This window comes from Arachis hypogaea, chromosome 9 (assembly GCF_003086295.3).
Source record: "Arachis hypogaea cultivar Tifrunner chromosome 9, arahy.Tifrunner.gnm2.J5K5, whole genome shotgun sequence".
Classification (NCBI taxonomy): domain Eukaryota; kingdom Viridiplantae; phylum Streptophyta; class Magnoliopsida; order Fabales; family Fabaceae; genus Arachis; species Arachis hypogaea.
Window position 1 is genome coordinate 115,719,308 of NC_092044.1, and position 66,077 is coordinate 115,785,384.

The 66,077-nt window shown below is 34.6% G+C and overlaps 7 protein-coding genes and 1 non-coding gene across 30 annotated transcripts; 3 read left to right on the top strand and 5 right to left on the bottom strand.

Annotated features, from left to right (window-relative positions):
- Window positions 1-1,270: 1,270 nt before the first annotated feature.
- On the bottom strand, window positions 1,271-4,344 carry LOC112712330 (cationic peroxidase 1-like). The gene is made up of 4 exons (XM_025765177.2): window positions 4,035-4,344; window positions 2,744-2,935; window positions 2,482-2,647; window positions 1,271-1,789 (listed from the first exon to the last, which is right to left on the bottom strand). Exons 1-4 carry the CDS (start codon window positions 4,254-4,256, stop codon window positions 1,389-1,391), a joined length of 981 nt encoding a protein of 326 aa, XP_025620962.1. The 5' UTR covers window positions 4,257-4,344; the 3' UTR covers window positions 1,271-1,388.
- A 927-nt stretch (window positions 4,345-5,271) lies between these two features.
- On the bottom strand, window positions 5,272-9,971 carry LOC112712331 (protein RDM16). 2 transcript variants are annotated; one of them, XM_025765179.3, is made up of 7 exons: window positions 9,045-9,225; window positions 8,323-8,403; window positions 8,122-8,240; window positions 7,539-7,964; window positions 7,246-7,437; window positions 6,972-7,132; window positions 5,272-6,432 (listed from the first exon to the last, which is right to left on the bottom strand). In XM_025765179.3, exons 3-7 carry the CDS (start codon window positions 8,161-8,163, stop codon window positions 5,550-5,552), a joined length of 1,704 nt encoding a protein of 567 aa, XP_025620964.1. In that variant the 5' UTR covers window positions 8,164-8,240; window positions 8,323-8,403; window positions 9,045-9,225; the 3' UTR covers window positions 5,272-5,549. The 2 variants fall into 2 exon arrangements, with proteins under 2 accessions (XP_025620964.1, XP_025620963.1); XM_025765178.3 differs by having other exon boundaries at window positions 8,122-8,403; window positions 9,045-9,971.
- Window positions 9,972-23,076: 13,105 nt separating this feature from the next.
- On the top strand, window positions 23,077-26,383 carry LOC112712332 (ABC transporter G family member 6). Its single transcript, XM_025765181.3, has one exon. It carries the CDS (start codon window positions 23,887-23,889, stop codon window positions 26,176-26,178), a length of 2,292 nt encoding a protein of 763 aa, XP_025620966.1. The 5' UTR covers window positions 23,077-23,886; the 3' UTR covers window positions 26,179-26,383.
- An 82-nt stretch (window positions 26,384-26,465) lies between these two features.
- Window positions 26,466-28,457, top strand: LOC112712335 (uncharacterized). Its single transcript, XM_025765188.3, has one exon. It carries the CDS (start codon window positions 27,666-27,668, stop codon window positions 28,266-28,268), a length of 603 nt encoding a protein of 200 aa, XP_025620973.1. The 5' UTR covers window positions 26,466-27,665; the 3' UTR covers window positions 28,269-28,457.
- On the bottom strand, window positions 28,430-35,768 carry LOC112712333 (SAC3 family protein A). Of its 2 annotated transcripts, none has more exons than XM_025765185.3 (14): window positions 35,268-35,768; window positions 35,094-35,165; window positions 33,773-34,621; window positions 33,067-33,531; window positions 32,328-32,429; window positions 32,076-32,173; window positions 31,312-31,486; window positions 30,587-31,003; window positions 30,338-30,478; window positions 30,076-30,135; window positions 29,727-29,857; window positions 29,508-29,641; window positions 29,161-29,396; window positions 28,430-28,925 (listed from the first exon to the last, which is right to left on the bottom strand). In XM_025765185.3, the coding sequence occupies exons 2-14, from the start codon at window positions 35,151-35,153 to the stop codon at window positions 28,824-28,826; spliced, it is 2,970 nt and encodes a 989-aa protein (XP_025620970.1). In that variant the 5' UTR covers window positions 35,154-35,165; window positions 35,268-35,768; the 3' UTR covers window positions 28,430-28,823. The 2 variants fall into 2 exon arrangements, with proteins under 2 accessions (XP_025620970.1, XP_025620967.1); XM_025765182.2 differs by having other exon boundaries at window positions 30,587-31,072.
- Window positions 35,769-36,660: 892 nt separating this feature from the next.
- On the top strand, window positions 36,661-36,734 carry TRNAT-AGU (transfer RNA threonine (anticodon AGU)). Its single transcript has one exon. It is a non-coding gene; the product is annotated as a tRNA-Thr (tRNA).
- Window positions 36,735-37,013: 279 nt separating this feature from the next.
- Window positions 37,014-41,308, bottom strand: LOC112712336 (nifU-like protein 4, mitochondrial). 20 transcript variants are annotated; one of them, XM_072203949.1, is made up of 10 exons: window positions 40,975-41,294; window positions 40,727-40,784; window positions 40,563-40,623; window positions 39,819-39,889; window positions 39,399-39,707; window positions 39,149-39,310; window positions 38,894-39,069; window positions 38,132-38,235; window positions 37,889-38,000; window positions 37,014-37,483 (listed from the first exon to the last, which is right to left on the bottom strand). In XM_072203949.1, exons 5-10 carry the CDS (start codon window positions 39,595-39,597, stop codon window positions 37,415-37,417), a joined length of 822 nt encoding a protein of 273 aa, XP_072060050.1. In that variant the 5' UTR covers window positions 39,598-39,707; window positions 39,819-39,889; window positions 40,563-40,623; window positions 40,727-40,784; window positions 40,975-41,294; the 3' UTR covers window positions 37,014-37,414. The 20 variants fall into 20 exon arrangements, with proteins under 20 accessions (XP_072060050.1, XP_072060053.1, XP_072060051.1 ...); XM_072203952.1 differs by having other exon boundaries at window positions 39,399-39,735; XM_072203950.1 differs by having other exon boundaries at window positions 39,819-39,892.
- A 5,794-nt stretch (window positions 41,309-47,102) lies between these two features.
- Window positions 47,103-52,962, bottom strand: LOC112712338 (uncharacterized). 2 transcript variants are annotated; one of them, XM_025765197.2, is made up of 4 exons: window positions 52,699-52,962; window positions 51,757-52,013; window positions 48,869-51,657; window positions 47,103-48,766 (listed from the first exon to the last, which is right to left on the bottom strand). In XM_025765197.2, the coding sequence occupies exons 2-4, from the start codon at window positions 51,778-51,780 to the stop codon at window positions 47,407-47,409; spliced, it is 4,173 nt and encodes a 1,390-aa protein (XP_025620982.1). In that variant the 5' UTR covers window positions 51,781-52,013; window positions 52,699-52,962; the 3' UTR covers window positions 47,103-47,406. The 2 variants fall into 2 exon arrangements, with proteins under 2 accessions (XP_025620982.1, XP_025620983.1); XM_025765198.3 differs by having other exon boundaries at window positions 52,559-52,962.
- Window positions 52,963-66,077: the final 13,115 nt, after the last annotated feature.

Genomic DNA, 66,077 nt, shown 5'->3' on the forward strand with positions numbered 1-66,077 from the left:
TTTGACGGAGCTTGCTAGAATAGCAAACGATATCGAAGTAGAACCTTCAAAAATTAACGGGTTGCAAACTTTTCAACAGTTCCAACAAATGATGGCAAGCAACTGAGGATTACAGTCAGCATTCTTCAACGGGTTAAACATCTCTATTGATGCAATCAACTATGTCCAAAAATCGTTAGGACTTTGAGGGAAAAGACAGTCACGGAGATAATTTTGACACCATACTTTTTTAATTTCAGAGCCATCGATCAAACAATGAGTGATTGTTTCTGTTAGAAATAAGTGACTAAACTAGAAGAAGGATTTGTGCATTATTAAGTGTAATCAAGTTGTGTATTCAAGTTGTCTGGAATGATATAATATAAAAGGATATTTATAGGTACTAAGAGAATCGTAATAATAAAGACGTAATCTCCTATAATAAATATTCAAATATACTAAATAATACTAATTGATCCTAATTAATCCTATTTATATTCTAACCATTTCTGTTGCTTCATGACACTGGGAGCATATTGACAATATAGATGGGATATGGCGGTGAATATGAGTAAGTATCAGAAGACGACCATAGAGAACTTTTTCGATAAATAGTTTAATTTTATGAAGCAAGTTTAACTTCCAGAGATCAATCCACGACTTTTTCTACTACATATAACTAAGGCAAAATTCCAAAGACAGATGGTGCTAATTCTGTAACCTAAAGTTATATCATATTACTTGATTTTGTTCAAATCTTTTTTTTGTTGCGTTATATCAATAATTTTTATAGTATATATCCAAATAGGTCTTTAAAAAATTGTGTCAGGTATTTTTGTTTTTAAGAAAATTTTATTATGTTGAAATCCTAAACTTTATAAAAGTAAGACATATAGATCCTTTTGTCACACTTTTAAAAATTTATTTGTCCAAGTAAAAATAACGGATTTAACTAAAGTAGAGATTTATATGTCTTATTTTTATAAAATTCAGAACCTTAATATAATAATTTTTTGGTGGATTCTATGGTGCCTTTTATTATAGTGCCTAAATTGACTAACTTGTTTTTATAAGTAAAAAATAAAATGTACAAAGTAAAAATAAAATATTTAAAGTTTATTAAATATTATTTCTTTGCCTTTTTTTTAGTAAGTTAGACACCATATTTTAGACACCATAGCATTCACCTAATTTTTTTTAAGAAATAAAAACGTTCGGCATAAGATTTTCTGAGACCTATCCGGGTATATAAATTTAACAGCATATTTTTTTTCAAAGTCTTGAGAACATTTCTCTTAACATGAATATTTATTATATTCCACAACTGAATTGATGAACTGAAAAGAAACATGACTGAAGGAATGATATGATGATAAGAAAGAGTGGAATTTTGATATTGTAATAATAAACTAATTATTAACAAATCTGCATGTAGTTCTGATTTGACCATTATTGCCAGTGAGAGGAGAAAGCAGGCTCATCTTAACCATGGCATCTGCAAAATCCTTCTTGAAACGACCAAAGTTTCTGCTATACATAAAGACCTGAGAGTCAGTGATGCCTGCTCCATTAGCATAGAGCTGCTGATCAGAGTGCACAAGACCCCTTTGATTCACAAGATTCTGATAGAAAGCATTGTCAAAAGTGTCTGGAGTGGTTGAATCAAAGGGAGAGAGGTTGTCATCTCCATCACCTTTTGCAGAGGGACACAATGCTTTCATTGCTTCTGCAAAGCTTGGATCTATGTTGCTCTCATTGTAAATCCTGTCTCTGAAGAATTTGCACCTCACTCGTCCTATTGTGTGGCCACCTGAACAGTTAACATTACAGAATTACAAATCATCAAATGCATGCATGCCACAAATGGGATTCATTTGGATGTAATGCACTAAATAGATTCTATGTTGTCTCATTTTTAAATTTAACACAAACAATTTGCATATTAAAATGCTAATAGAATTTGATTTTCGTAAGTAAAATTGATTTATCAACCATTATTAATATAATTTTTTTTATTTTAAAGAGTTGATGATTGATTTTTAAGATTTAGAGTTTTGTATCAAAAGAAAATTGAAAACAAAAATTAAAGAGAAAAAATATTATATAAAAATTTTGATTATATTTTTTTAACATATAAAAAAAGATATAATTTAATTAGTAATGTTATTAATATCCGTGTTACTCGTTCGGTTAACTATAAGTATTAAATTTAAGTATTTACTATTTAATAATTGGAAAGCATTTCAACTTGTTTAAAATTTTTTTGGACAAAAATAAAATGCTTAAAATAGTAGGTATTAAATTAGAATTTAGTCCAAACATTAGAGAATAAAATAATATTTTACCCTTTTAATGTATTACCCTAAATTTAGACTGAAAAGTCTGAAATTTATATTCTAGAATTTCACCTAGGTGCCCCATTTTGATGTATTATATTAAATCTAAGATTCCTATCTAAATTTTTTATCATTAATTTATATGTTGAATTAATATAATTATTACCTGATAAAGTAACCATTTCTTGGATGGTGAAATTTTTCTTTTGGAAAGCAGTGATAAGGGAACTGAGATTGAAGAAGGGAGCAGGTAAGTCTGAATTAGACTCACTTAAACTTGCAGTGGTTGAGTCTCTTCTCCCCAATTTAACCTCCCATCTTGGTCCTTTTAGCTGATACATATATATGTACATTTTATCTTATGAATTAATTACACAAATTTTGATTAGTTAGATATTGGTTAATTGTATTATTATTATGTTACTTACAGCAGAAACAGCATCTCTGGCAGCAAGAGCTAAGATGTCAGCACAAGAAACAACAGAAGGACACATGGACTCCAATTGGGATTTGATGCTGTCAATGACTTCAAAACCCCTCAATGAGTTCTTGTTGGGACCTGAATTCTTCTCACCTATGAAGTTTAGGGTGTCATCTAGCAATACCGATGCATCACATCCCTGTATTATTGTATATATAAAAATCAACATTCATTGTTTATATTAATACAAACTTTTTTCCAAGTGTTGAAGGATATTATTCTAAGAATCTAATTAGGTAACTAACTATTTAATTTATCAATCAAGCAATTTTTTTTTTTAAATTTCATTTTTAACTCACGTTAACATTGAAACGAATATTCAGGGGCACAGCCTCATGCAATAAAAGGAGGACAATAGTCCCCTAAACTTTAAATTTTATTTAGACTAAAATATCGTTTTTGTGTCTAACGTTTTGGATAAATCTTAAAATGATTCTTAATATTTAAATTGACTTAATGTTGTCTTATCGTTATGATCTGTTAACAGAATTGACAGCAGAACAAAATTGAGACGATTTTGAAATGTTAAACACTTAAATAGGACGAAAACGTTAGAACAAAAACGATACATAGAAATAAATTTTAATTTTATTCTTTAATAATATCAATTTTTTCGGTACATAGTTATTCAATTATTTTTTAATTACATCTAAATAAATTACATCATTTAATCATATTACTTTGATTCTAAATAAATTTATTTTTTTTATAATTTTACTCTTAAAAATTTTTATTCATCACAAAATATTTATAGAATGACTAGTCCGTAAAAAAAACAAATGATACATCTAAGTAAAAATTTTATTTTACTCTTTCTATTGCAAAATTATTTTTTGGTCCCTCCCTAAAATTTAACTTAGCTTTGTCCCCGTGAATATCCAAAATTACATACCAAAAGAACATATAAATTTCTGCTAAAAAAAAATCTAAAAGTAAAATAGAATATCAAGAGTCAATGATAATTTTGTTGAAAATCACGAAAAAGACAAGTAAATAAGTAATATATGTGTTTGAAATTGAAGTCAAATTTTGATTAATATGAGTGGAAAAAAATTAATAAGAAAATATTTTAAAATAATGAAAAAAAAATTAGAAAATTGGCTTTCTATACTTTGTTGTATAATAATTGGAGTTGCTATTGCATGCATGTATAGGAAACTATATAGTATACATTACTACTATAGTCTACTATATATATAAGGGATAGGATATATAATAATGCATGAAATGAGACTTGCTTGGACAAAACAATCATGGAAATGGAGGCGAAGCAAGGAAGCACCCATGCGAGGCTCTTGGGAAACAGCATCAATCACTGCCTTCCTAATGGTTTCAACAGCTTTCGGACACGTTTTGTGATAGAAATTTTCACTTAACAACTCATGATCATCATCACCTGAACCAATCCCAATAACACATAATGTTATTGCCAAAATCAACCAACACTTGTTAAATGCCATTGAGACACAACACAATTCAGTGCTTTAAGATTATATGTACTATATATGTAATTGATATGGTTAATTACATGGACATGGAATAATGATAACAATGTTATGCTTTATATAGAAAAGAAGGTTCAACCAACTACACAAAATTTCAGGTTTATGTATGTACAATTGTCCATATTCTACGGGTCAACTGTGCAAACTCAAGACAAATCATATATATTTTATTTGATTATAGTAAAAAATGCAGATACAAATGTTAGGGATCAAGAAAGCGTTTATTTATAATGTTATTAATTAATTAAATAGCTGTATTTTGGTAAAAAAAAATGTTTGACTTTGATAAAAATTCCTTGCTGATTTTGATAGCAAGGCATTAATTGTACTTGGCCTTCAAGTCAGGAGGAACCAAATGTAAGAAAAAGGAATGGATTATGATCCATGTCATCATAATGAATAATGCTTATCATTCTTTGGTTCCAATCGTTTCTGTTTTGGTGGCTGAAAATAAACTTAGAGGTATGGCATACCTTTACTGCATTTCAACGCTTTTGCTCTAAAATTTTCAGTCATCACCAAATTAAAAGGATTTCCCTCTTTATGGGAAGGAGAAATTAAGGAAGAGAAAAGAAAAAGGTTAGTTTCAATTGATTGATCAAACTTACTTCAATATGACAGTAATGTATATCGTTCCTATTTCCTAAGTGTCAAAAACCTTCACTATGTGTAACATTCTTAAAGACTCTAACTAAGCACTTAAAAAGAAATATAGCGTATTCGTCAAATTGTAAACTACAAGGTAAAATCTAGCTTTACGTAAAAAAGAAAACCTTAATCATTCTTATAAAAATAGAGTGGATTATTCCCACATTGCGTCTTGCTATATCGGATTCATATTATGACCTCAAAAATATATACGCATTCGGTTTTCACATTTAACATGCGCCAGACCGTAACATAAAGAAGGCAGGATACAAGAGAATTTACATGGTTACGCGAGAAGGCAGAAGGGAATATCAACAAAATATTTAGCACAGCAAGAGACATCTCCATCTCATTGTACTCCCAAGGCCACAAAATTCGAAATATAATGTTCCATCTCACACAATCATCATCAAATCACTGATGATGGCACTGGCCAATGGAAATAAGTGAGCACTAGCAGTCACCATAGTTCTTATTTGTCTGAAACACTGTTTACTGCATATTGTGAAACTGATCACTCAACAAGAGACTTCAGTCAAAGTAATGAAGGCAGGTTAATCATATTGAAATAAAAATGAAAACAAAAACACCAGACACAATTCAAACAGCTTCATCTTCTACATAGTTGACAGCTAGGTCCCAATAATGGGGAACACCAGCATCCACAAAAACTTTGCGAGCAGCTGCTTCGGTGATGCAGTCATGGACAGTAAACCTGTTGAAGCTCGGTTTGGCGACACTTCCTTGCCATACTAGAGAACACTTATTCACCGGTTTATCGTCATCCGAATCTTCATTTTCCTCGGTCTCTTTTGAAAATTCGCTCCAATTTATACGCCTCAGCATAAGTTTCCCATACCTCTTGATCGACTTGCTTCCACCTTCAACCACAACTACCGTAATACCATCGCTAATCACAGCACATCCACTCAAACGATTCTCCTGAGCATTCACATCAACTCTAAAGCGGGCCTTTGGATGTGATAGGTCATTAATCTTGTAAAGTGAGACCAGTGTTTCCACTGTACTAGGGTCATCAAACAGCTTCCTCTCCTTCTTCTCCCGCAGCTCAGCAGGAGTAAGCTTGCGTGCAATATTCCTATCTATATGAGCCTGCTCACGTTCAGCAGCTGCACTTCGTATTTCCTTTTCAAGCCGAGTAGGATCTTGTGTTGCTTCAGAGCCAAGTACTTTCATCAAATTGCTAATCTTGACCTTTGATTTTGGAGGTTCTATTACGCCTTGTCTTATCATCTCCTGCCTCTCTTTCTCCTTGGCCAATCGCCGCTGTGTCCTGAGTTTCTTCTGTTCCTTCTTGGTTAGTTTGAGGGGTTGAGGTGGTGGAGGTGCAGGCTCAGCAGGTGGTTCAATAGGACGAGGATGCTCCACATAAAAAGTGATTTTCTCCATTTTCAGTTTGTCTTCTCCTATGGTTCCATCAGCAGTGTCACCATAATTTCCAGATTGCAGAAGAGGTACATCCCTGAAAAATTCAAACAGTTAAGGAAAAGAACTATAACTTTTATCGGCATTTAAGCATGTTTCAACAGAACAGATGACAGACAGGGCAACATTATATTCAACAGCAGATATTCAAAAATCAGACAATTCATAGTAAAGTCTAAGTTACAGGACAAAGATGTTATACCAACTTTGCACAAGGATAATACTAGCATTTTGTTACCAATCAACCTGGCTATTCGAGTATGTTATAATCTAGCATCAGCACTTTCGTTTTTGGGGATAAAGAAGAATATCGTTACAATGAAGAGAATGATGATACTAAATGGGACGAGAAGTAAGCAAAAAGTAAAAAGAACAACGAAACATGACTTTCCTAGCATCAAAATATAGTTATTTCTAAAAACGATAGAAAGGGAAGAACATAACTTCATGTATTGCCTAAAACAATTATATTACTTAAATTTATGCATTCACCTTTCACACAAACCTTAAACTTCCACCAGGGCACAACCATGATGCTCTTAACAAACCAACTAGTACAGGTAAGCAGATACTTACCACCACTCAATTTCTGGAATTTGTTCCCTGGGTTTCTCTTTAATTACAACCCTCTCTGTTATTTCTATTAAGTTCGGGTTTATATCAGGAGCAGCCTTTGCCTTTGCCAATTGTGCTAGCTTGGCCTTCTGCTCTTTTGCTTGAGCTTCCCCAAATTTGCTCTGCAGGAGTCAAACAATAACAGCAAAGGATATATAATACGAATGTAAAGAATAAAGTATAAGGGCAAATTAATAATGAGTCTTGCGGGGACAACAGAAAGATGAAAAAGTACCTTTAATTTTATTATTTCAGCATCTTTTGACCATTTTCCTTCCTCCACAAACTGAAATTGTCTCTTGACCCTCAAGAACTTGTTTTTATTTATACCCATACTTGGATCAAAATGGGGATTACTATCAGGATCGACATCTAAAACAGGCTTTAGTATTTCAAATGAATCTTTCTTCTGTTTGTTAATGTTGACCTACAATGTTCAGAAACAGACAGTAACTAAGATGCCAATCCCAAATAGATGCAGATAAATGGTAAAAAAAGAAAGAAGAAAAAATTAAGAACATTACACACCTTTAATGTGCTAAGGTTACTTGGCTTAGTCACATTAACAACATTTCCATGTTCATCAATTTCCCTTCCCTGAGCATCAAGACGAAGAACAGGGGCTTTGGTGGGTTTCTGTGGAACGGCAATATCTGCTACCACTTGACCTGGAAACATGTTTATAAGAGGAGCAAACTGTGGGTCTTGCCTAAATCCCATTCTAGCAGCAAGCTCCTGAGCACGCCTGACAGCTTCATAGTTGGCTGGAGTTGGAGTTGGAATACCAGCGGCAGTCGAGCCACTAGCTCCTGAAGAAAGAACTGGTACGTTTACTGCAGGTCCAGATGGTGATGAGATAGAAGGTTTTGATGCCACTCCAGCACTAACAGAGGGAATGGCAGATTCATCAGGTTTTGTGCTTCCGTGTGAGTTCTGTGTAGAACTCTTGTTCAACTGTGCAAACAAGAAGTGCTCCAGATGAACATGTATAATTGATAAGATAATTGGTAAAGTAAACCAGAATTTAAAATAATAATAAAAAAAGTAAACCAGCATCAGCAGCTATTCATCGTATATAAATATCTTAAGAGACAGAAATAGCTCAACTCACCTGAGGAATCTTCTTCAGCTTCTCGGCCAACTCTTTCTGCATTTGTAAAGCTTTCTTAGCCTTAGCTAAGGCATCAATAGACAGGCTTCCACTTTTCCCAGCAGTTGAAGATGACCCATCTGTACTAGATTTTCCAGTAACCTCATGAGACCTGGTAATACTAACTCCCTTATTTTCATTTGTGGTAGAATTTGAAGATACCTTAGTAGGAAAAGAAGTAGGGCCCCAAGATGCCTCAGGAGCACTCGTCGGTGCCACAGCAGGTGATCCCAAGGCAGAACCCTGAAAGTGCAATGATAAAACACCAGTAAATGTGTAAATCTTCAAAAAAGAGTACACATACACTCAACAAATTTTAAAAATGATAAAATACAAAATACTAAACATCATATAAAATTAAGAGAAAGAGCCAATTTTCAAAAGTTGGCAGAGAAATCATAATAAAATTCTATCACTTATCTAATTATTGTTCTACCCCATCTTGTATTGGAATGGAAATTCAGAAGATAAATGCGAAAAGTGCAGGTAGAAGCATCCAAAGAGTCCGTGAACTTTGCTGTACTTTCAAGATTAGGTTCCACAGAAAGGTAAACCGCAATCATGGAAAGACATCAAAACATATCTCTAGTAAACCAGCAGTAGTAATCCAACACCTTGAAACAGTATCTCAAATTATTCTACAAGCATTACCGTTCTAGTATACTAAATTATTACTAATTACCAATACCTTCACTGCACATCTTCAATAACTGAAAGTAAACACACAGGCCTACAATTTAGGGTGAAATTCTGAATTCTGAATAAACATCCATGCATAATGCATTAACATAAACCAGGAAAATAGATATCTCTACAATTTAGAATTGATATTATCCATCATGAAACCCTGAAAACATAATAGTCGGGGAAAAATTAGAACTCACATTATGCAGAGAAGCGTTCCCATTTCCATCAATCTGCTTATTATTGTTATCAGTGAGCTCCTCGTGCTTCAACTTTGCCTCATTATCAATAACTTGTTTCCTATCTTCAATGGCAGCTTTATCAATTTTTGCTTCTTGTCCGTCTTCCTTTATGGCTTTATCCCCAAACCTTCTCCTTTCTCTTTTCAGTTCCTTGGACTCCTCGGAAACCCTAACCCTCTTATCATCCCTATCTTCCTGGCTCTGCTCCCTCTCTTTCCGCTTATGCGAGTGCGAATGCGAGGAGTGTCGCGGCTCCGCCGAATCCTCTCTCTCCCTCTCGTCATCGCGAGGCCTCGACCTTCCTCTGCTGCCTTCTCTCTCGTCTCTGTCATAAGCTCTGGTTCCTTCGCGGTCATCTTCATCCCTCTCCCTGGATTTGCGATCGTGCTTGGAATTCCTGTCGGATCGGTGGTGGTGGTGATGGTGGCGGTGCTCATCGGAGGATTCACGGTGGCGTTTGTGGTCGCGATCGGAGTGACGATCTCTGGTTCTCTTGGATGATTTTTCTCTGTCGTCCATCGTTAGGGTTTGGGAGATTCGGTTTTCTCTCTCTCTCTAATATCTGCACTCTCTATAGTGTTCTATCTCTGTTACGTTGAGCTTATTAAGAAAAGAAAAAATGAAAATGAAAATCAAAACCAAAATATCTAATCCTCTTGTATACTTATTCAATATTTTATTAATTATTTTCAATAAAAAATAAATTTAATAATATAAAAAATTGTACAAACATTTAAATATTGTTATAAATAAATAAATCTAAAAAATTTGTTATATAAGAAATTATCTTAAAAACTTGTAAAATTTAATTAAGTAGCAGAAAATCTTTTTGATCCATAATTTCATGGAAAATGTTAATGATTATAAAATTGTTTTCATTCAAAAACATAATAATATAAAAGATGAGTGAGATATATAATGGGCTTCAAAATCATGTGTTCGTCCAAATGAACCCAATATACTTTTTGCATAAAATGGGCTTTGATCTTGTTCTGTAACTACAACAGCATAGCTTGCGACTCATATACCAAACAACGAAAAAGAAAAATGATGTTGTCAATGCTATACCAAAAACAAAACATGATATTGTGAGTGAATTGTGAAAGCTTTATTGTTTGATTAAGAACACTTTTTTTACCATTTACTCTTGGTTTGAGTTCCGTTGACTTTTCAATATCTCTCATTTTCATTTTCAATATGTATAAATATATAGTGTTTTGCACATGTTAAGATTATAAAATAAAAAAATTATTAAAAGTATAAAAAATTTAGAATACGTTTGATTTACGTTTTAATTTTTTGTTTTTATTTGAGTATTTTTTATTTTTTAGATTTTATAAAAAAATATGATAACATTTTTATTGTTTTATAAAAAATAAAAATACTAAAAATAAAAATACAAATCAAATATATCTTAAATTTTTAATATATTTAATTTATATTTATTAAATAAAAATATTTAAAAATTTTTATTAGTAATAAATTTATTGTAGACTCTTAAAGTATATATTAACTAAACCCAATATATATTACTAATAAATTGGTTCACAACTACACAACCCCTCAAGGTATGTGAAAATGTATCTTCTCTATTTTTTTTAACATTTGAAATAATAAAGTGTGATCTCTCGCTTTTAATTTTATAAATGGGATCAAATTAAATACGAGAGAAAATAATAAAAGATAAAATCTTATACTGGACGATCCAATGGAGATGATCCACTCCCAAAATATGTTTCTAAAAAAAATTTAAACAAAATTATCTCTACAGTAAAATTAATAATGTAAAATTATTAAATAATTTAATATATTTGATTAAATTATATTTTATAATTTTTAAATATCAATTTCGAATGAACATATAGATGCATAACAAATTTTTACTATATTTTTACTCACCGAGAAAAAGAAGGGTTGATAGTCACATCAAACACGCTAAATTACTAATATAAAGCTTAGTAAAAATAAAATGTTATATGCACAATTTTTTGTTGCATATATCTTTTTTTATACATTTTTATTTTCATATTAACATTAATTAATAAAAAATAGTAGAAATATTATTTTTGAATAAAAAAGGAAGCAGCATCCAGTTGTGTAGAAACACATGGTTACGAGGCACCAAAATTTATGCTTTGACTTTGAATACTGAATAGTATACGCAGGGCAACACCTAAATTGGTAAGAGTTAGCTTCCAAGTTGGTAAATAGTAGTTCATGCATGGTAGCCCATCTATATTAACTACCACCTTTCTACTTTTTCATTCATTTATTTACATACTTATTTTAAATTAATGATTACCTTCGTAGCAAGTTACATTTCTTGTTCTTATTATTAGCTTCCAATGGTGGCAACTCTGAATGCCTAACAAGACAAAACATACAACACATTGTTATACCTTTCATCGTTTTCATTTTATTTTCTTTCTTCCCCTCCTTCGTTCCCATTCCAAATAAACTTTTTTTTTTCTTAATTTTCCCTCCAATATGAGTGTTCGTAGTGTGAATTTCCCTGTATATATAGTTGACTTTTTTTTAGTATACTAAAAGCAAAAACACATTCTTGTCCACACCCAAAATTTGAATAGATAGATTTCAGAAATTGGTTGAAAGTGGAAGCCATAAAATTAAAGTGGGTAGCAATCAATGACGAAACCAATAATGCAATGCTCTATGGAGAAGAAGAATCTTATCCATGCATTGACAAATAAATAATGGATGACATGCAATAGAAAGCTTTGTGTGCAAGGAATAAGAAAAAATATATGGGTAATGCTACATATATAAGCTATATTTTTAATAAAGAAAAAAAAATCTAATAAAAAAAGTTATATTTTTAAAAATTCAATAAAAAATTTTACATTTTACTTAATTTTATTGTTCACTAATATATATACATATATAAGCTACATTTATTTTTTAGGACTTGAACTACTAACTATAAAATTAGGATTGAAATTGAGTATTGTATGTAGTAATAGGAACTAAAATTTTAGTCTTGAAACAAAAAATTTCAATATCTTTATAACAAAAAAATTTTAAAAACAAAAAATGAAAATTTTATAACATTTTTTTCAGTATTAGAATATAATTAGGATCAATTAATATCAATTACAATCATTTAGCATATCTATATATTTATTATAAAATATTACGTTTTTATTATTTTGATTATTCTAGTATTTATATATAGCATTATATATTGTATTATTTAGCAATTCACTCCATAATAGACAACTATTTTTTATATTACTTTCTTGTTTTTAACATCCAAAAAAGCATTCATTTAATTTTTTAAATTCTAAATTTTATCTTTTAATCTCCATATTTATCTTAAACCAAATATAATATTAAGACATAACTGAGCCCAATTTATTTTACATCAAACGACTAGCAATTTTTAATGCTGACCCATTCAACTTTTAATAGTGTCCTGAATAAGATTCGAAAAAGACTAGCAAGTTGAAAAGGGAGTTTATTCAATCGGGCTGTAGCTAGTATTCTTACGTACTAGATGTAGGTCTCTATTTTTTCCAAAGGATCATTGGTAAACTGGAATCTATGATGAGAAATTTTCTTTGTAAATGACAAGTTGATGGAAGATGATTGAATTTTGTTAGTTGGAAGATACTAGTTATTTCAAAAAAATATGGAAGTTTGGGAATTAGAAATTCTTATTGTGTGAATATTGCTCTTCTTGAAAAGTTAATTTGGACTTTTTCCATTAGCCGAACAAGTTATGAGTCCAATTGTTGGATGTCAAATACCAATCATTTTAATATGATTACTTTGGTTATCCTAAGAACAATGACTCTCCCATTTAAAAGAGTCTTTGCAAAGCTTGAAAAGTGTTAAAATATGAATTTGCTTGGTGTATTGAAAATTTTAACCAGAATTTTTTGTTTTATAGCTGAAGGAGAGAAGGGCAGTTATCTAATGAGATGAATTATGTTCATATTTCTTATTCAACCCTCTGGATACAGGATATTTAGTCGATTGATATGTGACATTTGGATACTCTTTATTTCCCTTTATCTCAAAATATGAAAGGTAATAATATTTCTTACAATTCAAATGTGCAAGGAGATCCGAAAATGGGTTGGTATTGGTTTGAGTCTGCTGCCAAAGTCTATGACTCACGCAATGGTTACTTGTGGTTGTTTAAGCAGCTATTTGGTTGGAAAGAGCGGGAGAATTGATTTTGGCTTTGGCACTAGCTTGTTTTGGAAAAAGTACAAGTGTGTTAGCTTAACTGTGTTTTAAGGAGACTCTTTCTACTGCAAGTTTTTGTTTCAGAAGAGGGATGTCATTATCGGATTGGTGCCCAAAATGCCTTTCTATCCAGGAATCGGTTTTACATTGTATTCGAAATTATCAAAGAGTTTAGTTTGTATGACATGGATTGGATATTTCTTATTAATGTGTTATTGTATCATAGTAGAGAGCATCCGTTTAGTTTTTATTTCGAGACTTTGGTGGATATAGAAGATAAGGAATAATGACATCTTTAATCTTCATAAGACTTGGCTTATGAAAAAAGTGATATGTCTTATATTAGTTTCAAAAAAGGAGTTTAGGAGTATTTTTGAATTACAACGTATGTCCCTCCTATCTATTCTAAGTGGTTCTTGGAATCTCCCAACTATTGGTACTTTTAATATTAATTGTGATGCTAGTTATCTTGGTTCTGGTGATAGTGTTGGTTTTGCTTGCGTTATTAGAGATTATAATGGGAATTGGCAAAGAAGGTGTTTGGGAATGCTTGAAAGTAATAGTATTCTTCAAGGAGAATTATTTATTACTTGGAGAAGATATATCTTAACTTGGAATGTGGGTCAACGAGATGTTATTTGTGAGACGGATTGTATAGAAACATTCAATCTTATTACTAATCACCAAGATGATTTTAGGTTTATTGATCCGTTGATACTTAAAATAAGGGATATCATGCATTTGAATTTGCGTGTTAACTTTCGTTTGATTATGAGAGATGCAAACACGATGGCAGACACCATGACAAAAATAGCGATGAGATTACAACTTCATCAAGTGAAGCTTTTTTTTTGAAAGAAATTTAAGAGTAATTTTAAATGAGACTATCTTTCTATTTAACCAACTCCTTTATTTTTCTTGTTTTTTATTTAACTTATTTAAGTTACTCAAAACAAATAAATACAAAAACTTAATTTAGTTTATATCTCTAAATCTCTGTCTTTTATTTTTTATCCCTCACTCTCAATTTCCTTTATAAACGCACCCATATATTCACTCCCATGCTAACTTTAAGAAGCTCGGTGGTGGAGAGCTCTACTTTGATTCGGATCATGGGCTACGCATTTTAAGAGTTGTGTCTATTCCTTATAACAGATAAGTCACTCAAAATTAGCTACTCTTTGTTTTCTTGTAAAAACGAACAAGTGAATTAGTGGAATTATTAAAAAAATATATAAAAAAATAATGTGAATAATATATTAAGAAAAGATAAAATTAAAATTAAAAATAAAATTATTAATTATTTATTTAATTTTAAATTTTAAAATTAAAAAATTAATATTAACAATTAAATACATTCATATTACGTTCAGTTATTTTTAATAAATTATTTTTGTATATTCTTTTTATTAAAATAAAATACTAAATCTTAATAATATAAAAATAAAATATATATTAATCAACAACATTAACGTTTTTCTCGTCCAGAGAAGCTGCCATCTTTATTTGAACATGTCATCTTGTATTGATTTTTCTTTTTTTGGTAATAAACAACCATGATTATTCCGTGTACAAAAAGGTTGAAGAAAATTGAAAAACTCATCTCACGCACACACTATTGTTCACACTTCCTTAACTATACGAGTTAAGAGTTAAGAGAGCACCATGACCAAAAAAAAAAAAAAAAAAGAGTTAAGAGAGCACTGATTCTTTCATAGTTTAAAAATTAAATGATCTATTTAGAACATCACCAATTTCATATTGCATGTGGACGAAGCAACGGAAGAAGTTGAATTGAGATTATAATCTTCCATTATTTTTATTGCAGGAACATATCTATACATTATACATACAGCTGTTTCTATTAGAAAACTAAGCACGACACATACATAAGATTGATTATTATTGCTTAGCCATATATATATATATATATATAGCCCTTAATTACTTCTTATATTATTATTAGTTTGCATCATTAATTTTCGTATGTTTGGCAACCTTATTTATTTGGCAACACTGAAGTTCCACAATGCAAAGTTTTGGCATATTAAAAATGGTACCTTCCTAAATAAGTGTTCACATTTTTTTTTTTGAACAATGAAAGAAAACCAAAAGAAGAAGTAATAATTCTTTCTAAAATACAGCATCAATAATAAAGAATATATGAGAAAGATCATCATCTGTCAGTTATTTATTATAGCTTAAATCTATTTTTGACACATTTTTTAGTGATAAAAAATAATAAAATTTAATGGTGTTTTAATATTTTTTTCCGTTTAAATTGAAGAAAATCTCATGCCCTAAACTGTTCAAGCTGTGATGTTGATGGTTTGATGAATCAGAAAGGATTAAGAGAGAGAGATAGGTTCTTCTCATTATTGGAGAGAATGAAAAATCCCCTTTAAAAAATATTTGTTGAGTTATTACACCTTATATACTATGTACTTTTTTTTATGTACTCTCACTAAAAAATAATTACAATGGTAAACCTATTATTGATAAAGAAATAATCTAGGTAACACCCTCCTGCAAGCTAGAATTGTGTAAATCTAACAATCCTAGCTTGGAAACATTGGCAAGAAAAGGACCCGGTGGCAGAGCTTTGGTAAGAAAATCAGCAAGTTGATCCTTGGAACGAACTGGCATAAGATGAATGAGACCAGACAAATGCTTTTCACGAACAATGTGGCAGTCCACTTCAATGTGTTTAGTTCTTTCATGAAAAATGGGATTATTGGCAATGTGAATGGCTGATCGGTTGTCACAGAATAGAGTGATAGACTTTTGAAGCGGCAAGCCAATGAAATCCATTAAGAAAGATAACCAACTAGCTTCACAAGTGGCAACAGCAAGAGACCTATATTCAGCTTCTGCAGAGGACTTGGCAACTGTGGTTTGCTTTTTACTCTTCCAGCTAATGAGCGAGCTCCCAAGCATGAAGCAATAACCGGAAATGGAGCGACGAGTATCGGCATAGGTAGCCCAGTCAGCATCGGCAAATCCAGTGAGAAGCAGATTAGAAGTAGAGGAGAAGAAGAGACCAGTTGCAGGTCGGCCTTTTAAATATCGGAGTACACGAAAAGCAGCCTGTAGGTGAGAAGTTGTTGCACAGTCCAAAAATTGGCTCAAACGTCCCACAGCATAAGAGATATCGGGTCTAGTATTTGTGAGGTAAAGGAGTCGGCCGATGAGCTGTCTGTAAATAGTGTTGTCTGTTAAAATGGTACCTGATTCCTTTGAAAGTTTCTGACTATAATCAAATGGAGTAGAGAGAGGCTTGCAATCTAGATAACCAAAATCTCTGAGAAGGTCCATGGTGTACTTCCGCTGATAAATGTGAATTCCAGAGTTAGAGCGTGCTACTTCCATTCCCAAGAAGTATTTGAGATCACCAAGATCCTTTATTTTGAATTTGTCATCCAAATCTTGCTTGATGGAATTGATTTCACCAATGTCATTCCCGGTTAAAACCAAGTCATCAACATATACTAGAATGGCAGTGAAGCTTTGAGATTGTTTCTTAATGAAGAGTGAATGATCATCAAAAAACTGCTTATAACCAGCATCCACAAGAGTCTGAGTGAGCTTAATGTTCCATTGCCTGCTTGCTTGCTTAAGCCCATATAGAGATTTTTGCAATTTACAAACCAAACCTGGTTGTGACATAGCCAAACCGGGTGGTATCTTCATATAAACTTCTTTGTCCAAATCTCCATGAAGGAAGGCAGTGTTGACATCCAGCTGTTTCAAATGCCATTTCTTTGCCGCTGCTAATGCTAACATTACTCGTAGGGTAGTCATTTTGACAACTGGACTAAAAGTATCACCATAATCTACTCCTTGCACTTGAGTGAATCCTTTTGCAACTAGCCTCGCTTTGTGCCTTTCTATGGTGCCATCGGGATTGAATTTTACCCGAAAAACCCATTTGCAACCCACAGCCTTCTTGTCTTTTGGGAGTTCAGTGAGACACCAAGTTCTGTTCTGATCTAGAGCTGTCAATTCATCTTGTATTGCCTTTCTCCAACATTCATGTGCAGCCGCTTCCTCATAAGTGCTAGGTTCTTGATTTGAGGTGATGGCTAGAGAAAGTGACTTATATTTCGGGGTTAGTTTATCATATGACAAGTGTTGTGAGATAGGATATAAAGAGTTAGAGTTGGAAACATTGCTAGAGTGAGCTGTGTGGGTTGTCATACAATGATAGTCCTTCAAATAAGCAGGCGGTTTCTTGACTCTTTCAGACTTTCTAGTAATGCAGTCATGTGTGATGTCAGAGTGTTGTGATGCAGGTGCATTATCAGTGTGTGGTGTGGTAATGGGTGCAATGGTGTGTGAGGAAATTGGTGAGTGCATTGAGCTTGAGAAATGTTCATTTGAATCTATGAGTGTGGTATGTGTGGGTGATTGCAAATGATGTGTGGATGGTGTATCATATTGAAAAAGATCAATGCATTGTGGAGTACGAATGGGCACTACAGAAATGTCAGTGCTAGTGGAATGTAAAAATGGAAAATGAGTTTCATAAAAAATTACATTTCTGGATATGAAAATTTCCTTGGATTTTAAATCAATAAGTCGAAAACCCTTTGTTCCTAATTTAAAACCAAGAAAAGCTGTTTTTCTGGCTCTTGGGTCTAATTTTGTTCTTGAATTTGTTAATGTGGAGGCATATGCAAGAGAACCAAATACTCTTAAATATGAAAGGTCAGGTAAGTTGCCATACAAAAGCTTATAAGGACTAGCATTATTCAGGTTAGTGCTGGGCAGCCTATTAATTAGGTGAATGGCGTGAGCAACTGCGTATTGCCAAAAACAATGTGGAATTCCTGATTGAAATAGCAGTGCTCTAGCAACACCTAAAATATGCTGGTGTTTTCTCTCTACAATCCCGTTTTGCTCTGGTGTTTCTACACAAGAAGTTTGGTGTAAAATTCCAGTTGATGCAAAAAAGGATTTTAGAGTGAATTCTGGCCCATTGTCAGTCCTTATACACTTAACTTGTTTTTCAAAATGTACTCTGACAAAATTCACAAAATTAATAACCAATTGTGATGCTTCAGATTTGGTTTTCATAAAAAAAATCCAAGTGAATTTGCTCTTACCATCCACCACAGTCAAAAAATACCTATGTCCTTCATTGGAAGGGACAGAAATAGGACCCCAGATATCCATATGAACTAAATCAAAACAATTTTTTATTTTAGTTGTACTAAGATTAAAAGATAATTTCTTTTGTTTTGCAAAATGACATGAATCACAAGGAAAATTTGAAGCAATACTATCTATAAAAGGATAATACTTCTTCAGAAAAATCAATTTATGCATGGGTATGTGTCCTAATCTAAGATGCCAAATGTTATTGTGCTCACTGTGTGAAGGTGTGGTGGGATGAGTAGTAGTAGTAGTTACCGCCAATGAAGCTTGCTTTGTTGGAAGAGGGGGAAAATGAGAGAATTCTGGTGGTTCTCTACTCATTGTATATAACCCTTCTATACACTCAGCAATGCCAATCATTTTTGATGTGGATCTATCTTGTATCTCACAACACTTATCATTGATTAACAATTGACAATGTAAGTTTGAGGTTAACTTTGACACAGATATCAATTTAAAATCAAAAGAAGGAATGTATAAAACATTTTTGAGAAAAAAATATTTAGAAAATGTGATTGTGCCAATGATGGTGCTAACAGTTTTGGTTCCATTTGGCAATATCACATTGATTGGATCAATATTTTGAAAACTTGCAAAATCTTTTAAGTCAAAAGTCACATGATCTGTTGCACCGGAATCAATGATCCATAGTGCAGATTTTGGAGTGATAATGCTCATAATTCTCGCATTAAAATGTAATGCAATGGTTTTACCTGGAGTGGAAGTGTGAATGGAATTAGTCAAAATTTGATTTGCATTATGAGGTTGTTGCTGCACACTTTTGTCTTTGATCAACTCTAACAAGGCAAATCTTTGCTCTGGAGTGAATCCAGATCTTGATATTCCAATGTTCTCTTGGAGACAATTGAGCTGGAATTGTTTGTCACTGAGTATATCATCATGCCCCTCAGTGATCACGTGATTGATGGTGGTGTTATGTTGCTGCCATTGGTAGAAGTGGGAGGAGTACCCATGCTTCTTATAGCATACATCTTCTGTGTGGCCTTGCTTGTTGCAATGAGAGCAAGCCAATGTAGCTCCACGACCTCTGCAATGGGAGGATCTGTTTGCCATGTTTGCCATTTTGAGAAATCAATGAATCACAGAGTAATAGGGATTCAGATCTTCTTCCTTCCAACTCGTTGATCGGAACAGCTATGTTCACCAAGAAAGAATCTTGCGAAATAGCCTCTCATCAAACTCTATTGGATGAGTTTGAAGGAAGAGGTAAGAATGGGGGAAAGAAAATGTCCAAAGAAAAATTAGGGATAGAAAGAGAATGGCAAAATTGGATTCGCAACTTTTTCTTTTTTTTTTGATTCACAGCTTGGTTGCTCTCCACGCTCACCGCACCATGAAGAAAATCTCATGCCCTAAGCTGTTCAAGCTGTGATGTTGATGGTTTGATGAATCAGAAAGGATTAAGAGAGAGATAGGTTCTTCTCATTATTGGAGAGAATGAAAAATCCCCTTTAGAAAATATTTGTTGAGTTATTACACCTTATATACTATGTACTTTTTTTTATGTACTCTCACTAAAAAATAATTACAATGGTAAATCTATTATTGATAAAGAAATAATTTAGGTAACATAAATTAAAATTGATGAAGTCTCATGTTAAAATAATCTTTATGATTATATCTCATAATCTATTGGTATTTTTTCATATAGCATCCTCTAATCATTTTAATTCCAAGAGCCATTCCATTAAAACAAACCCAAATAAAAAATTCGTAACTTTTTAACTATTCTTTAGTTTTTATGAAATAATGTTGATCGACAAGAAAGGACAATAACAAAGTACCTTATTAAACTATAGTAACTAATTTTTAAATTTTTATTAAAAAATTATTTAACTATATAGAATTTAATTAGATAAATGAATATTTTTTTGAAATAGGTAGTATATCAAAATTAAATTTTTATTTTATATACTAAAAACTAAATGCTCAGCACAAAAACTTAGAACAAAAATGAACATGTTGAAACTTCTTAATAACCTAATCATATTGATCCAAAATTTATATGAAGATTATATAATAAAGATATAGAAATATTAAAATGATTCTTTTTTTGTGTGTGTCCATTATCACACCAAAATCTCAAATAGATGTCATCGCACAGAGATCCTGAGTCCTCCTCCAAACTCATTCAATATTCTATCATATATGTGTGTCGTAGTTGATCACCGAAGGTTGCATGAAGTGTTGGGCAAGTTTTAGTTTCTTGAAAATTAATAATAAATCTGTCATTTCATAATTCGTTGCTTTCATGACCTTTATATTCTTATGGTCCGTACGATGAAGGTGGGATTGTTCTCATAGGATTGCATATATGATTTGCTTTGATCTATCATCCTCACAAATATTAATATACACCAACAAAAATGTTTAAAAAATGAAAAAATAAGCTAAAAACAATTAAAAACTACTTTATTTTATATTCTTCAATTACTGTTAAAATAATTAAATAATACTAAATATAATAAATAAGTAATTACAAATATTATATACATAAAATTATAAATATTAAATTAAATAAAATAACTTTAACTTATTTCTTCCTAGCATTATAACATTTCTTTTGTTCACACACACACGCACATATATGAAATAGACCAAGCAATAAATGACCATGTGACATTAACCCAATTTCCTTGCAATCAATCTATGGCTTCCTAGCTATATTGGATAGGCACAATTGATAGTGATAGTTCACTTCCTCTAGTTCCATTTGTGTGTGGCTTGCTTTTTTTGACCCTCACAAACCCTTGATTGAATGATTATTGTTGCAATATCATATTGGATAGTTTGGTTTCTATATACATATAGCACTTGCACACATTTAGTATATATATAACTCTTATTAGGTAAGTCATTAATTTGCATTGGTGGAATTGAATCATATAGCTGGATACCAATCACCATGATTTCTACTGAACAAGATAGAAGACTGACTTTTGCTTAAATTTTCAGCATAACGTTATAAGCACGCACCAAAACTTACGAGAAAAAAATTTGGTAACAAAAAATTATTAAAATTATTTATTTTTAACTTTATTTAATATATTATGTAATAAATAAATATTAAATAAAAATTTAAACTATTTAAACGAATTATTTTTTATTTCTTTAACATTACCGAACATATTAATAGTCACTATTAACGTGCAATGTTGTAAAGCAATAAAACAAACTCCTACTAACAGACTGATGAATTTGTAAAATAGTATTTTGGAATATAAATATTCATGTATCCATAATTGAAATTTCAATAATTAATTTTTTTCGGGTCTCTATTGGAGTTACAAGAATGAATTGATTATTTTGAAATAAATAAATACATATGACTTACATGCATGTAACATGTGTTCTTTATTTCTTTTCTGCAGTTTTAAAATTTGGTCATTTCTATAAAATTGCAACTTAGTTAATTGTATACCGACTTCTAGGAATACTTTTGAGAAAATTTATTATATGCAGCTGCATTGAATAAATATCAAGAGACAATAGATGCATGCACAGCCTAACCACACAAGTTTTATTTTGTGTTGATCAAACTTTCTACCAACCATTATTTACATAAAGGCTAAATTTTAATTGAGAGTACAAGTTACCAAGATATTTAGACAAAAGTTCCATCTAACGAATGTTTCTAGAATTAGTATGCCCACGTCCATAATCTTATCGTGTTAAATTGGAGTACTTGTAAATTGGAACTAAGGGGGAAACTAGGAGAAACTAGAGAAATTAAAAGGGGAGGGGAATATTAAAAAGAAAAATCAATTTAGGATTACCTCTAGAATTCCTCTAAAACATTTTTAGTTTTAACAAAATTACTATGTACATACAAAAAATCAATTATTAAATATTTGTATATATATATATTATTTAATTTATTTTAATATATATTTTTTATCGATAATTAATTTTTTAAAATATTAGTAAAAACAAGGAAAACGACTTTCGAGAAAGGAAAAAAAAAAGAGAAATAAAAAATTGTTTATTATTAAAAAAAATCTAAAAAATTAACTATAGCATAAACCAACTAAGTCAATTTTTTATTTTTATTTTAAAATTCGAAAAATTAGAATAATGTTTTTTTTAATAACAGACCTATTTTTTAACTAGTTGATTGGAGTTAGTTTTATTCCTAATTGATTTTCTAACTTAACTATTATTATTATTAGACTATTCCTTTTTAAAATAAACAATATTAGAATGTATTTATTATTATATTTAGAATTAGTTTGGATATATCAATAAGTACTTTTTTACTTTTAACTTATGAAAAATTATAGCATTAATATTTAGTATAATTTTTAAAATTAAATTATAATTTTTAAAAAATGTATTTAAGTGTTTATGAAAAAATTAAAAAATATGACATCTCTTATAACAATTTTTTTATTATTTTTTTTTAAAATAAACACTTTGAAAAATAAAAAATTAAACATAAAATAACTTATTTTATAAACTATTTTTAATATAAATATTTATTGTTTAATTTTTTTTTAAAAAATTTAATTAGACTATTTACACAAATTAGATTTTAACTTATTGCTATAATATTTAAATAAGAATCGCAACACTTCAAATATATACACATTTTTGGTAACACTAAGAGAAATTAAAAAGCTATATTATTGCAGCTTATTGTAATGAGACAACAATAACGAATTAGAAATAAAACAAACAAAAAAAGAGTTGCACAAATATTTCTGCATTTGGGAATAGTAAATTAGACGACTAAAACATATAGTACAGTATTGTATTAAAAAAGCTTACGCCAGGGACTCACAGTAAGTAGATCAACGCCCAACCTAATTCTGAGAAGTTGAAACAGCAAAGCAAAATGGACCATTAGTTTGAATAATAATGAATAATCAATCCAAGGGGAAGAGGAGCCATGTGTCATGAATGCACCAAATAACAAATCCTCACATGTTTCCCACAGCCACCTTTGTGACTGTATGGAAAGTGGCAAACAAAACAATAAGGAGACGTATGCATATGCCATGAATTAGGAGTTGTAGGTCACCTCTCTCACACCTCTTAATACCTAATAAATCATCAACACCCATATCTTAGACTTAGTAGTCAAAACCACAAAATTAATACCCACAGTCCTATATCTATATCTATAACCTCTCTCCCACACTATACCATCCACCCTCATTCAATTCCTTTAATAATCTTCTTCCCAAACCCATCATATATATACACACATCAACACACCATGCACTTCCAAACCTAACCTAAATTATAAAGGACCTACAGTTAACATCCTCCTCTCTTCTCTCATCTTCACCGTTTAACGCCGTTAACTAGAGGCTTATTCTCTAACTGCAAGCTCTTTCTGCATCTTAATTAACACATACAAACGAACTGCCTGGTCAACGTTAACTCTCACAGTCAACTGAAAGAAGCAATGTCATCTCGCGTTGTAGCAGACAATGCATTACCTGTAACCAATACGACGCCGTATTTTGGAATGACGGAACTCGACGATTACACGCGGCGTTCAGCCGCCATCGGCGGGTCTCCTACGCTGGGACAGCTCCTGAAACACGTTGGCGACGTGCGAAAGGAAGTTGTTGGCGACGGTAGTGAGACGCCGGTGCACCAAGCGCTCGAGATTGGTGACGACGGCGTCGGAATAGAGCCACGCTCACTGCCGTTTGTACTCTCCTTCAACAATTTGACCTACAGCGTCAAAGTCCGTCGGAAACTGACTTTCTCGGCGATACTTCCTCGGCGCCGGAGCCGTCTCGGCGCGGCGGCGGATTCGGAAGCACCGGCAGTGGGAGATAACATGTTCTCACGGACCAAGACTCTGCTAAACGACATCTCCGGCGAGGCTCGCGACGGCGAGATCATGGCGGTTCTTGGCGCCAGTGGCTCTGGAAAATCCACCTTGATCGACGCACTGGCGAACCGCATCGCTAAGGGAAGGTTGAAAGGAACGGTGGCACTGAATGGTGAGGCGCTGGATTCTCGCCTCCTGAAGGTTATCTCCGCCTACGTGATGCAAGACGACCTCCTCTTCCCCATGCTCACCGTCGAAGAAACACTCATGTTCGCCGCCGAGTTCCGGTTGCCCCGTACACTCTCTAAATCAAAGAAGAAAGCACGTGTCCAAGCACTAATCGACCAGCTAGGTATCCGAAATGCGGCGAAAACTGTCATCGGCGACGAAGGCCACCGCGGAGTATCCGGCGGAGAGCGTCGTCGAGTATCAATCGGCATCGACATAATCCACGACCCTATCATCCTCTTCCTTGACGAGCCAACTTCCGGACTTGACTCAACTAGCGCATTCATGGTGGTGAAGGTTCTACAAAGAATCGCACAGAGCGGAAGCATCGTTATCATGTCCATCCACCAGCCGAGTTACCGAATCTTAGGGCTTCTCGACCGAATGATCTTCCTCTCACGCGGCCAAACCGTCTACAGCGGCTCACCGGCTCAGCTTCCGTCGTTCTTCGCGGAGTTCGGACACCCTATACCGGACGCAGAGAACCGAACCGAGTTCGCATTGGACCTCATTCGGGATCTAGAAGGTTCCCCAGGAGGAACCAAAAGCTTAGTAGAGTTCAACAAGTCCTGGCAGTCCATGAAGCACCCTGCACCCGCAGCACACAGTAACAACACCGTCAACGACCAAAACGGCATGTCGTTGAAGGAAGCAATAAGCGCAAGCATTTCGCGCGGGAAACTAGTCTCAGGCGCAAGCGCAACCAACACGAATTCTTCAAATCCTTCTTCAATGGTTCCAACCTTCGCAAACCCGATCTGGATGGAGATGGCCACACTATCAAAACGCTCGTTCTTGAACTCTCGAAGAATGCCAGAGCTTTTCGGGATTCGGTTAGGTGCGGTTATGGTGACAGGATTCATCCTAGCAACCATGTTCTGGAAGCTCGATAACTCCCCGAAAGGAGTGCAAGAAAGGCTCGGGTTCTTCGCATTCGCCATGTCCACCACCTTCTACACCACCGCAGACGCGCTCCCAGTGTTCCTCCAAGAACGTTATATCTTCATGCGCGAAACAGCGTACAACGCATACAGAAGATCCTCCTATCTTGTTTCCCACGCTCTCGTCTCGTTGCCTTCGCTGCTGTTCCTCTCATTGGCGTTCTCATCAATCACGTTTTGGGCCGTGGGCCTTGACGGTGGTATTTCGGGCTTTTTGTTTTACTTTTTGATAATATTCGCTTCATTTTGGGCCGGGAACTCGTTTGTTACATTTCTGTCCGGTGTGGTGCCTCATGTTATGCTGGGATACACAATTGTGGTGGCAATTCTTGCGTACTTCTTGCTCTTCAGTGGCTTCTTCATCAACAGGGATAGGATTCCAAGTTACTGGATTTGGTTCCATTACATGTCACTTGTGAAGTACCCTTATGAGGCTGTTCTACAGAACGAGTTTGAGGACCCGGTCAAGTGCTTCGTTAGAGGCGTGCAGATCTTTGACAACACGCCGCTTGGGTCGGTGCCGGAGGCCTTGAAGTTGAAGCTCTTGGATAGCATGAGCAACACCCTTGGGATGAAGATCACTTCGTCCACGTGCTTGACCACTGGTGCTGACATTTTGCAGCAGAATGGAGTAACGGATTTGAGCAAGTGGAACTGCTTGTGGGTCACTGTGGCTTGGGGTTTCTTGTTCAGGTTTCTATTCTACTTGTCCTTGTTGGTGGGAAGCAAGAACAAGAGGAGGTGATTATATCTATATATTATGTTCATAAGATCGATTACAAGTTTATTTAATTAATTAAATTAATTATATCGAGTTTTAAATCTTCTGCATCCTTTTATTCTTTTTGTTAATTGTATTTTTATATTACCTTTGTAACTTGTTCTGAATTCTGATTTAAAAATGTGATGTGATGTTGATAAGGTAATTTACCGGAGAGTTTTCTCATGAAGCATTATTCGTTATACGTATAGTGTAGTTTCCATTTACTATTTTGATGCCTCTTCGTACCTCTTTAGATCTTTGTCTTTGGGTCCTACAATACTACAACAGTATATATATCCTGCCATCAAAGTGAAAAAATGAAATAGCTCAAAGTTTCAATTCTTTCACGCGATTTTTGTTAAACATTCTTAGAGTTTGGTGTGTCAATCCTAATCAACTCTAGTGTTGGCCAAAGAAGGATCCGAAATCTCGGAATGTGCCGCGAAAAATTAAGAAATTCAAATAAAACCAGTTATTCAACAAATGAACAAACAACTTTGATATATTTATAAGGGTTATCACAATTTTGAAACAACTACCTTATATGGACGTCAAAATACTTCTACCAAATCATACTCATATAAAATATATATTGAAATACAAAATACATAATAAAAATAAATTAAATAATATGTATTTAATTATTTATACATAAATATGTAATAATTAATTTAGTGACTAATTTCAATGTGCATATAACATTTTTTATTTAAAAATGGGCGGTGCTCTATGCTCACACCTTTAGATTTGTTTATGGTGTGGAGATAATAGCTAGAATTTCAATTTAATTATTAAAATATTTTGATATTATAATTTTAAAAAAGCTAATCGATTTTAAACAATTTATACTAAGCTAGAAAAATTTTACGATTTCACGTTTATATGTTTAACATACATCTTTAATTTTACGTAAAATTTCAATTTTTTTCTACCTATTGGAAATAAGAATTAATTAAATTATGCTGAAAAAGTGGCCATTATTAAAATTATTGTGTTAGAACTTAGAATAACAGCATGTTCCTCAATTATTCTATTCCCACACCCAAAATAATAAAAATATAATATTTTAATATTTTGAGAATGATCATATATATATAACAAGCTATTTACAAGAATTTTATTTGAATAATAAAGTTTCATCCGTTCAATAGAAAAATATATCATAAGGATTATTGTAGGCTTGTAGCAGTATAAGATGAGATTCTGAAATCGGAATTGATTGCAGAATAAACACAAAAGAGAAAGTGGGTAGAAAATGAAGGAAGGAAGGAAACGAGACAGCGCATGTACCTTGAGCCTTGAGGCATCAGGCACCTCCAAAGTAATATGTGAATAATGTGATTGAGTTATCAAGTGATGTGGTGTTCATTTTATTATACACACATTTTTTCTGAGGTTGACATTAAGTCACAGAAAAAAGGCTGCGATAAACAACAACGACTTATCCAAAACACAGAAAGAGGGAGAGAATGGCGAACATACCGTCGTCACTGTCTCTGCAATTATCAAACTCATTCCCGCTTCCTTCTTCCAAATTCTCACCCAAACCTCACCTTCTCCGCAACCACCACCACCGCCGCCGCTTCTTTCTCTTCACAACCCGCGCACAATCCGATCCTGACGAGTCCTCCCAACCCGAATCTGACCCGCCCGCCGCTCCCGGTGACGACGACTTCGAGAACCGCATCAACCAGCTCCGTGTCCGTTACCGGAGTGGCACGGGGAAGAAAGCAGAGGCTCGAAAGGGCCGCAAGTCCAAGAAGGGATCCTCCTCCACCTCCGGATCCGGCGTGTTCTTGCCACCAGTACCACTGAAAGAACCGGTGTCCGGCGGATTGAAGGTAGACTTCGGGTTCAGCGCATACAGCGAGAGGTTAAACGGTCGAATTGCGATTCTAGGGTTAACGGCGCTGTTGCTGGTGGAGCTGGCAACGGGGAAGGGAGTGATAAACTACCACACACCAGCCATTATTCTTATTCAGATCTATTTCGTGGCCGCAGTTTCTGCCCTCTACATCAAGTACGAGAAGGAGAAGATAAGCGTTTGGCCCGACTCCTCAACTAACAAGTAAACTTCAACGGCAAAGGCTTTTCTTTTTTTCTGTCCAGGGATACTATTTATAATTTAACTGTCCTATCTTATATATTGTTGAGCTTCAATTTTGTTCATGTAATAACTAATACTATGGGAAAGTAAATATGTAAAGCAGATATATTGGTTCATATCATGGCATGGAAAGAAATTGAAGGCGATTTTATTATCTTTGTGCACTGCACTAAATTACAATAAATCTACACACCAGTTTTATGTTTGTCACCTACCTGGAAAGAATGATGACTGATGACCACTCCAAACAATGTTTTTATGATGCCATTTTTCATTAGATCTTGAGGCAGAGTTCTAATGGTTTTTCATATGCTATTCTGTTCATACTGCACTTTACACAGCCCTTTTTATATCTTATCTTTTGCTAGAAAAATATGACAACCTACGCTTACAAAAGGTACATCAAGGGCTCCAATATTTTTTCCCACTACCTTCCTGAATGATCTTCACTATAACAGTAATCCAAACACCCCCCCCCCCCCCCAAAAAAAAAACAAAAACAAAAACAAAAACAACTTGGCTATAAGGGTGGGCGTGCAAAAAAGTCATTGACGGCAAGATTAGTGTCACCGTGAGCCACGGCATCCTCCGGCTCTGGAACGAATAGACTAGTTGATGAAACCTGCACATTAAACAATCCTTGAAGTGTCAGTAGGAAGAAATTATACCGTGCATGTCAATATCTTGTATCTATAAAAGAACCAGCAGCCAGATAGCTTAGTAACAACATGATCAGATAAAGATGAGTGATATTTCAGCAAATAAAAATTCTATAAGCTCGTATTGATAACTATTTCAGGATAGCAACAAAACTCATGACATGGACAGGGAACAAAAGATAGAGATTTGACACATACTTTTGTATCAACTACCATGTCACCATTGTTATCCGCAATTATGTTTGCACCGTGTGCTTTCAACCATTCTGAGCACTCTTCCAAAGCATCCGTGTCTTTATCATCGCTTACTCCATTTGTTGGCACTACATTTGAGAATCCAAGAACCTGAGAGATATATGAAACAGGCACAGTTGGGCGATATGACCGGCACATGCAGGTCACAGCTTTAAAACGCATCTTCTCAACATAAAGATCTGCAGAAGTTAGATTGAAAATAAAAAATCACAATAGTGTGAAACTCTTAATTCTTCATAATAAGTTGCCAAAAAGCTGCAAATGAAAACAAGTTAATCTAAAATGCTCACCCATAAGGCAGGTGTTCAAGTTAGGAGCTGCTTTGTATAGTCTGAAGAAAGTAACATAATTTCCAGAGGTTACAGCTGCACGAACAGCAAGGGCATGTTTTACAGCTTCATACTTTTTTGCTTCCTCGGATAACCTGACATCGACAAATATTAGACATCCAAAATCTGATGTACTCCTTGACAATTTCAACATGGAAATTATTAAAAATGTGGGCTAACCTTGACATTGATGATAGGAGATCTCTGTTATTATTTGCATGCATTATAACACAAAGCAAGTTGTAAGCAGCAAATTCCATATAGGACCCCTCAATCCCTTCAGCATACAGAGTTTTCAACTGAGACTGGCACTGAAACCACACAAATCCAATCAACTTGCTTCGGATTCAACAAATAAAATAACATGGCACAAAAGGAACAAGGCTTTGCACTTGGTAATTAATAATTCAATACTGAATAATTCCACAATTTTTATAATAAAAAACTACTATTTCTTGATCAAAAGAAATTCTACCTAAGAATGGTTATACTTAGCTCCCTGATTTAAAATTAAGAATGCAACACTAACCTGATTATACTCAGGGAGGTCCCCAAACTCCAGTGCCAACCGGGCATGTGTTTCATACACCTGAAACATTATTTAGAGTTAGCGAGAGCAGTAAAGATGGAAACATAAGGTACCTAGAATAACCAGTTAAAATAAAATAGAAGGCATGAGCTATTTGAGAGCAAAAAGAAACCAAATTTAAAAATTCCCAGAACAAATGACTAGTAGGATAGCCAAAGATATTTGACGTGATCCAGTAGAAGATATCTAGACTGAATAGTACCTTGACTGTTAGATGATTGCGTATTCGTTGCACAGTAAGGTCTTGGCGAATTGACTTTAACTGGTCACATTTATAAAGGTAATTCTTTTGGGAATTTTGAACCATCAATAGTGCCTTTTCAAGGACCTCTTCAGGTCTTACCTGCAAGTTCAATAAAATTTAATCGAAGATTAATGACTAAAGTGGAGAAGGGAAGCCAGCAAAAGGAAGCAGTGTGCCATTTAAATTCATAAGACAAAGAAACTATACAGTGGCAGGGTCTGGTGCAGAAGTTAATCGCAGATAACGCTTCTCAATTTCTTGGCAAGTACCCTTTACAGTAAGGGCATCCCAGTCAATATCCTCAACAGCTTTGCTAACACCATCTTCAAAGGCTTTGCTCAACACCATGGCACTAGCCCTTCTATTATACAAGTTTCCAGCTCCAGCATTTCTTTTCCTGAAGTGATTATTTTCTGATCGATGCCCTTGCCCTAAATCGAAACGTTTAGAACGATTTTCACGTCTCTTCCTTTCCTCTGGGGAGTCCCTAAAAGCCATTGCAGCAGAATAATATTGTGTCAACCTTTGTTCTTTATCACTATCACTGGATGCATCGCCATTTTCAGAAGCATCAGCAAGGCGTTGCTTCTTAAATGCCCTTTGGGGTGTCTTGTTTGATGTTCTCTGAAAGAATGGAGAAAATTTAGTATTCCTCAAACTATCTTCCTTGTTCTCGTTGTTCTCCGCTACCACCTGCATGTTTCATTTATATAAATACATATATAATTTTGTTACTCATATAGACACATATTTCTAATTCTCAAAGTGATTAATGAGAAGCATTTCTATTCCAAAAAACAAAAGCCATTGCAAAAGATAATGCATATTATTCTTTTTTTTTTCCAATAAAAATTAAAAAGTGAAGTTACAGTAATGTGCAGGAGCAGACCTTCAAAAACCTATAAATTTCTTACTAAGTCTATGAATAATACCTTTCTGTCCTTTTGATTTGGTAACCAACTGCTGTATTTGATAGTGTCATTACTGACTAATACCGGATTATCGACTGGCTTATCCTCTGGTAATGGTTCCCACCTACTTTTAGTTCGCCTGGGACTCCTTTTGTATTTCGGCAATGAAGAATCGTTGATTGAAGATGGCGAACCACTGCAAGAAATGATATAAGAAAGTATAAAAACACTGACTCAACTACTTGTAAAAATAATAATAGCCATTAGAATTTATGACACGTCAACATTCGGGCATTTGGATGCATATAATCCACATTTACAAGGCATGACACAGGTGCCAAAACAATATGGATACCGGACTCAATTCTAAACCAAAGGATAAAACACAGGAGGAATACATTAGCACAAATTCCACTAGCACCAGTGATGGAGGTGACTGCATACATAATTATAGAAAAATGAATGGTACCTGGTTTAAGCTAAAGTTATAATTAAGTTATGATAATGAAGCATGAATATTTGAGAATGTTAAAAATTATGTTCCATGAAACTAAAAACATAATAATTAGAAGAGAACCATGACAACATACGAAAGAAATGAGATAGGAAAACTTTCCACTTTCAGTGTTTTCTTTTGTCAGTTCTTTTTTTTTTCTTTTTTTTTTTCCATTATGAAGATCCACCATTCTCTCTTTTTAATATTCTTACCTAATGTTATTGAAATTCTTGTTTTATCAGTGAGAGTGAAAGATACAAAAACTAGAGCCAAACTGGAGACAACATACTCTTTATTGGCATTATCTGCATCTGGCATTGGGAAGAGTGGTTCCATATCCCAATTTCGTGCATATAGTGTACCATCAGCTGTTGCCTTGGTGATCATCTGGAAGAAAGTTAACGAGCCAGATAAGATTACAAAATCAAACTACCAAACAAAAATTATGTGACAAGCCAACTTTTTTCAACGGGTAACTGGCTAAAAGGAATAATGCATTAAAATATTTACTTCCAAATTCCATTGAAGAAATAAAACTCACCTCTTTCATTACAGCTTGACAAGCTGCCATTTGCTTTTCGTCTTTACAACGAGCCAAAGCTCTCTCACAATAGCCACGCAAAGACTTGGGAAACATACCAGGCTGCAAGCAACAATAGTTTAATTACTTATACTTAATACATAAAGTCATAACCATGACGTGTGGTAGCAGTTATGAGTTGTTATGAACCAAACATGCAGCAAACCAATTTCTGGGAAAATCAATCCTGTTCATTCAAAATGCACCCAAAACAAAAAACTCCAGAACAAGGCGCCTTTCCCTTTTAGCCTATTAGTAGTATGGTGAAACAGGCAAAAGTCAACAGGCATATTGATTAGGAAAAGAAAGACCTTCTCAAGGGTTTTCTTTCCTTATGGTTATGTTGCAGAATTGGCTAGATGTGCTTCATATATGTTTTACTTGTTCTTTTGTTGATTTTGATTGCTTCTCAAGTTAGAGAGAAATCCTAACCCTCAAACTATTTTCCTTCACCTTAATTATTTGTTTTCATTTTTATCCAGTACTCTATTTAAGCTACAATAACTTTAAAGTTTAAATAACTAGTTTCCATCAGCATGTAATAAGATGTTATGTTGAAGCTTTTTTTTTTTTCTGTCTTCACATTCCTTTCACTAGTAATATATGAAATAGAAGTGTATAAATTGGCAGGTGAAATACTCTAGGATGCATTGTACAGAAATTAAAAATAAATATTTGGATATTATTTCTAAATTCTCACCTTGAGTATTGAGTTAGCAGCATCATTAGATGCCACTTTCTCAGATGGCTTTGGAAGTGAGACAGCAATATAAGCAGGTTTTACTGTTGGACTGCTTGAAGAGTTATCTTTTTCGGTTTTGGGCTGTCCGAATGTCAAATTTGAAGCGATTCGAGGATTTGTTGGAATCTGCAATTTACTTACCCGTTTCGTATCCAAAGATGGAGCAGTTTGCATGGGCATCTGGTTCACCTGTTGAGCAGTAGCAGGAGGAGGATAAGAAGGAGGAGGAGGAGGAGGAGGAAGGTGTAAGTTGGCCCCTTGAGAAGAAGCTGTCATCGGCTGATCCTGAAATTTATCATAAGAATTATTTAAATCTAAAGGACTTTGATAGTTTGGGGGAATAGGATTAGTGTGGTGTATTTGAGAACTTTGGCCCCCATGTTTCCAGTAACCATCATGATCACCACTATTTACAGCAGCAGGCTGACCACCAAAACAAACAAACAAGAAGTTAATAAGTTAATTATGTTTTATCGGATGGAAGCCACACAATATTGGATATCGTATATACCAATATTTCATCATAATAGGGACGCAACAACTAGCCTAACATCAATGCATATATCAGAATACAGAAAGGGGAAAAAAATAGCCAAAGCAGTTCAACATGTATAAATATAATTGGTTTCCCAACACTTCTTTTCCCTGAAAATAATATTCAAACCTGAAAAGAAGGCATTGCAGAAGAGCTGGACTCTTGCCTCCAATATGGTGCATATGATTGTGGTGGCTGGCTATTTGGAGTTGGATAACTACTAGTAACTTCAGGAATAGAGCATGACAAAGTAGATGAACTTGGGACAGATAAGTTCTCTGTCCCTGGTGCACAGCTGACTTCTGTTTGGTTGTAATAGTCTGCCCACTGCTTGTATTGTTGTTGATACTGCACAGAAGGGGCTGCAGTGTTGGAACTATAAGAGGCAGTGGAATCTGGTGTGTAATTTGTATAAGAATGAGAAGAATAACTTGAATAACTTCCATTGTTCCACCCTGTTGCTTGGTTTCCATAACCGCCACTGTTTTGGTAACCGCCATTTGTCTGATAATCACCAGGATTGTAATAAGTGCTTGAATAACTTGCGGATCCAGCATAAGACCCAGTATTCTGAAAGGAGGAAATAGGCTGATAAGGAGCACCTGTGTTTTGATATGCTCCTACAGGCTGTGTATATGTATGATTAGGTTGTTGCTGATAGTTGTTATAGTAGCCTGAGTATCCCGCACTGCCATAACCATATGGATTAGAAGAACTTGGGTATGATGCGTATGCATTGTAATCTTGTGGTACATTAGCTGTTCCCAAATTTGATGAATTACCAGCAACTGACGATACGTTTTGGCCTTCTTGAATGCTTCGTCCAGGTGGTTGTGGATGCTGATTATACTGGTAGGGTGGATTAGAGTAAATTCCATTTGTTGTGGAGCTATGAACAGTCCATGAAGCAGCTTCTGATCCAGCCGTAGGTGCAGTGTATGAAGATGGCTGATGTTGTGTTGCATCAATATGCCGATTCTAAAGAAGAAAGAGACGTGGGTTATGCATCTAACCGATAATCAAGATGCCTAGCAAAAACTGGTAAAAGCGTACAGAAACTGAACCATTTCTGAATCTAAATAATTTCCAACACAGAAAATTACTGGCAAGGAAACAATGACTATTATTTATCATCTGCAACTATAGTATTAGCATATATGATAGTACAGAGAGGAGATCCCCAAAGTTGGTACAAACTTTCAGTCTTTTCCTAACAGGGTCAAATTTCTCCAGAGAACACATATCAAACAATGAAAATTAAATGACAAACTGAAGCTTCCAGCAACATATGAATCAGAGTTTAGATAAAAATAAACAAACAAATAAATAAAGATAGGTGAAGCAAGGTTATGATTAATATTGGATTTAAAGCTTATGCTAAAATGAGTAACATGAAATTTGAGTATCCCTAGTAGTTTGTAACTAGAGAGAGACAAGCTTCATAGATTACCTCGAACAGATGGGACTCCGCAGCTAAGGTTTCGGTCTTACTTCCTTCGTTGGCCATCATCTCTCGAACACGCTGCTTGACAAAGCACACCACACGATTTAATTCACACAAATCCAACCAAAAATGAAAGACCAAAACCCTAATTAGTTCATAGCAAATCTTTACATCACAAACCTTGGAGTAGCTCGGGAACGGAAATCAGGGGATCAGATACGCATCGGAGGAACCGCGATAAACCAAAATTCGGAGAAGACGAAAAATAGAAGATTCAACGAAAACAAAAATCAAAGCAAATGAAAAATAAAAAAAAGAAACAAACAGCAAGATACTAATTATTAACAGAGGAAGATTAATGAAAAATGTGAAAAAGTAAGAAAGGGGGGACTTTGCAATAAAATTTTAAAAGGGGTTATTGGCGAAAACGCAGGAACAGAGCACAAAAGAGGGATTTGGGAAAGAGAAAAAGGAAAATTTATGCGGGCCTTCGGGTCACAATGTAAATACTAAATAGGCGAATTGGCAATTCCCTTTGATTTCAGAAACTATAAATAAATGAGTAACTGTTTTTTCCTAAGAGATTGGATTTTCCTTAGTAACATTATTTAGGAATTTTTGCAACTGGCTACTCCCGTTTTTTCTTTACGTTACCGACTATAGTACAAAATTAACCATCATGTCATGACAGAAAAAAAACCCACATGTTAAATATACACGTTAATAAAATTTTAAAAATATTAAAAATAAAAAATAAAAAATAAAAAATAAAAATCCAAACAAGACAACTATTTCCTATTACACTATATCCAAGTGCTAAATATTAAATGTTATGCATGATAATATATTTATATTTATTTATTTATTAGAATTTAATTATTATATAAGATATTATCATACATAAAAATTTTAAGTTTATGAGTGACCTAGGATACATGGATACGGGACACAAAAAATACGAAAATGCGAATTTTAAAATTTTATAAGACATAGAAGATTATATAAAATATAAAATATTTTTTAAATATATTATAATGATATTTTGATATTTTATTGATATTAAAATATAAAATAATTTTTTAAATATTTTTAATGTCTTCTCTTAATTATATAAAGTATTTAAACTATTTTTTGTTTTAATAAATAATAATATATATTATTTTTAAATTCATTTCAAGAATATATATTAAGAATAAAACTGAACACACTGACACGTGATGATATTTAGATGTGTCCAAACATATCTAGTGAAGAATTTTTTATTTTTTATTAAGATACTGGTGAAGAATTTTTTAGGTCAGACGAGTGTCAATAAATGTCGTGTTCAAAATGTGTCTCACACATACACAACAAATCAGTAAAATGTTCGTGTTTTATAGCAAGTGACTAAGTTATATATTTTTCTATTAATATGAAATTATGTTTTTATAAAAATTGGTTTAGAATTATATTTATATGCAAATTAAATTCTATATAATCGATTTCCATTATTTAGAATTTATTTATTTAGAATCATGTTTTGAAAGATAAGTGACAATCATTAAATGTGAGATATGATTTAAATATAACATCTGCTTTTGTAGCTCAGTTGGTTAGAGCACCCGTTTAGTAAGCGGGAGGTCTTGAGTTCGACTCTCAACGAAAGCAAACCAAGTTAAGTTTATGTCCGACACGCGTATTTGTGTCTTTGGATAACATATATTTTTAAAATAAATTTAGATATAGTATATATTATTATTTATTAAAATAAAAAATATTTTAAATATTTGATATAATTAAAATAAGACATTACAAATAATTAAAAATTTTAATTTATATTTTATATATATACGTGTTCCATATCGTATAAAATTTTAAAATTCGCCTGTCATATCATGTCCCGTAGATAGGATACATTCAAAAAAATATTTAAGAGACAACTTTCCATATTCAATGGTCATTAATTACTATGAATCAAGGGATTTTATTACATTACACGAGTGACCCCTGTTATGCAATTAATACAAGCGTCTTAGGCATCAGTCAGGCATAAAGTAGATGTGGACTAATACCACAATACCTAGGCATTTGTGTGATTTTGTAAATCGCCAGCAATTTAAAGTGAAGGCCAGCAATTATCCTATTAAGGGATAGGGCAATTCATGCAACTCTACAAAGTATCCAAACAAAAAAAAAAATTCTCTCTATTTTTTTTTCCATTATTTTTTCTTCATCCAAACAACACACAAAGAAATCTACTCTTCCTTCCATTTTCTCTTCTCCTATTTTCTTTCCTTCCATTTTCTTTTTCTATATCCAAACAAAGTGTAAATGTGGAACAAGTTCTACTATTCCATTTGTCCACTTAATGCTTCTGCTTCATCTTCAGCATCCAGTTCTTGTTCAACTCCTTTGACCTGTAAAGCAAGCAGCATTGGAAATTTTGTTCATGGAATTCATTCCATTAATGTTGCTATGACAAATGCCAATTTGCATATGCTAGAGAACAAGCTAAAATAAAAAAATTGATCAAACATTTGGTACAAAATAAGAGCATGATCCCTATGATAATTAAATCCAAATTCCACAGTTTGAATGTGAAAAATAAAGAGGAAGTAATAAGTTTTGTAACTGGCACACTATAAATTTTGGCTTCTAATTCTAAGCTTACAACAAACAAAGCTGCTGCTATTTTTCTTTTAAAAAGAAAACGTAAAAAAAACTGGAAGGGCAGAACAAACTTTGTTTCTAAGCACAAGCATAGTCCCCAGAAGGAAACAATAATTAATTTCAGCACAAGAAGATATCCCAGAACTTGTTACCTCAGGTACATAATGCATCAACATATTTTCAATGCCGGATTTCAAAGTCACCGAAGAACTTGGGCACCCACTACATGCTCCTTGCATCTTAAGTTTTACTATTCCAGTATCCCTATATAAAAACCACAATAAATAAATTAACTTGGTACAAATATAATTCTATAGTGCCAGTAGTTGGACGCTCTTCCTAAAAGTTTCATCCATGTGCTTCAAAACCAAAATAACAAACTATTAAGAACTTACGGATCAAATCCTCGATATTCAATGTCTCCACCATCATCTTGAACAGCCGGCCGAATACGAGTCTCCAACAATTCCTTGATCATTGCAACAGTTTCGGAATCATCCTGTACAAAACACATGCATACTACCATTTAGTTTAGGCCTCTCAAATATGGTTGAGCACATACTCAAATGTACTCCAGGGTTAAAACATTTTCATACTACAAGGTACTTAGATTAGTTAGATACAAGTATAGAATATGTTAAGGAAAAATCCATCTGAACTGACAGGTGGGGGCACAAGGGAGTGAATGCCAATTTAGTGGGGAAATGGTGCCTTTACATCAAACCCAAGAAGAACAAAAAGAAAAAAAGAAAGGTACAGGAACAGAGACAGAGGTTTTCTTCCAGTTGGCACAACACAAAAAATTACCAGAAGGGAAAACGATGCCTGACTTAGCAAAATGTTTGATGACTACAGTGATTAACCAAACTTAGTAGCATCTCATACATAATAGCAAGGCAAAGCAAAAGTTATTATATTGCTGATATAAATCTAGCATTAGTCTTTATGCAACCAAGTGAAATAAAGGATTCAGTGACAAATACATGACAGGTATGCACTCTGGTTAGCAAAAGCCAAAGACCTCATAAACTAATCACAAAAAAGCATGTTCACATTTGCTAAAATGACAAAAATAACATGAGTGGCGCAATCATCAATACAAAAACAACATAAGCATTTGAATAAACTAGAAAAGAACAAGGATGCATAATATTTACCTCTTGAATAGCTGTATCCATGGCTGCAGCAGCTTTAGAGTCCAAAAACAACGGCTGACCAGAGGAGTAGAAATCCATAATGGCCGCAAATATCTCAGGCTTCAACAACTCCCAAGAAGAATCATCAGATTTCGTCACGGTAACAAAATCAGACCCGAAGAAAACCCTAGTAATCCCTGCAAAGCAATCGCAAACACGCATTCACCAAAATGCCAGCTACAAAATGAAATTGAACTAGAGGACAAACAAGAATACCATCAATTCCAAAGATTGATTTAGCGAGAGGCGAATTCATAGCCGAACGCGCGTTTGGGAAGTCGGCGCTTCCAACTTCCATGACAGGCTTCCCGGCATAGAACATCAGAGACGAAGGATTCGGTGTAGGCTGCGTTTGGATGAACATGTTCCTCCTTTGCCCTGTTACGACGCATAGTTTGAGTTCAAACAAACAGAGAATAACAACCGAAAAAATATCAATGCAAAAGAAGAAGAAGAAGAAAAATACCTCCGAATCCCAAGAAGGGAGAAGATTTGAGTGATGGTAGTGGAGAGGCGGAGGAATAAAAGGCATTGTGGTAGTGGCGGTGAAACGACGCCGTTGTGCGCACGGGGTGGATGATGGAAACGACCCTGTTCTCCGCCGCGGATTTGGGCGTTCGGAGGGGATGTCGTGCCCGTGCTGCTAATCGGAAAAAGTTTCTCATCGTTAAATTTCCCGTTTCTTCTGACGGTGAAGGTGGTGGAGCTGAGGTTATTTCTATTGTTCTTTTTGTTGTTAGGCGGTGTCACAGGCCAACCACTTAACGACACGTGGCTAATAAGGGAGAAAATATGTTACGTGCCTTGTTTAACCAATAAGGGAGAAATTATTCATACGTACAAAATCAATTTGGTTTTTTCGTCAGTAAATTTTTCGACATATTACCTCGAACATATGGAACTCCGTAGCTAAGGTTTCAGTCTTACTTCCTTCGTGGCCATCATCTCTTGAACACGCTGCTTGACAAGGCATACCACAGTCTACACGGTTTAATTCACAAAAATCCAATAAAAAATGAAAGGCCAAAACCGTAATTAGCTAGTATGGTTGCAAAAACCAAACCAATCAATAAATCGATAAAATTATTGATTTAATCATTTATTGAGAATCGATTTAATTAAATATCGAATAAAATTATTAAAAAATTTATATATAATTTAATATATATAAATTCTATAATTTCTAAGTTAATAAAATTCCATTATATATACACAGCCAAAATCATGGAAGATTATATCCAATCATGACCAAATATATCCTCAACAAACTAAATTAAAAAAAAATCTCAATGCTCTTAATACAAAAATTAACATGAAACTTTAGCACACATCAAGAAGATAAGCCTGCCACAACAGCAATAGCTGAATAGCATTCATCTAAGGTTGAGCCATGGAGAAACTTGTCAAATAGCTCAGCCTGTGACAAGAATGTTAATTGTTAAGGAAGAAACAAAGTCATAAAATCATTCTAAACATAAAGAAAACTTTCACAAAATTATCACATGAGCCAAGTAAGTGATTAGGCAGCTGCCAAGTTTCGAAATGATATTAGGTAAGTTACAGTATTTGTATTTTTCAAAAAAAAAATAACATCAGGAAATAAATAAGCAAATGGCTAAATAGAAATTACCAAAATAAATATAACATTTCTTCCACTTTCAACTTTATCACTTGAATAATGAATACATGTTCTGTCAAAGGAAAGTAGGAACAGATATCCTCAATCCTAATGATTTATCCATATCAAATATTATGATGCTTTGTGCTTGAAGCTAACGATCTTAACCCGTATACCTGAAAACTTTTATTACTTTCAGTTCACCTATTCGCTTGTTCTCAAAATCTTTAAGCTCTGCAAGGGTTCCATCAACATTAAAATTAAAAAATCAAAAATAATTCAGAGGGAGCTCAATTATTAGTAAGAAAATTCCACAGTAAAGGGACACAGAGGGCCACAGAGGAGAATGGGGACACAGAAAAAATTATTAACAAATCTACACAGCATAACTAATTAACTGCTATCAATTTATCACAGTGCTTACCGGCGGCGAAGAGGAAGGGGGAGTGACGGCGCGACACGGCGAAAACAGAGAGAGAGAGAGAGAGCTCAAACAGAGGAGAGGAGATGCGGTGGCGGTGGGCTATGCGGGGCTGTGGGGCTGCGGTGGCTACGGCGGCTGCGTGCTACGGGGCTGGGGGGCTACGCCGCTAGGGTTCTTCGCATCTTTTCTTTCTTCTTTCAATTTTGAGGGAGGAGAGGGTGAGTTTTAGCGTGTGCCTATCGAGATCAGCTGCCCTTTACTTTTTGAGAGGAAAAGTCAGAGGTTTCCTGGTTTATTATTAAATTTGGTTGCTCCCACATAAATTTTGTTATTTGCAGAAGTGAACCCTGGTTTATTTGGAAATTGCTTCCTGGTGCAAGAAATATTGGGCCGGCCCGTCTAATGTCAAACATCTTTGCCCTTGTTTTTGTTATAGTTACCCGCAAGGATTATTTATTATGGCTAGTGGAGGACAAAAATATTTTATTGTGAAAAGTTGAAGACCAAAAAAAGAAAACCTGAGAAGTTTTACTAGAAAAAAATTGAAAGACAAAAAACAAGAAAATTATCATCTCATTGTCTGAAAGTGTGGCTTCTCTTCTCTGAAACTTAAATCCCCAAATTGAGAAAGCAATGGTATCCGATCTGAGAGTTTGATTGCGGCCAAATTGCATAAAATACTTTGACATCTGTGGTAGTTTCCATGATGGGTAACTGATGGTAAGCATTTCGTTCTATTTGAATTTCTGTATGGAGTTATACATTGTTCATTAAAATAAAGCAGTATTGTTTAAAGATAGGCAGAAGCACACTTATTTCATGGTTTTTGACATGGTGACGCAGAGGGAGATGCGTGCGGCGGAGCTACAACTGCCGACGGCAAAAATATAAAAGGAGATGTTGTACTTGAGCAGCGATCTTCAAAAAAAGAAGAAAAGAAAAAATAAGCGCGTAGAGTGCAATGAGATTGATCTTCAGAGGGCGTGTATGGCGCAATAAGATTAGTCTTCAAAGGACGCGTAGAGCGCACTAAAAGTGCAGATAGAACTGCTAAAACATATATAGATTGAACTTGCTGAATAGAATGCAAACATGACTGCTGAAACAGAATACAGAGGAAACTCTCGAAAGAAAGTGCAGACAGGCCATAGTGACTATTCCATAAATGATAGTTATTTTCTGTTAGAACAGGTGTAACCAAGACTGATGTTAGATTTTTACTTGGATGGATGTAATAGAGATTGATTGCTGAGCTAAATTAAAAGATTGATTATTCATCCTAGAAGAAGATTGAAAAAGAAGTAGGGTGATTATGATAGCTTATGTATCCTTTTCAAGGGGGATACCAAGAATGCGAAATGACATCAGATCAGGAGACCTCATTTTATTGAATGGTAAATTATGACGAAATGACATCAGATCAGGAGACCTCATTTTATGACGAAATAACACCGGTCTCCACACTTCTGGAGAAGGAAAACTCACGTCCAACTGGGAGGGTCCCTACCGAATCAAGATGATAATCGAAAAAGGATCCTACAGACTCAAAACACTAGACGAGACCAAGCTCCCGAGATCCTGGAACGCCACCAACTTACGACGTTACTATACGTAGAAACATCCTTCCAAAGTAACAAGATCAAGGTCGTTTAGGACTATCTCTTTACCTTTTAACTTTTTCTTTCTTTGTTCACTTTCATTTATTGCTTAAGTTGTTTAATCGTATATCCAAACAAGCTAAATAAGCAAAGTATAGAAATCGGCACACTAAGAGGCCTAAAATAAGTAATAACGGCCCAAAAAGGACACACATAAAACAAGCATGAGCTAACGGTCTTCCAACTCGCGAAATGTCGAACTCACCAACATCCCGCGAATTGGCGCAGGATGACATCACACCCTTTGCAAGCCCCCTCGTTGCATCCTGAGAATAGAAAACTGAAAACCAAATTTGTCAACGAAAGCGGCGTTAAGGTTTAAACTAATAACTTTCCAACTCGCGAAAAGCGAAACTCACCAACATCCCGCCAATTGGCACAGGATGACGTCACGTCCTTTCCAAGCCCCTCACAGTCTTCCGAACTATAAAGAGCTGGACTCCCCAACAATTCAATATTGAGACCAAGCAAGCATGCTCTCATGATCCAGGGACAACTGTTCCAGACCTAATTTCCGAGTCCTTCTTCGGAATTGTCACCAAATCAAACAATCCCAAGATTGGGTCATCCTCACAGCCCAAAGACGGATCAATAACTTCCAGTATCTTGAACTAACATTCGAATTCAAATACCTCCCTTATTTTAGCCTAGTAAGATAAGATGATAATCGTCTAAACTGGTTCTACAATTTCTAACTAACATTTGAATTCAAATATCTCTTTTATCTTAGCCAGATAAGATGAGATAACTACCACCAGCTATATAAAGAATAACCAGAGACCTCCTCAGATACTCACTCATTCCACACACTTTATACCTCTTAGATCCATTCTAACTTGGGCGTCGAAGTGTCTTTATAGGTACCATCTTCTGCCGCTCCAAAAAGACGATCCGACAACTGCCTCGATTCGCAAGTTTTCGATTCATCTCACAATCCATACCAGAGACTTTTAGTACAGAAATAAACAGCAATGTACTTATGAATTATTAACAAAGGAAGATTAGTGAAAAATGTGAAAAGTAAGAGAAAAAAAGGAGGTTGATTTTGAGAAGGGTAGGGTAAGTTACATGTAGAGTTAGTTTGTAATATATATTTAAAAAGTATATATACCGTGAAGAAAGTGAGTATTGAATCTATAACTTTTTTTCTTGTAAAAGTTTAAAGTAACTATTAAACCAATTATTTAAATTATTAATATAGTACGTTTATTATTTAAAGACTAATGTTGTAAGAATTTGGAGTTAGAAAAAGAATGACAAGACATTTATTTTTATTTGTGTTATTTTACTTTTATTAAAAACTTGATGATCAATGCTATTTTTAGTTTTATATTGAATTGTTTTAAATTTTTATTGTTTTTAATTTTAATTTGAACTTAATTTTTTTATTTTAGTAATACGTATGAAATATGAAATTATTGAACTTTTTATTTAGTTAAAAATTTTAATTTTTTTTGCGAATAATTTCGGATAAAATATGGTTAAGAATTTTAAGATGTGTGTAGAGTTAGAATTAAAAATTCTCAACCTACTGATAGGAACCTACTGATAGGATAAAGTTAAGTTTTAAAAAAAAAATTAATCCGCGAATAAAATTAAGATAGAATTCAGATTCTATCCCATTTATTGCCAACCCTAATTGAAAAAGGAAAAAATATAATTCTTACAATTTGGTTTAAAACAATTATACATATAAAAAATCAATTATTATATCAGTTTTTTTTTTCAACGAAAGAACTTGATTGATGTGTAAAGTAATAAATAAATGGGCCACATTTGAACAATATAAAAAAATGATATTCACCAATCATATATAAAAAAGTAAAAAACATACTTCAAAAGAGATAAAAACTATAAAGTGTAAGCATAAGTATATATAAAATAAATAATTTTTAATATACATATGGTTAAAATTAAGATGGAGATGCTACACATCCATATAACTATGTAATTAAATTGGTCCAACACAAAAAAAAATCTAATACCATTAAATAAAACGTGAAATATATGTGTTTAACACACACAAAATCGCTCTTGCCCAGCGCTTCTTCTCCCCTACGCTTCTTCTTCTCCTCCCGCGCTTCTTCTCACGCTTGTTTACGCACGGAGCGTATTCTTCTTCTTTGCCTTCTTTTTTGCGTTCCTCCTTCTCCTCCTTCTCCTCCTTTTTTGTGTTCCTTCTTCTTCACGTGTTTTCTCCTTGTCGTCATTCTTTTGTTGTTGTTGCTACTGTATTTTTTGTCTTTTCCTCCTTCTCTCTCTGGTGAAGAAGCAGTAGAAGGTGAAGAAGAAGAGTTTTAAATAGTGCAGAATGAACCGAACACAGTACTCATGGTGAACCGAATACAATACAATTGTATAGTACTGAGTGAATGAAACATAATCCATTATATAAAATCAAATTCAAGCAGCTTTCGCGTTCCTTTTTCTTCACGTGTTTTCTCCTTATCGTCATTCTTTTGTTGTTGTTGCTGCTGTATTTTTTGGTCTTTTCCTCCTTTTCTCTAGTGAAGAAGCAGTAGAAGGTGAGAAAGAAGAGTTTTGAATAATGCAGAATAAACCGAACCCAGTACTCATGGTGAACCGAACATAATACAATTGTATAATACTGAGTGAACGAAACATAATCCATTATATAAAATCAAATTCAAACAGGTTTCCTGCAGAATGAACCAAACACAGTACTCATGGTGAACCGACACAGTACTCATGGTGAAACAATTGTATAATATTGAGTGAACGAAACATGATCCATTATATAAAATCAAATTCAAATAACTCTGCCTACAATTTACATATTATCAATTCAATTCAATTCAATTAAGTACACTTCCGTCCATTTAAATTAATTCAAATTAGCATTTGCATTCCATTCAATTCGATTCAAAATTGAATAATCCAACCTTTGTCAGTTTGATTCGTTTCAGAAGAATAATCCAAATCGCTCTCCTGATTTGAAGTTAAGTTATTTATTGTTTCGATTCAGAAGTGCAAATCAAAGAAGAAAAAACGAAGAAGAATAGAAAAAAGATAAATGCAACATAACCAAATCGAAATAAGAAAACGAGAAGATAAATGCAACCAAAGGAAAACGACGAAGACAATGCAGATCAATAAGGAAAAATGCAAACAGAGAAGAAGGAAGAAATTTACGTTGCAGCAGAAGATATACATTAAGCAAAGTTTTAAGTTATAGCACGTTATAGGTAGCGCGTGTATAACAAACAAGTGAAGAATGGAAAAGGCCTGTGTGAAGAAAATTACTTGATTAATAACCATATAAAAAATACATGGATGTAGAGTTTTTTCAAAACTCAAATTAGAAAGCATGTGTTATAATTTATAAACGAACCTTTTCTCTGTGTGTGGGGATGTGTGCTGGTGTATTTCAATTAATGTTAAATTAAATCCATGCATTAATCAATGTCTCTGGCTAAGTTAATCTCATCATTCAACAAATCTTATAATCTCAAACTTCAATAAAATATAAGATTGATCTATCATGGATACTAAAAATACATATTAAAATTATAAAATAAAATTTTTTTTATTAAAAATTTAAAATTTTAATATATTTATTGTATATTTATTAAATAAAATATTTAAAATTATTTAATAATAATAAATTTATCATTTATCTTTAAAACACATATTAGCTAAATCCTAAAATATATATTGAACACGTTAAATGAGCTAAATGAAATAAAGATTAACCACTAGAAATCAATGTGTCAACTTTTATTTAGTAATTTACAGCATCTTATTATTTTAAAATATGCGTTTGTGTCTTCAGACAATGAGACACATGTTAAGATACTAACTAAAATACAACTTAAAATCTCAATATATTTATTAAAGTAAGAGATTTATTATGTATTTATTAAAATAAAAAATTCCTAATAATATGCCTTAACTAAATCCTTTAAATATCAAGATTTATGTTAGTTTTTCAAATTTCAACACTTTGACCAATGTCTAAAAGTGATTGCATATATTTTTAGAATGATATAAGATTCCGAGGCCAGTCTGATTAGCAAAGTATAAGTTTATCACGTACTCATCCATTGAAAGGGAAATGTGTACTGCTCTAAAAGCTGCAGCTGTTTTTTTTTTCCTTTTACTAGTTTGGTAACACAGGCCACCGTCCAAGTAAGCACACGAAAGAAAAAGAATTGTGAAATCATGTAGCACAAGACAGAATGTCTTGGACGGCATCAATAACACCTTAGTTGTTACGAACCACCATTATGCTGATTGGTGACTATGACCTGTTTAGTTGTCCTAACTAGACCCATTAGTCGGCAGTGAGCAACCAAGGCAGGGCGTCATAGTGTTATAGTGTATTATTAAAAGAGCATAAGTGTGTTGTACTTTCCATTCCTTTTATTACTGTTTTTGGCGATTATTGATTTGATTTGATCCATTCCCTTATAAGCCTGTGGGGACTTTTGCCGCGCACACAACCGAGAATTTATTTTTGAGAAGCAACCTTCATTCATTTCACAATTCCTTGCACTAAAATCTGGTCACTTCACACAGCTTTTACAACCAACCATTACTTTCATCTCTGCTCTCTAAACCAGAGCTTGAGGCAGCAGCAGTAAGGGGGAAAAACTAAAAGGATACTATTTATTATCACAAAATCTAAATCTAATTCTGTAGGTGGAAAAACCTGCAATACAAATTCCAATATTTAACACCCAGCAAAGCATTCATGCATTCAGCAGGTGACTCGTCTAACCATAAAATAAATTACGAGGGAGAGGAGGGAGAATCAAAATCTTTTCCTCTTTACTCGTGATATGTCGTCAAAACTATCATCACTCCAAACCTGTCCACCACCATGCCTGAAGTTATCTTCCTGCTCATCCATGTTTCTTGTTCTTCTAGGTGGCGGCACATTTCCTGGCCGCCCCTTAATTCTTCTGTCGAAGTCTCTTTCCCTCATCGCGTTGCCTCTTTCATGAAAGTCCGAGTCTTCAGAACAGAATCTATAATGTCTAGGCCCCTCCTCAGCATTAAGGTGAAAGTTCTCATTAACATTACCATTGTAAGGTGGCCTGAAAGAACGAACAGGTCCTCGTCTCTCACCAAACCTCCTCCTCTCCTCACCATTTCCTTCATTGTTAAGCTCAAGTATCCTACCAGAATGCATAGGACCCCCAAAGAAGTCGTCATCATTGTCTGCACGATCGCGGGGATCCACAACATCAAATCTCCTGTTCCTAACTAAAATCCGGCCAGACGGACTCCTGTTGGACATGACAGACCTCGGATGACCATGATCTCTTGCAGAATCAATGTCCCTAATGTCATTAGAAGGTCTCGACATGTAGGATGGGGAACCATGCCTACGCACCACTCTCTCACCAAAAACAGGGCGCTCAGGGGACCTCATCCTGTCAACCCTGTATAATGGAGATCTTCTGTGGCCTAATTCTGGATGCCCACCAAACCCATCTGGGGATCTTCTTCTAGGAGACCTCCTCCTTGGAGAAGACCATGGACCAGGTGAGCGACTCCTTGATCTGATGGGAGACTTGGAACGCATCCGTGGAAGACCCCTTCTCTGCATTGAAGAGAAGTTCCTATTCCCTCTAGTAAACCGACCATCCAGTCCATCAAACGGTTGGGGACGTGTGAACATAGAATCTATAGTGTCATCAGGGAAATTTCTCATAAATTTCTCACTGTGCCTCATGCCAACCATCTCTGAACCATCACCTCCAATGCACCTACTTGGACTAACGTTTCTTGGTATTCTATGACCCATTTGGATGCCATCTCTTCCTCCTGGAGAGCGCCTCCTTGGCGGAATATATGAACCATCATTCAATGGTTTTCTTCCCATCCGACCATGACCAACATAAGAGCCATCAGGAGCAACATTATTGAACTCCATATCACTATCGGCAATAGCAGATGCATATTTTCTGGGGCCACGGAACTGACCTGGACCATTGTAGAACTCACCAGAAAATTCCCGGTCAGATTCCCAATCCCCACGGAGTGTGTCCATTCGATTATTAACCCTTCCTCTACCACGCACAAAATTCATTCTAGAATTTCTAGGGGATATATCTTGGTGTCTTTCTCTAGAGAATTTGCGAGGTGCATCAATATAAACATCATCTCTGAAATATCAAAACAGGAATAAAGGAGGGAAAAATAAGACTTTAAAGGAAAAGAACAAACTCGACCAATAAAAGACATACAGATGAGAATAAAATGCATACCTTACTCGTGGTAGCTTGTCACCATCCAGGGTGTCGGATAATACATCTCTACCTCCCCGTGATGGCAATGACCTTCCTGATATAGACCTAGTTTTACTAGGGGATGAAGAGCTAGCAGCTCGGGAGAGATCAATGATTCTTCCTTGGTTACCACCATTATTAACATCTTTGCTTGCATCATCAGCATTTGCAAACACTTCCATCTTTGGCAAATCTAAGTCAATTTGTCTAACAGTGTCAGCTGTCTTTACAACCTCATTGGCACACTGAACAGCTTCTTCCCCATTGTTTGCAGTACCTTGGAAGGAGCATAATTCCATCTCCACGGTTTTAGATGCATTTTGCCTATCTGAAAGATCTAGCGGTTTCGTTTGCAAAAGGTTAACCAGTTGCTTCCCATCAGAGGCAATATTTGGCTTTTCATTATCCACCGACTCTTGCATGCACACAATTTTATCAACGACCTTAGCTGACCTCTCAAGCATTTCAATGTCCACTCCATCTTCACCAACCTTTACCTCACCATGGGTTACAGCTGTCTTGTCATCCTCCACAGCATGAGATAAGGTAGGACAATCACCAATCACACCCCCTTCCTCCATCTGTCTATTTCCAAAATTATTAGAGTCAGGATGTTCTACTTCTCTTACCTCGCATACGGTGTCTTGGGCGGTGGATTGCTGCAGAAGTTCTCGGACCTCACCATCTTCATAATCATCATCTTCAGCGTACTGTTCAGTATCAACAGGAACATTCACAGCACGATTGTCATCAGAATCATAATCAGAACCGTAAGGATCATCCTCCATCATATCGGTTGATAAGGTTATCTTTTCTTCATCACTTACACAACTATCACCCCTGTCTCGTGGATGGGGTGTAGGCTCATTCATGAGTTTCACTCTGCAACCATCACGATTATCAGCATTTTCTTCTTTGGTTATTAATGAATCCTTCGTGCTAGCATCAGAGAGTTCTGTACCATTATCAACTATAGGTTTCATATCTGTTTCTGAAGGAACCTGCACGGCAAAAGCACCAGGAGATACTTCCTGAACATTAACTTCAGTGGTAGAAGTACAATTTTCTTGGTGGCTAACTACATTTTCGGGGGTAGTCAACTGCGCTGAACAAGATTTCAAGTCTGCTGAGCAGACAGGTTTCATTGGGGGACAAACTGTCTCTGCAGGAACTTTTGCTGCCTCGGAAGTGACTGGCACTGGCACTGCCAGAGCTGAAGAACAAATATCTGACCCTTGTGACAACTCATTATCCAATCGATCTGTTTTACCCTCTGATGCCTTTGGTCTTTCATCATTACCATCATGACTGGGTTCAGGTTTAACAAGCTTCGGATCAACTAACATTGTATTGCCAACAGGCACAGACTTAGAAGACTCAACAATGGAATGCTGAACAATTTCTTGTTTAACGGAAACACTATCTAATGAACTGGCATTAGCTTCCTTTAAATTCCTTTTCAAGTTCTCATCAAATGGTTCTGATTTTACCGACCTAAAACTAGAAGCATTCACATCACCAGAAGCTATCAAACTTGACGAGCTCACAGTTGGAGTAGCATTGCTTGGATTTAATGTAACAGATACTCTAGAGAGCTCAGCAAATTTCGAAGGATAAGTTGTAAGACAGAGATCCCGTGGGAGGACCAATTTATGCTGTCCATACGGACCAGAAGAAATAATGAAAGACTTCCTTTGACTCTCTTCAAGTGTTTGCTTTACAGACTCAACACCTGTTGGTAGCACCATTCCAGTTGAGCACATGTATTGTTTTTCATCAAGGGCACCACCAGAAGCTTTCATCCCATCAACAGAAGGTTTAACTGAACTTGCATCAGTCCCAGATTCTTCCCATGCATCCATTGTAGTATTCAGATCCCAGTTTGCCCTGTTGGAATGAACACGAGGTGTGTCACTGTTAATTTTAGCATCACTACTTGAATTTTGAGTAGTGTGTTCTTCCTTGCTTAGAGACAACTCCAATGAGACGGGTTCCACTTTCTCAATTTTACTGCTGTTGTGAATTTCAGAACTTCCAACGGCTGGAAACTCATGATCCTTTAACCTTAAAGATAAATGAGTACTATCCGGAACTATAGCATACTCTTGTTTACATATGTCTTGGACACTCTGTTTGCTCATATCTGCTCCAATGTTAAGTGCTAGACTTTGCTTTGCAGCCAACAGGAGTTCAGGATTTCCCTTAATCATCTGGGATCCCAATTTCTTATCAGAACCTTCATTAAGTTTCACCTTCTCTAGGCTATCCATGACATCCAAAGTACTTGATTCAGTTGCAATAATCGGTTCCTCAAGTTTGGGCCTAAGGAGGCCAGAATCGGTTTGCACCTTCTTAGCATGAGTGAGATCAGTACTTGCTTTCTTGTCTTCAAAGACAATTCCATTAATATCAGATAATCCAGATGTACTGGTAGAAAGAGTTGAACCCTGTGATGTGCTTGAATGTTCCTTTCGCAAGATATCACTTTCTTCTGGAAACGAACCCTCTTCCAGAGGAGCTGACGAAGCTTGAACAGAAGGAAACCTCCTTTTCTTGATTGGTGCCCCTGCAGCGGTTGCGTTCGATAGAGTAGATCCTTGGGAATTGCTCGAGTTTTCTTTTCGTTGCAAATCAGTTTCTTCAGTAAGAGAACATGGTTCTTCAGTCAGTGGCGATGAAGGCCGATTCAAAGGGAACCACCTCCTTTTCTTGATCGGTACACCTGCAGTTAAACCACTAAATTGCCCAGCAATGGATTTTACCCCAGTCTGTCAATAGAAGATCAAGTAATCAATATCCAAAATAGTACAAATTGGCAATGGTTCTCTAATCGTAGTTAGCTGTTAAATCAGAAAGGAAATAAACACCTCTTCATGTCCTGAAACAGGCATGATTCCAAAGTTTGCTTAAAAATCTCACAAGTCAAAAACCCTTCTTTCACTTCAGTTATTAATATTCAACAGAAAATCCTCAATGATATTATTGAAGTTGGCTAAAAAATATCCTGCACTGAATTAAGCATTCGTAGGCACATCTCTATCTTCCATAAAGCTTGTTCGCAAATATCCAAGTAAACTTAGTTCTATCCTTAGCCTCACTTCAACATCACACAAGATGTGGGAACCTGAAACACACAACATAAGTCTCCCGTGTCAGAAACTAATTATCAAAGCCAAAAACACATAAATTTAACACCATAACTCCCTGGAATTTAATTCTATCAGATCCAAACCTAATTCGTCACATAATCAGAAAAAGCTTCCAGATCAGTCCCTATTATCACTTCAAGAATATTCCACACGCAATAAGAGTAAGCAGAACACCAAAATGAGTAAAATATTAACCTAATAACCACCACCAAACCCGGCACAGAGTGGTCAACAAGACCAAAATTCACCAAATAAAGTCAACAATAGGGTTGGTAAACGATCTATCCCGCGGCATCAATAGTGCTCACCAAATCAACCAGAAAACTCCCAAAACATCATCAAACAATAAGGAACAAAACAAAGTCCGAAAAACTGATTTCACAATCGGTGTCGTATTCCAAGAACATAAATCACCCTAAGCATATAAGGGATGATCAGATCTAATCCAATAATCAAATAGGGGCAAAACACAATAAACGCCAAAAGCAAAGAGTAGTGTGAGGCTCGTGAAATTAGATACCCACAACCGCAGGCTACGGAGAAACCAAACCAATTAGAGGAGAAAAAACAGATCTTGACCCAGAATTTCAATAGAGCGCGATGAAAAATCCGAAGACGAAGAAGACGAAGACGAAAAACAAGAAAAAGAGGGGGAAATACCTGATAAGAAAGAAAAACAAGGTTGTTTTGTGAAATGGTAAATGAGAAAAGGAGGAGTGGGTTTTGGGGAATTTGGTTTCGGTCAAGTTCGCTCTGCAACTTCCTAGAAACGAAAGTGGGAACAAACGAAAGAGCTGAGAAAGAGGAAAAAAGGAATCTGAGTCTCTCTTTCTTTCTCTTTCTCTCTCTATCTTCTCTCTAATGAGTCGTAGAGAGAGAAAACTAGGGTTTGCTTTTTTGTGCTGATTTTATTGACTTTTTGATAACGGAAGCTTATCTTCGCTACTATATATTCTATTTCACCGACGTGACAGGCCAACTAATCTGCCGCCACGTGTCCTTTTCTTTGGCGTGGCATCTATTCCACCATTAATTCCTTTTCTTTGAACCACAGCCGTTGGATCCAAAGGGACGACTTTCCTTCCGGTTCTTTCCCCCATTCACACTGGACTTCGTCGTCTTTCTCATATTTGCTTTCATTTTATATTATATATTGCAAAAAAATCAATTATTCTACAAGTATTTAATATTTAATAACAGATCTTTGGTGTTAGTAAAGCGTTTTTGGTTTCCTTGTCATATTATCACTTTCGCATTTGGAAAAAAAAAAGATATTAATTTCTCTTTTGAATGTGGACCAAGTAAAATAGTATCCCCTACTATGTACTATCTATGGTGACAATTGACTTATATATTTGCAAAATTATTAAACTGAACGCGCCTTCATTCGGCTAACTTTTTAGAAATGGGTAAAGATGGTGTGTTACTACTAATATGGCTAGATGTGAGTCTGAGTTGAGTTGAGCTTAAATTCGATTCATACAAATTAAATTCGTTTTATTAATAATTGAGTTTATTTGTAAAATTTAAATTTAGTTCACCTAAAATTTACGAACCAGTTTAAATTCAAGAATTGACTTAAATAATATAAATATAATTATAATTTTATATAAACAAAAATTTATATTTCTATTAATTATAATTTATGTCATCTATTATAATTATATATAAGAATATATGTATATTAAATATAAAATATATATTAATATAATTGTTACGTGGGTAATTTGAGTTTGTTAGATTAAGCTTAGAAAATAGGCCCAAACATTAAATGGTAGTGGTCTCCGACTAAGTTTGTATCTAGAAGTCACCGTCCAATTTGTGTGTATAAATGAATGGGAGGTGGTACTTGCAAAGACACTCCGATGCTTAAGTCATTAAAGGATTTAACAGGTTTAGAGAGTACTGAAACTTAGAGATACTTGAGGGGTATCAGTGTATTTATAGTGATGAACCAATAACCACTGTTGGAGTAGTTCCACCTTTTAAGGGGGATAATTGTCCATTTATCTTAGGGAAGTTGAGATATGGCTTCTGAGAGTGAGTTGAGAGATTTTAGAGTCAGTTACTTATTTGAATAATTGTTATCTATCAGCTATCCTTCGAGTCCGACTTTTTTAAATCTGTATTAAATCCGACCTCTTCTGTAGATGTAGGTTGATAGCAAAGGCCAATATTTAAATTGAGCTTTTTATGTTTATTTGGATTTGGGTCCTAATATTGGGATAGATTATGAACAATAATATTATTATTAAACTATATATAATCGAATCAATTTACTAATTATAAATGAGTTATAGTTTAAATAATATAATCTTTTTATACTCACCTAAAAATTATAGATTCGAATCTTATTTCTAATTTTTTAAAAAAATCTATATTACTTTTTCGATCTTTTATGTTGAATGGCATCAAGAGTTGGACCAACTAAACTAGCTATTATATATTTAAAATTAGAATATCAAAAATCAGATTGAATAATTCTATAAACCTCAAAGCCATTATGAAAATTTATTCCTGCAACTAAAGAGATATAAAACTTCATGAATATAGATAAGAATTTATTCTTCGTTAGTATAAAAGTGTTTTTTTACCAAACACTTACTCTATATTTTTAGATGAATAAAAACAACTAACTTTTAATGCAATACTTAAAAGAAATATCTAAATGCATAATATAATTGAATAATCATATAATTTTTATATATAATATCAATATATTAAAATTTAATAACAAATATTAAAAAATTAGTATCTTTTATTAATATTTTTTTTGTTAATATCTTATTTTTATAATATACTATTAGGAATTAAGATTTACTTAGTATTTATATTTTAATATTTAGTATTTAGTATATAAAATATTGATCAAATATTAAAATAATAATAAATTTTATTGATTATATAAGATTGCTGTTATTAAAATTTATATTCTTTCTATGGACAAGCTAAGGAATAAATAAGTCAATGAATTATAATTTAAATCGTATAATTTTTTTATATTTATTTAAAAATTTATAAATTTAAAATTCTCTATTTTCGATAAAAAAAACTAAGGAATAAATAATATGTGGTTCGTACTCTAATTAGTGTGTTCAAGACGATAAAACAAAAAAAAAAAAAAACAAAAAAAAAACTAAGGAATAAATAATATATGGTTCGTACCCTAATTAGTGTGTTCAAGACAATAACTATAGTTCTTTGGTGCTTTACTTAAAACTTAAAAAGAAATGACAAGCACAAACTCTTAAAGTAAAATAATCACAATCAAAACATCGCTTGATTGCAATAACGCCACGTTAAGAATTAAGAACATAATCAAGCTTCCACTTGAGGCAATCAATGCAAGAGATGCTTCCAGCTGGACCATATATGTGAAAGAGCCTAGCAGCGGAAACGACAACAATGTCCAACACAAGAACAATATGGAAGCACTCACAACACAATATGGTAGCAACTATAACAAGCAAATATAGCAAGTAAAGCAATAACAAGAACACACCGAGATTTTAACGTGGAAAACCCCCTCAACGTGAGAGGTAAAAACCACGGGTCGTCCAGACCAATGAAATAGCTCCACTATAATCAAATGAGGTACAAGAGAGTCTCAAACAAAGCACAAAAATGTGCATATAACCAGCCAAAACATCAAAGCACCAAAGCTCACAAATAAGAAGCAAGAAGATCAAATATACCCAAAAAAACAGAGCTGATGTCGAAGCCAATTTCTCCCTCTGCAGACCTCCAATTAAAACTCCACCGTTCAGAATGAAGAACAAGATGTGAAGAATCTACAGTCCAAATTTCACGTCGATCCAACGGTGAAAGAATGAGAAACTGCCGTTCCAAAATTTCTGCTCTGTGTAAAAACGGGAAACCTAATTTCTCTCTTGCGAAACCAATTTCTCCTACTGCAAGCCTCCAATCAACATCTCCACCGATCAGAATGAAGAACAAGATGATAGGAATATGCAGTTTAAATTTCAAGCCGATCCAATGGTGAACAACTGAGAAACTGCCATTTGAAATTTACTGCTTTGGGCAAAAACGGGAATTCTGTTTTTTTTTCCCTCTTCTCTCTCACTTGGTGGCTATTCTCTCTCTCTAAAAAAACCTCAAAAAACTAAATTAGGGTTGTGACACTAGGGTGAAAGAATACACCCCCAAAATGTTGGGCTTGGGCCTCACAAAGGAGAGAAAAACCCAACAAATCTCCCCCTTCTCGACTAGGTGGAGGCCCTCGCCATTCCGGCGATCAAACAACATGTTTCAAGCTTTTCTCTTGACAATGCTTTTGTCATCATATCAGCACCATTGTCATCAGTGTGAACTTTCTCAAGTTCCAACAACTTAGAATCTAACACATCCCGTATCCAGTGATACCTAACATCGATATGTTTAGATCTTGGATGAAAAGTAGAATTCTTGGCAAGATGAATAGCACTTTGGCTATCACACAACAAGACATAACGGTCTTGCTTAAAACCAAGTGCTGCAAGAAACTTCTTCATCCACAACAACTCTTTACATGCTTCAGTTGCTGCAATAAACTCTGCCTCTGTGGTAGAAAGTGCAACACACTTTTGTAGCCTTGACTGCCATGAAATAGCTCCCCCTGTAAACTTGACCAAATAACCTGAAGTAGACTTTCGAGAATCAATATCTCCTGCCATGTCTGCATCAGTAAAGCCAACTAGCAAAGGTTTCTCACCACCAAAACTCAAACTCAAGTTAGTTGTACCTTTGAGATATCTCATAATCCATTTAACAGCATTCCAATGTTCTTTACCTGGATTAGAGAGAAAACGACTCACAGTACCAACCGCATGAGCAATGTCTGGTCTAGTACACACCATAGCATACATCAAGCTTCCAACAGCTGAGGCATAAGGAATTTCATCCATTTCTTGTTTCTCCTCATCAGTGGTTGGACACTGCTTGGTGCTCAACTTAAAATGAGGAGCAAAAGAACTAGCAACACATTTGGCATCATTCATGCCAAACCTTTGAAGCACCTTCTTTATGTACTTCTCCTGTGACAAATAAAGCTTCTTGGAATCTCTATAACGAGTAATAGTCATGCCTAAAATCCGTTTGGCAGGACCCAAGTCCTTCATAGCAAAGAACCTGCTCAACTGTTTCTTCAACTCATTAATCCTCAAAGCATTCTTGCCCACAATCAAAATATCATCCACATAAAGCAAAAGAATGATAAAATCATCATCAGAAAATTTTTGCACAAATACACAATGATCTGAAGTTGTCTTACGGTAACCATGCTTCCCCATAACAGATTCAAACTTCTTGTACCACTGTCTTGGAGCTTGCTTCAACCCATAAAGACTCTTCTTAAGCTTGCACACAAAATCTTCCTTTCCTTTAACAACAAAGCCCTCCGGTTGCTCCATGTAGATTTCCTTATCTAAATCACCATGAAGAAAAGCTGTCTTCACATCCATTTGCTCAATCTCTAAATCAAGAGACGCTGCTAATCCAAGCACAGCACGAATGGATGACATCCTCACAACAGGAGAAAAGATCTCCTCATAATCAACACCTTTTCTCTGGCTAAAGCCTCTAACAACCAATCTAGCCTTATACCGAGGCATAGAATTGTGTTCTTCATTCTTGATTCTGAATACCCATTTGTTCTTCAAAACTCGCATACCCTTCGGTAGCTTCACCAACTCATAGGTATCATTCTCAAGCAAGGACTTCATTTCTTCTTGCATAGCTTCAAGCCATTGAGCTTTGCTTTCATCTTCAACAGCCTCTCCAAAGCATTCAGGTTCTCCCCCATCAGTCAACAAAACAAACTCATGTGGAGAATACCTTGATGAAGGCTTCCTCTCTCTTGTAGACCTTCTGAGAGCATTTGCAGGAATTTCCAAAGTTGGTTCTTCATCTTGATCATCATCACCAACTTCATCAAGTATCGGATCAACTGTTCCATCTTCACCTGCACCTGTATCATGCTCATTATTTTGAGCTTCAACTCTACCATCTTCTACCAAAGGCATAGAGGGAGTAATATCCAAGTCAGAAAAATCATCACTAGGCTGAACCATTGGCTTCTCCGCATGATCAACATCCTTCAATGTTTGGTCTTCAACAAAGACAACATCTCTACTCCGAATCACCTTCTTGTTAACAGGATCATAAAACCTGTAACCAAACTCATCCATACCATAGCCAATAAAAATACACTGCCTAGTCTTTACATCAAGTTTAGATCTCTCATCTTTAGGAATATGAACAAAAGCTTTACATCCAAAGACTCTTAAATGATCATAAGAAACATCATTACCTGACCATACCTTCTCTGGCACTTCAAATTGCAAGGGAACACATGGTGTCCGGTTCAAGACATGAACAACAGTGCTCAAAGCTTCACCCCAAAAAGATTTTGCCAATCCAGATTGTGACAACAAGCACCTAACTCTTTCAACCAGTGTTCTGTTCATCCTTTCAGCCAAGCCATTCAACTGAGGAGTCTTTGGAGGAGTCTTCTGATGTCTTATGCCATGCTCTTTACAATAAGCATCAAATGGACCTGAGTACTCACCACTATTGTCAGTACGAATGCATTTCAACTTCTTCCCAGTTTCTCTTTCAACAGAAGCTTGAAATTGCTTGAACACATTCAAAACTTGATCTTTGGTCTTCAAAGTGTAAACCCATAATTTTCTAGAATGATCATCAATAAAGGTTACAAAATAGATAGACCCTCCAAGTGTTCTTGTCTTCATCGGCCCACATACATCAGAATGCACCAAGTCAAGTATCTCCGTCTTCCTTGAAGGTGGATGGCTCTTAAAAGAGACCCTGTTTTGTTTTCCAGCAAAACAATGATTGCACTTTTGCAAAGCAACCTTACAACCAGGTAAAAGATTCCTCTTGGATAACATATTCATACCCTTCTCACTCATATGACATAATCTCTTATGCCATAAATCAGTTTCATCAACAAACTCAGCAGCATTAACAACATCTTTCACAATCTTTGCTTGAGTTAAATAAAGAGTAGAATGTCTTGTACCTCTAGCAACAACCATGGAACCCTTGGTGAGCTTCCAGCTATCACGAGAAAATGAGCTATCCAAGTATTCATCACACAACTTACCAACAGAAAGTAAGTTCAACCGAATATCCGGAACATGCTTCACACGCTTCAAAGTCAACTTGGTACCGTTGGAGGTTTCTAAGCAAACCTGTCCAACACCAGCACATTTTGCAACACCTTGATGAGCCATTTTCACGTCACCAAAATCACCAGGAGTATAGGACGTAAACAAATCCCTCCTAGATGTAACATGAATAGAAGCACCGCTATCAATCACCCAACTAGTGCTACTATCAACAAGGTTAACAGATTCAAACTCCTCAACAACAAGAAAATCATCATGAGTTACATTAACCTTGTCTTCCTTGTTACCATCATCTTTATTTGTGCTCTTGTCTTTACTTGCCTTGGCTTTCTCCTTCTTTAGCTGCCAACAAAATCTCTTCACATGTCCCTTTTGACCACAATGATGACACTCAATATTCTTATACTTTCCTCGAGACTTGCTTCTGCTTTGATCTCTACCTTTAGGACCTCGACTTTTGCTTCTCCCCCTAGACTCAGAAACAAGAACATCTGAATGTGTAGTCGATGTACCTTGTGACTTTCTTCTCATCTCTTCATTCAAAACACTACTCTTGGCAAGATCCATAGAGATTACACCATCAGGAGCAGAATTGGACAATGACATTCTGAGAATTTCCCACGAGTCTGGTAAGGAGCCAAGAAGTAACAATCCTTGAACCTCTTCATCAAACTTGATGCCCATGGAAGATAACTGATTCATAATTCCTTGGAAATTATTCAAGTGATCTGTCATTGATGTCCCATCTGTATACTTAAAAGCCAACAACTGCTTGATCAAAAACATCTTGTTATTCCCAGTTTTCCGAGCATACAACTGTTCAAGCTTAATCCAAAGGGTTCGAGCATGTGTCTCTCCAATAATATGGTTCAACACATTATCGTCAACCCACTGCCTAATATATCCACAGACTTGTCTATGCAACAAAGTCCAATCATCATCAGACTTATCATTAGGCTTCTCTGTACCAAAAACTGGTTGATGAAAATTTTTGACATAAAGCAAATCTTCCATCTTTGACTTCCACAAATCATAATTAGGACCATTAAGAGTGATCATCCTACTAGTATTAGTATTAGCTTCCATTGTTCACAGAATCACAAGCCCAGAAAAATACCAACAAGCTCTGATGCCAGTATGAAAGAGCCTAGCAGCGGAAACGACAACAATGTCCAACACAAGAACAATATGGAAGCACTCACAACACAATATGGTAGCAACTATAACAAGCAAATATAGCAAGTAAAGCAATAACAAGAACACACCGAGATTTTAACGTGGAAAACCCCCTCAACGTGAGAGGTAAAAACCACGGGTCGTCCAGACCAATGAAATAGCTCCACTATAATCAAATGAGGTACAAGAGAGTCTCAAACAAAGCACAAAAATGTGCATATAACCAGCCAAAACATCAAAGCACCAAAGCTCACAAATAAGAAGCAAGAAGATCAAATATACCCAAAAAAACAGAGCTGATGTCGAAGCCAATTTCTCCCTCTGCAGACCTCCAATTAAAATCTCCACCGTTCAGAATAAAGAACAAGATGTGAAGAATCTACAGTCCAAATTTCACGTCGATCCAACGGTGAAAGAATGAGAAACTGCCGTTCCAAAATTTCTGCTCTGTGTAAAAACGGGAAACCTAATTTCTCTCTTGCGAAACCAATTTCTCCTACTGCAAGCCTCCAATCAACATCTCCACCGATCAGAATGAAGAACAAGATGATAGGAATATGCAGTTTAAATTTCAAGCCGATCCAACGGTGAACAACTGAGAAACTGCCATTTGAAATTTACTGCTTTGGGCAAAAACGGGAATTCTGTTTTTTTTTCCCTCTTCTCTCTCACTTGGTGGCTATTCTCTCTCTCTCAAAAAACCTCAAAAAACTAAATTAGGGTTGTGACACTAGGGTGAAAGAATACACCCCCAAAATGTTGGGCTTGGGCCTCACAAAGGAGAGAAAAACCCAACAATATGAATGTCAAATAAAAATTGGCAATAAATGTATAAAAAATTGCTGCCAAAATAAATGATCCCTCAATAATATTAGTTTTGGCACAACAAATTATACACTAATAATAACTATAGTTAATATAGCAATTAAAACTTTGTCTCCCAATCTGCTTATTTTAATTGCAGTATAAAATAAGAAAATATATAAGTAATTTTGCTCTACTGTCATTATAATATAAAATTAATTATTATTCTATAAACATTGCTCTTTTCTTTATTTTTATTGGACACTTTATATATATTTTTTCCATTAAGTTAAAATAGATAGACAACGATAAATCTAAATAATATAAACAATAGTCTAATTTTTTATCCCACTAAAAATAAAATAAAAATACCCAAATCAAGTAACAAACAAACCCTTTTAATTTACTTATAAAATTTTGAAATCAGCAACGGATGATTAAAATTTGAAATTTTAAATTACCGATTTTTAAATTTTAAAATCTGTTAATAATTATTTAATTAATTAAAAATATAAATTTTAATTATGCCGTCGATCATTTTCTTACTAGTCAGTTTTACTATTTTCGAGCTTTTTCTCCATCAAGTTGTCGGTTTAGAATGAAAATAACCATTTATCCACGTACATGGTAAAATGAACATTTAGCAAATTTTATTGTATCTACATAAATTCAATCTAAATTAAATAAATATCCATTTTAAAATAAAAATAACCATCAGTATATGTAATAGGGAAAAGGAGGAAGAATAAGAGGAGGAGGAGGAGGAGAAAAATCATGGCAGTGGAGCGAGGACGGCGACGAGACAGCAGCAGCGCCGCCCAAGGATCACAACGCAGTAGTAGCGGCGCATATACAACCCCAAACATGTTAATGAAAGTATTTGGTGAAGCAACAGCGACAAGAGCTCGGAGTAGGGGTGCACAGACCCGGCCCGACCCGGGCCCAAACACTTTAGGGACTAATTTGGTGTGATTTCATCGGGTTTATGGCCGGGTTAGGGTCTCACAAATAGACCCGGTCATTATTTCGGATCGGGTCCGGGCCATAACTCGGGTCGCCCGAAGTCGGCCCGGTGGCCCGGTCATCATACATAATTAATATTTTGTGTTATTAGTGATGGATCATGACTATTTTTATGTAGAATTTAAGTATTGTAAACCTTAATATTTTGTGTTATTAGTCATTATAAGACTATAAGTTAATGTTTTATGTTTAGAATGCATAAGACTTTAGACTAATGCATAATATTATGTTATTTGTATTGATTTAAATATTTGATATTATTAGACAATATTAGTATTGATTGTGATTTTGCTTTAGTATTGATTGTGGTTATGCTTTAATTTTAAAGAAGGATTGATTCTTGTTATATTTTTCTAAGTAAATTTTACCATGTTAAATAATGGTTGGAGTCTTGGAAATTTTGATATTTTTACATGCTAGCTTACAAGAAGGTATCAACGTAATGTAATGTTAATGGCCCGGTTTTTACCCGGTATAATTGTGGCCCGAAAGTGTATTGGTTTCATCGGGTTTAGGGTCGGGTTCGGGTCTAATAAATAGACCCGGTGTATATTTCGGGTTGGGTCTGGGTCCCATCAAACCCGGCTTCACCCGACCCATGTGCACCCCTAACTCGGAGACGGAAATGGTGTCCGAGGAGAGAGAATTCGACATAGGTAAAAGGGTTGGTGGGATGAACAACGACGGCACTGAAAGGGGTTTGGGGAGAAGCTGGTGCGGCAGGGAGGAAAAACGGTGGTGTTCTTCTATGTCTCACCAGCTGTCTTTGGTGACAACAGTGAGTAATGGTAGTGGACATGAGAGGAACTGGCGCGGATGTTAGAAACATGATTATGGTGTAATTAGGAATAACCGTGCGTAGTGTAAATGTGTTCAGGTGTTAATCGGCTAATCCTAATTTTTCAACTTTCAAAATCTGTTAATAATTATTTAATTAAATAGAGATCTGAATTTTAATTTTAATTTTACTTTTTTTTAAACTATTATTCCCATTGTTCATTATATGTATTATTTATTTATATTTTTTCTTAAACTATTTATCATTGGGTGATTAATCTTTCATCAAAAATACTTTAACAGATGAAATAACTTATTAAAAATTATAAAATTTATAGATTCAAAATTTCGATACTTGAAATGATAAATTTTTTTCACTCAATCACTTCTCCCGTTATATCATGGTTTGTTCGATTGTAACTTGGTTTAAGGACGAGATCTATGATTGTAGCCAGACTTTTTTCCTAACTAGTATTTAGCGGTTTATAGAGTTCGAATAAGCTATATTACTTGATTTTAATGAGATTTAGAAGTGCCTCAAAATAAATTTTGTTAAAAATAAACTATGATAAAAATGTCTTTAAAATTATGTTTATTTTTTGTAATTGGAATTGTAACTGAAAGTGAGACTGAATATTATATTTAGTGATTAGAAATTAAAATTAAAATTTTAATCTTTAAATATAAAATTTTAGTAATTTTAATACCTTTAAAAAATGAAAATACAAAAGATAAAAAATTGTAGAGACGAAGAATAAAACTTTAATATTATATTACTATTTCTTTTAAAAAATATTCATTTAATTTTTATATTTATTTTAAATTAAATATGATATTAATTATTAAAATAACACTTAATCTTTCAATTTCAATCTATTTTTTAAATACAGTCTAAACGTAAAAAAAATTAAATTTAAATTTAATATTAGAGATAGCTTTAAAAGTTGGCTCTGAGACGGCTCCAAAAAGGTTCTATGTATAAGCATTTAAAAATGAAGCTTTTGACAATTTGGTGTGACTAATTCTAATTGGAAATCTAATTTTCAATAACTTGAATGTGAGATAGATTCAGTTGATGCATTCTGTTTAGTACGATATCGGCGCGCTTCTTCGACCATGCAAAAATTGATGTCATTAAAAGATTATGAAGTTGAGGCAATTATCTACTGAATTGTTACACACACAGTTATTTTAAGGGAGACTAATAATAAAAAAGGACTAATTGACCCAATTATCATTAAAAGACTAATTGACTAATTGGCTTGTTTCTTCAGTCTATTGTTTTGTTTCTTTCTTTCCTTTTTCCATTTACTTCATGAGCATCCAAAAAAAAAAGTGTAAGAAATGCAAAATCCATAATTAGTTTAAACAAATAAAAAAGATAAAGAGGTGAATTTTAAGAACATTATATATAAACCCTACATGACATCAAATAATCAAATAAATATTTAAATAGTATAGATTAAGACTTAAATCGTTACATTTTTTCGGTATGATCAAGAGCCAAGACTGGTTAAATTAAATTAATGGAATGCTAACAAATTTGGTAGGCTAATAAATAGTACTAAGGTCTGAATATGGACCTGTTGAGTTTGTCAAACTTTTAAATTTTAATACGGATGGAGAGTTGGTGTATGGCAGGGTTATGAAGGTATATGGTGTTTTATTAGGATATGAGAACTGTGCAAGATAAATCAGATCGTCCGATTGGAGGTATTGAAAGCCCTGAGTTCGATTTGTGTAATGACAAAAAACCTTGTGTTCGATTTGTGTAAACCTTGAGTTCGATTTGTGTACTGATAAAAAATTTTGAGTCCGATTTGTGTACTGGCAGAAAACTTTGGATCTGATTTGTGTAAATCCTGGGTCCGATTTGTATACTCGTAAAAAACCTGGATCCAATTTTTTTCCACTAAAACAAAAAATTAAAAACCGTTACAATCGTGTATATCTCCCCAATACTCCATAACTCAGCATAACTCACATATCAATCTCATATAAAAAAAACGTGCCTGCTACACATACAAGTTTACAAGCTTACAAGTTGGCCCAGCCCAAATAGAACTCACGCGCATGAAGAGAGATAACATGGCGCGTCAAAATCACGCGCTCAACACTCAAACGGTTACGTATGGCAGACTCTTCCACTTCTTCCACTTCTTCCACTTCTCAAAGCACGAAAACAAGGAAACCCTCCCATTTTCGAGCGAAAATCAAAGTTCAAAATATACAAATCGTTGTTCGAAACCTCCATCAAAACACCATCAAACTCTCCGTGAAGAATCTGAAGAAAAAACAAAGCAACAATACTCAACGTAAGTTTATTAAGATTCCTGTATATTTTACTTTTCTTCTATGTCGTTCTTCTAGGGTTTACTATTATTCTTGCTTCTTTGTTACACTGTTCTAAGTTCTACGTCGTTCTACGTTGTTGTTCTAACTTCTCCTGCTATTGTTGTTGATTATTGGGGGTTTATTCCGTAGATTGGGGGGTGTATACTGCTTAACCTTGTAATGTGGCTTGATATTGAAGCATGGTTGAGTGATATCTGACTAATATCTATATGGATGTATCTGAATAATATCTATGGGTGTATCTCACTGTTATCAATGGGTGTATCTTGCTGATATCTTTGGGTGTATCTGACTCATATATACGGGTGTATCTTACTGTTATCAATGGGTGTATCTTATTATTATTGATGTGTGTATCTGACTCATATATATGGGTGTATCTTACTGATATCTTTGGGTGTATTTTTTGTTTCAGAGAAAATGGCAGCAAGAAACCAAACAAAAGACCTTAAGTGTGCCACACATCTCCTGAGTGATAAGTTCAGAAACATGACTGAGGAGAAGAAGGCGATTGTGAGGGATCTCGGATTCGGTGGGTTGATGCACATCCCACCACTAAGGGTGGATCACCAACTCTTAAGGGAGCTGGCAAACAACTTCAAACTTGGAGAGAACAGACTGAAGACAGGATATGGTTCTTTCCAAATAACACCAAAAAAAATAGGTCATGCGCTTGGCATCAATGCAACAGGTAACTAGCTTAAAATTATAGGTGTATATTAAGTTGATGCTTGGGTGTATTTGAACCGACTTGGA

What these genes read in the sequence shown, in the direction of transcription:
- LOC112712330 (XM_025765177.2), bottom strand. Translation starts at nt 4,256, where the DNA reads ATGGCATTTAACAAGTGTTGGTTGATTTTGGCAATAACATTATGTGTT. An exon ending in TCCATGATTGTTTTGTCCAA is followed by an intron (nt 2,936 to 4,034) that starts GCAAGTCTCATT and finishes ACAATAATACAG; the next exon opens with GGATGTGATGCATCGGTATT. An exon ending in AGAAATGGTTACTTTATCAG is followed by an intron (nt 1,790 to 2,481) that starts GTAATAATTATA and finishes TTAACTGTTCAG; the next exon opens with GTGGCCACACAATAGGACGA.
- LOC112712331 (XM_025765178.3), bottom strand. Translation starts at nt 9,605, where the DNA reads ATGGACGACAGAGAAAAATCATCCAAGAGAACCAGAGATCGTCACTCC. An exon ending in GTAACCTTAGCACATTAAAG is followed by an intron (nt 7,438 to 7,538) that starts GTGTGTAATGTT and finishes TGAACATTGTAG; the next exon opens with GTCAACATTAACAAACAGAA. An exon ending in ATTCCAGAAATTGAGTGGTG is followed by an intron (nt 6,433 to 6,971) that starts GTAAGTATCTGC and finishes TGAATTTTTCAG; the next exon opens with GGATGTACCTCTTCTGCAAT.
- LOC112712332 (XM_025765181.3), top strand. Translation starts at nt 23,887, where the DNA reads ATGTCATCTCGCGTTGTAGCAGACAATGCATTACCTGTAACCAATACG.
- LOC112712335 (XM_025765188.3), top strand. Translation starts at nt 27,666, where the DNA reads ATGGCGAACATACCGTCGTCACTGTCTCTGCAATTATCAAACTCATTC.
- LOC112712333 (XM_025765182.2), bottom strand. Translation starts at nt 35,153, where the DNA reads ATGATGGCCAACGAAGGAAGTAAGACCGAAACCTTAGCTGCGGAGTCC. An exon ending in CAAATCAAAAGGACAGAAAG is followed by an intron (nt 31,073 to 31,311) that starts GTATTATTCATA and finishes TGAAACATGCAG; the next exon opens with GTGGTAGCGGAGAACAACGA. An exon ending in CTTGAACACCTGCCTTATGG is followed by an intron (nt 29,397 to 29,507) that starts GTGAGCATTTTA and finishes TAACTTCTGCAG; the next exon opens with ATCTTTATGTTGAGAAGATG.
- LOC112712336 (XM_025765190.3), bottom strand. Translation starts at nt 39,597, where the DNA reads ATGAGAAACTTTTTCCGATTAGCAGCACGGGCACGACATCCCCTCCGA. An exon ending in TCCCTTCTTGGGATTCGGAG is followed by an intron (nt 39,311 to 39,398) that starts GTATTTTTCTTC and finishes GCGTCGTAACAG; the next exon opens with GGCAAAGGAGGAACATGTTC. An exon ending in TGGATACAGCTATTCAAGAG is followed by an intron (nt 38,236 to 38,893) that starts GTAAATATTATG and finishes TGTTTTGTACAG; the next exon opens with GATGATTCCGAAACTGTTGC.
- LOC112712338 (XM_025765197.2), bottom strand. Translation starts at nt 51,780, where the DNA reads ATGCCTGTTTCAGGACATGAAGAG. An exon ending in CTGTTTCAGGACATGAAGAG is followed by an intron (nt 51,658 to 51,756) that starts GTGTTTATTTCC and finishes TTCTATTGACAG; the next exon opens with ACTGGGGTAAAATCCATTGC. An exon ending in GACAAGCTACCACGAGTAAG is followed by an intron (nt 48,767 to 48,868) that starts GTATGCATTTTA and finishes TTGATATTTCAG; the next exon opens with AGATGATGTTTATATTGATG.